Below are 72,089 nucleotides of genomic sequence, written 5' to 3'. Positions count from 1 at the left end.
ACTGGTTGGTAGGTACTGATTAGTTAGGATTTGTTAGTAGGTGCTGCTGTTAGGTTCCCCCAGAGACATCCCTTTTCCAGGCTGAAGAAGCCCTGGTTCCTCAGTCTCTCCCTTCAGGGCAAGAGCTCCAACCCTGACCATCATGGTTGCCCTTTGATGAACTCACTCCAGTTTATGAATGTCTTTCCTGTACTCTCAGGCTCAAAATAGGATGCAATATTCCATCTGTGGTCTAATGAGTGCTGAGCAAAGGGAGATAATCTCTTGGCCGTGGTGCTCCTACTGACAAAGCTGAGCATGCTCTTGGCCTTCCCCACTGGCATGGCATATAGGTGACTCATGGTTTCACCTGCTGTCAGCCAGAAGCCCCAGACCTTTCCCACAGAGATGCTCCTCAGCCACTCAGACCCCTGTACCCATCCAGCTCTCACCCCAGGCCCCTGTGCATCCATAATTTACACAGCTGCATAAGGCTACTCTTTGTTTCCTTCTCTATTCCAAATAAAACCCCCTTGTATTCTGTTGGCTTGCTTTGAGTATTTAGCTAATAGTTGCCTAAAAACACATATATTATAGCCCCTAGACTTAACTCCTGAGTTTGAAACTCCCATTGTTTGATTGGGAAATTAAGGCTGTTTTTACCCATGTACCTTGAGTTACATTTATCCACACTGAATTGTATCTGGTATTTTAATATCCAGTTACTGAATTTTGTAAAAATAGTCGCATTAGAAAGGTATCAAAAAAACATTCCCAAAGTGCATATTGGACACATGACGTTTATACTTCTACAGACAAAGCAGATGAACCTCTTTGTAAGGCTTTTTGGAAGTTCTGTAGTGACCATAGCCCCCACTTCTGAGTAAATTTACAGAGGTGGCACACTGCTTTTTATCATAGCAATCAGCTTCATGATGCTGCTGAATTCATCTAGTGTTGCCTCTGTAATGCACTTACTCATCTCTTACTTTCTGCTTGGACTGCAGACACATGTGCTACTGATACAGACCGCAAGAAGCTTCTCCATGTTCTGGCATTCGAGTATTTGCAGACAAGCAAGATGTCACTTGTCATACATTAGTTTAACATGCAGCATCCTGAAGGGCTGCTGAAATATGTGCAAAATTTATAAAGAAGATATCCAGAGGAAACATTATTTCAATTAAGGCAATTTTTCATGTTCCTGCTCCAAATAATTTAAAAGGGGAAAATTAAAATCGAAACTAAAGAAGAAATAGAACCAGAGGAGTCAGTCATGTATCATAAAGTCTAACTACTGTGAAATAGCCAATAGGCTACTGTTCATCCATCATATTGTGAGGTTATAACCTCTTAAAACCATGTCCCATGTCAGATTAACAACAGCCCAGAAATAAACCTTCATCTCGCATTTATTTTTCAGGAGGAATAAGTATTACAAGGCAGAAAGGGGCATGCTCTCAGCATCAACTTGGGCATCTGTGCTATTTTGATTGAGGTGCCACCCTGTAGCTGCTGCTGAAGGTCTCGCCCTAAATGATCTGGTTTGGAGGACTCCATTAGTGGTGCCACAGCATTTTAGTTTCAGCCCTTGGTGTGTATGCTGACATTGCTACACGGGTCTCGAGACACTGGGTTTTCTGCTGTCTTCCTGCTATACACCATTTCCAGATGTCTCATCTCCAGCGATGGCCAGTGGCCTGACTATCAGCATGTGATGATGGTCTACATGATGAGTAATTACTGAGCTCTGCTGCAATCCCACCTCCTGTCCCCTATTTAAATTCATATGCACTACTCAGGCAAATTGTGGCAAATTGGTGCAATTAGCCTGTGCATCAAGAAAATGCTATTTTAATGGGGAATATCAATGAATGGACCTTGTCTGGTTTTGTTGATGCCTGAGTTATACCTGTGTGTCTTACAGGAGTGCAAACACATGTACATAGATAGATAGATATATACATCCATCCATGCATTTTAACAGGTTGAGTAACTTTTCTTCCAAGCTGTTGGTGCTGGAAGGCTAGATAATCATTCCATGCTGGCCATCAAGCCACTACATGGTTATCATGCTAATCAAAGCCCGCTTTGAAAGACTGTTTAGTTTCATTACCATCACAAAAGAGCAGCTAAAGGACATCTAAGGCAGTCTGAGGGGAAAGTGAATGCTCTGAGACACTATAATCTATTTGAACAGCCATGTTTATTGGAAACAGGAGGGGAAATTGTTTAGCATAAGCTGGTATCAATCACTGAATGGTTTCTGTTCCTTGTTATTAATGCACAGGCAGCCGGGCAGGGAAGAATGAGCTCTGTGGAGACAGACGTCTCCCCACTAAAAGGGGAAGGGATTGGTAGCCCCCCCACATACCAGATGGACTCCTGCAATCCATCATAAAGACTAATTTTTTTTTCCCAGGCTAGGACTGAGAAGTCATAACATCTCAATGTTTGAACGATCCTTTGTTATTTTGAGAAGTTTCCTGCCTTTTTTGTATACGCAGATTGAATTGGTTTTTTGTGGGAAGGGAGCTCCTCCAGGAAGGACCCTCCACCCAAAGGGGTCTACTATAACACAAATAAGTAATATTGCTTGCTAGCTATGCTTTCTAGCCTCTGTGTAGGTGTAAATGTTTGAACTGTCTTATTGCATAGTTGTTTATTAATTTTTTTACTAAAGAAACACACCCTTTCTCTTTAAAAGAAACTTGTCCGAATTTTGCTCCATTTATCTGTTTTGACTTAGGGTTAGCAAATTAAAAGTGAACATTGATTTCAGAGGAATTAAATCAAGTGTCCACAGTTATCATTCTGCAATAGATGATAGGTGTGGAGGCTACAACCTCTTCGGACGCTGTAAAACTGCTGGTAAGAGCTATGTAGGCAATGATTTACAGGACTATAATGCAACAAACATCCATAAGTCATATAAAAGCTTTCCCAGGCTTCCTGATTCTGGCTTGAAAGCTCATTATGGAGCCATAGTTGTGTATATTCATGACAGATCCTGGAGGATATTTTTCATGACACTTAAACTGTAAAGCAAACAAGAGTTTCCTGTTATGTCAGTCAGATCGAGAAAGCACTTGCACATGCAAATAAGTCTAAAAACTACCATGTTCTCAAAACTGCTGCTTTCTGCTTTCCTATTAAAAACATCAGTGTACTTGTTCATAATGAATCAAAGTGCAGGCTTAGGGTTGGATGTTTAAAATAAGAAGTGGACATGTTTTCTTCTGAGTTCTGAAATATTCCAAACCATACCTGCCAGGCCGTAGCCACATCAGATCTCATAAATTAAATGAGTTTTGATTAGGTCAATACTTGGTTGGAAAGACACAGCAGGTGCATCAGAAAGGAAACATCAGTAGATAGCAGACTCCCTTTTGGATGAGCCTTAAACCAGTATTTGAAAGGGCACTATGCCACTGCAAGTCTTCAGGTTGACACAGACAGCTAAGATCTACATGGCTTTTTAGAGGAGCTAGGGCATTGAAACTGTCGTAAACATATTCTGCTACCTGTCCATCTTAAAGGGATCTATGAACCTGGGTCCTCATCTCAGTCTTTTCTTTCCTGGTATTACTATACAAACTGGTCCCAAATTTCTTTGAGATGACTAGATTTCATAGAGTCAAGTTTTTGTAGTTTTCAATGCAGTTTTGGGTGGGACTGCAGACTAGAAAAAGTGACCATTGATAGCAAGGTTTATGCAGAAGTGATCATGCATAACTGCAATATAAACAAGGCAAAACCCCAACAGACTGAAGTGTCCAAATATTACAAAGAAATCAAGTATCAAAGCTGGGGGGGTGGTGTCTTCTCTTTTCCAGGCATTCTCCTTCTTTTTTTGGTTATCCGTCACCATTTACAAACCTTTTCTCTGATGCATATCAGAAGAGGTAAAGGAAGCTGATAATTATTCTTATAAAACCAGTAGTGTCTATGCATATTCTTGTCCCTACATATGGACTGAAACATTCCAAGCATAAAGAGCTGTAAAAAAGTGAGACATTGTAGTTCCTGCTGAGTCCATGATGAGAGAGGTGTTCCAATATTTGCCCTGAACTCGTCATTCAGGGTGAAGTCTTTGTATTAATCATCAAATCTTTTCCTTCTTTCAGATGTGAAGGGATTGCTGAGGGTTCTGCATTTGCTGGCCTAGCGACTGTGCTTGAAGTGGCAGCATTATTTTTGGAACACAGAAACTATGTTCCTGCAGACAGAAGTTTCTGCTAAAATGAGTATAGAAAACAAGCATGGAAAACCTCCATAGAACTCAACCATGACTAGGTTTCTCTGATAAGGGATGCTGTTTATGCTAGTTTTTAATAAGAACAGAAGTCAGCATGTGGACAGGTCACTCAACACACAGTGGTGAGCAGAGAAATTCGGTTTTGATTTTAGGAAACACCTGATACACTGCATGCCAGGCAACCAGCTGTGGTAAAGGTACAATTTTATGTTTAACACTGAGATAGGCTGGAGAAACTGAGACCACCTCAGCTGGAAGCTCCACTGGGAAAGTATCACTGACATGAAGTTTCATTTGGTGCAGTTTTACATCAGCTTAGGACCCCGTCACTCTCGCACCTGAGAAGTCCAATGGGCTGGAAACAAGTTGCCATCACTTTCAGTCATCTCTGAATGGTAAACAGTTCAAATTATAAATTCTTGCCACTATATTGTCTGCTGCTAATTGCTCTTTTGCATGTAATTATCATTGAGGATTTAAAAAGTATGGAAATATTATCACATGCCAAAAAGTAAAAATAAAATGAGAAAAAGCAGACTTGAAGAATGTCTGGCAGAGAAACTCTTTAATTAAGCCTGGAACACCATATTGGCTGATGTCTCTCAGTGAAACATCTCTGGCAGAGATAGGTTTTTATAATACTTCAAGCAAAATGAGTAATACATTTGCTTCTAGAGTTAGAAAGGATTTGGCCTTTGCCTTCAGGTTATGAATTTGAAAAGAACACTGATGTAGGAGAGGATGAGACTGAACACATCAAGGGAAACAGAAAATCTTAACATGTCTTAAGAATAGTAACTTCTAATAAAGCACCGATTCAGATGAGAGATAACAAAACCTGGGAGGGGTTCTGTCACTTGGCTTTCAGAAGTAGTTCTAACTTTCACTTTCTTTACATGATATGTGACTTAAATAACCACATGGTTTATGCTGCAGGTAAGAGATGGGAGGCAGGGATGGAGAACCTGAATAATCCTCTCAAGGATTTTGCTTTTTTTCTGAAGAAAAAAAAATAAATCAAGATGGACAGTTAAATTTGCAGTGACACTTTCTGCCTACTGTCAAACTGCACTGGAAATTGAGATCTCCTTGAAATGTCCTGCCTGTGGTCACAATCATAAGACAATGTTGATCAAAATACAATCAGACTCAGCAGATAATAAGACTGTACATGGGCGTAGTAAGGGTCCCAAATCTAGATCCCGTGTAGTTAATAGCTAAACTACTATTTGCCACTGTGAGAGAAAAATCCCAGTTCATGTATTCCCCTAAGCTAACAAAGAAAATGAAGTGGAGGGAAGATTTGGTATCTTCACTACATTTCTCTAAAGGGAAAACATCTTGAGGTTGTTAAGCAGGTTAATGACCTGTTGCACAAGACTAAAGAATAAATTATTACGGAGAGAGAATGAGTAGAATGCAAATCTGAAATGTATCTTCTTGAGTGGAAAAAATAGATTTTGGCTTTAATTTCCTCAGTTGCTGGATTTTTAGCTGTCATTTCGTGGTTCTATGTAGACCTGAAAATGCCATTCTAACATTCATGAAGAACACTGAAACAAAATTGACCAAGTTTGGCTAAGCATAAGGTTGGTATTAAAAGCTGTAGGTGGGAAGCGTTACAAGCTTTCTTTTGCTTTTCCCGGCCCAATTCCTCAATGTAAATCTGTTGCCCAAAGGGGAACAACCTACAGAACTAGTGAGAATTTTGTTCTTCCTGCCTACTTCAACCTATATTATTTCTTTGAGGATTACGAGGGTGACAATTTTAGGGAGATATTCTGTATGAGATATAATACCTGTTTACCAGGAAATCTCAGAGCAGATGTGGCAACAATCAGTGTTGTGTTCACATTTGGATTTGAATTGCTACCCTAGAGGCAAAAGAGGCCATGACCAATTGTGAGCACGCTGTGCCTTCTAGATCTTCATACTTAGTTGTGTGACAACAGACAAGAGACATCACAATTCAGTGCAATTGCATTTGGCCAAATGAACTCTGAATACATTCTGGTTCTCTCTGTTTATGTTAGCAAGATTTCTTTGACATAGTTCTTTAGGCATAGGCTTGCTTGTTACGATTACAGAGGACGGTCTCAGTCTGGGTGCTGTTGTAACTCATGTATGAAATTAAAGTGAAATTTCCAGACTTGTGCCCTTTTGCAGGTTCATTATAAATTCCTCTGCAATATCATTACCAAAGTGTTAAAATGAAGATAACACCATCAGGATGTCTATTTTCCCTGAAAGATTTCTGCATTCCTTTCGTGAATGATTTTGTGATAAGGTAACTCTGGAGGGCACAGCTTTAGTTTTCAAATCATTTTTTTGTTTTCTAAACTAGAACAGGAAAAGAATAAACCCTGGCTGATGGGATCGCCTTAGCAGCGTATTTCTTCAGGACTTCTGCATCAGAGCAAATTAGATCACTCTGCACTGATGTGATATATAATTCCTGTATCTTCTGTGCCATCAGCTCCTTGGGTTTGGTTTGAAGGGATAAGAATTAAGCTGCAGCATTTGAGTGAAATTGGTTTTATTATTGGAATCAAAAGATTTATTTTTTTTTTATGGGCAAGAGAAAAACCACCACGACTGGCACACAGTGTGACTCAGTCGTAAATATCGGGAACCTTAATTCTGTCAGCATCAATTGGACACGAGGCGCATCCGTTGCTTCGAGTCTTTATTTTTATGTAGCCCTACTAGCAAAAAGAAACTATTTCCTGTTTGCAATTCAGTGCACACTGGTTTTATTTTTCCTTCAACTCTTCCCCATGTTTAAATCACTGCTTATTAAATAATCTTCCAGCTTTTCCTTTCGAAGTGTGTCTTGGTGCATCTGTTGAGCACAGCTCAGTTAAAGACTGGATCTGCTGCTTGAAAATATTCATTGATGGCAAGTAATGAAAAAAGCAGTGACAGCTGAAACAATAGCTGCCTATAAAAATCTGATTTCAGCTGTTGTTGAACTTGTTGATCTTTGGTGAAAAATGAAACATGAACTTTAATAGAATATCTCTCTCACCGCATCTTCCATCATTGTGCTCTAGATTATGATTACTACAATTTTCTCCTTCTACTGTAAAAGATGACTCTTTGGGACAAGAAGGGCTGATTGCTCCATTAGTTCCTGATACCATTCATCACTTAGAGCAACATTCATTTCTTTAGTTCTTCATTTGCATTCCCTAATCAAGGGAAATACCCTGGAATATCTGACACCACTTGATGACACAACCAGGGAACACTTTTCCAGTGAAGCCCTATTTTGCTCCCACTCCTAGAAGTGCAGTATTATTCTTTAGGCATCTATATTGAGCATAAATTACAATGGCTATTAAGATGAGACATGTGAATCATGGTAAATACATTTTAAATGTCTCACATTAGATTTTCATGAGAACTATTGGTAAGCAAAACAAATATGCATGGGAGAGACCAAGTCTGTTGGGTTTCAGTTGCAAGTAACTCTGAATGTATACCAAGGCTCCAAGATCTAACAAGGTATGCAATCAAATTAGTAGCTTTCATCATCATCCGATTCTATTTACATAGAAATTTTACTGCCTGATGGGAAAAAGGATGAAAAGCTGAAGCTTACTTGACTTTCTGTGCCACTAGTTGTATGTGTCAAAAGAGAGACTGTTTGAGTAAATGATCCTGTCAAAAGAGAAAGTATTGCTAAGGAGGCAACACAGAGGGGCTGAGTGATTCCCATCAGATTGTTAAAAACAGAGGTGTACATTCAGCCATTACTCATTTACCTTTTTTGTCCAGGGTTCTAGTTAGTCATCCTTTGCATCTTAAAACCCTGCGAATATAGATAATTCTATAGTTTACCACTGTTGAATGTTACTAAACGTATGTCCATAAAGAAATTCTTCTAGGGTAAGACCTGTACATGGTTGAAGAATTCTAGCTGTCATCAAATAACTTTCCTAGAGGAAGGTTATTTTACATGAGGGGTACCTCCATTATAAGCTTTCTGCAAATATTCTAGAAGAGGTATGTTGGGGAACACCTCCACACACACAAATCTTACTTGTCAGAAGCAGCAGCTGTTCTTACTTTCTTGCTGCTCTTATGTCTACTGACATCAAAAAAAGGTGCTGAACTGGTGCTTGACTTAAAGATCACTGTAACAAAAATGCCATTCAAAGGGGTGAGGGTGGTGGGGAGTAAAGTACTTAATAGAAGTAACAACAGAAGAATAAAGTAATTAACAATGAGAACCTGTAACTTCCTGGGGTACCTGAGTGGTTTTTGGATGAATAAACAATTACTTATGTGACTGAAGTATTAATAATACAGACATATTATTGTAGAGAAATCTAGGGAAAAAACATGCCCTTTTTTTTTTCTTTTTTCCCTGCTATAAAACTGAAAGCCTCAGGGTTTTCACAAACTCCAAAAAGTGTATTTTATGCTGAAGATCTACAGTAAAGCTCAAAATGAAGGAATCCCTAATTCATTAGCCCTAGCTGCACAAATAAACAAAAACTGTCATTTGATAACATATGTGACCCCAAGTGGCAGTTTCTTTTCACCAGATGTAGTTTAATCTTTGAGCAGCAGGTGCAAAAGTTATCTTGAGGCAGAAGCTACAAACAGAGCAATTTTACAGGAGACATTTTACTTGGTGGGAAATGTAGGAATAATTGCAACATGCAGCTCTTTTTCCTTCTGTCTTCCACCAGTGGATCATACATGACTCATTGCTTTACCTTGAAATATATATATATATATATATATATACACATTTTTTTTTTTTCTATCCCTCTCCCCCAAGTTAGAACATGGTTCTGAGTTACCTATCTGGACATTCATGGGGTTGCTAATAAGAAAGTCAAATGGATTTAATACAGCATTTGATCAGTTCCCACAGTTCTGGATATGTATTCACCATCCCAGGCTCCGCTTGGTTTTGCAAATGTCTCAGGGTTTTATCCTGTCGGATGCTGAAAATGGCATTTAAGCTGCACAGAGCTAACTTGAGCTAAGAACTTTGATAGATTGGGCCCTCATTAAGGAAAATGAAAAATTATTTTTTCCCTGACCTCTGAAGCATGTAGAAGAACCACATGAATTAAAGAAAGATCTGAGCTTTGTATAGCAAACAGTGAACAGATTTTCCTCCTGCTTGATACACCTGCAACACACAGCAACATCTTTCTGTAGCAAAGTACATAAGCTAATGCTTATACTCCGGTTTAAAATTAAGCAATGTGCTTAAGTGCATTGTTGTATTTAAGCCAGAGTCGAATTAACCAAGATGGCTCACACAACCCAACCGTGTTCCATTATTCACTGTTCGCCCAGAACTCTGAATACCATGGACCACGGCCAACCTCCTTTGCCTGCCCCTCAGGTACAGCTCTACTGCACTACTAGATGAGTCACCTCAAGGAAATGCAGTTCTGGAGTTGGCTTCTTGAAACAAAACCTCTTTGCATCAGATTGTGGACAAATAGTTCTGAACAGAAAAAGAAATAAAAAATTACTCCCATAGGTATTCCGTCCCTTCTAGTAAAGTCCTAGTCCTGAATGTTGACTAAAATGGGATATTTCCATTGCAATAAAATAGCTATATTTACAAGCTGACCTTGAAGCATGTACAAGTTATTCCTCTAAGATGGTATCACAGCTTCTCGGCTAGATGCCTCAGACTATACACTGCTAAGGGATAATGAAAATTCTCTTTCAGCCTCAGCTGCTCATGCTGTGTAAATTTAACATAATACAAATCTCAGCGCTGTCCTTGGCCTTTTCTGGGTTCCCAGAGTGACCCTGTTAACACCGCTGTAGAGCGGACGAGAGAACAACGAATGGAAACAACACAAGAAACGGACCTGAGAGCAATAAGCCTCTCTGGTTTATTCACAACAGCAAACATGGAAGGGAAAAACATGCTGTGTCTCAAAAGGATGACAAGCTCGGCCATGCGCAAGGCTGGCAGATTACAGTACTGATCTCTGCTCCTTGGCAGGAGGCATTTCTTCAGGCTGTTTTAAGGGAGAGTGGAGGGACACTAGCTCCTGCTCTCACAATGGTTCCCAAAGTGGCAGCACACTTTGATGACCTCCTAATGGAGCATAAGGCTGCAGAACTGTATCTTCCTTCTGTCCATGCCCGTCGCAGCTGTAGACAGTGCCACTATTCACAGCAGGACAAAGTGACAGTAAAATGTCACCAGATCAGCTTTTTCACACTGAGTATGCACTGGTGTAAATCACAACGTCAGGTACAAGAAAACCAAGACACAAGCTTACTTCTTTTTACTGCTGGAGAAAGTACCACGCTCAGAAACACTGTAGGAATGGACTTTGAGGATATTCTTACAAATATTTGAGAGACAAAATCATCTATCATCTTTATCTCCTGATATGTGAGCAGACAATAGTCTCTCTGTATCTCCTCCTTCCCAATGACATTGCTTCTACAATATACTTGTTCCAGGCTCTCTGAAGCACTAGCTAGTAATGAAAAAAAAATTTAAAAATTGACTAACTGTGGCCTCTACAAGTTGATAACAGAACAAAGCCCTGATCTGGTACCATTATAGCTGAATACAGAGATAAAATTACGCCCTTAAAACTGGCAGTACCACAAAAGTGCTAAAAAAATTAAAAACCATATAGGTCACCTTGACTGTGACAGGCAGGAGATGTTGTTTCTAACGTTAGTAAGAGGACTCAACATTTCAATGCATGAAAAGACTAAGAAGTTTTGGAGAACTATTTTTGTTTTGGAAATGACATTCCTCTGTATCAGACTGTAGCAGCGTGGGTTGACTTTTGTGATAGAAGTTATTAAAAAATGCCAGTTCTCTCAGTGAGAACTCCTGGCATCATTAACCCCCCGAGAGATAATGAAACAACAGGAGGCGTTTCTTAAGATTGTTTAGAAATTTAAACATGTTCTTTTTGATATATGTTTCTCTTACTGGCATGTAATGATTTAAAAAGTATTATAACTAATTGCAGATGTTTTCTTTCAAGAGCCTCTTCCCGCTTGAATAATGCACACGAGATGTATGAGATTCTTGGCTGGTATTCTTGCTTCTTTTGATACTTTGTTTTGTATTTGTCACTCATATACATAGATTCACAAATGAGCTGCCAATACTTGGCAGTCCTACTCAATTTTATACATATTCATTACGAAAAGAAGAGAAATTGTACATACCCAGAGGGTTTAAAAATTCTAATGGTGGCTCTGACAAGTTCAAACATACGCTGTCTCATGTATCTCCTAAACTTAGACTGTACCCTGCTATTATAATACCAGCTACTAATCCTAGAATGATATGTATTTAATCAACTTTCACACCTATAACTCTGGGCTAACTAATTTTAGCACACAGGCATGCAGTTAATGAATTATATCAAAGAGAAAAATCATTTTGAAAGACACTAGAGACCAAGCTTCAACGGGTTACGGTCACAATATTTGCAATTAAAATTAATTCTTGTTTCTGTTCAAGTGGTGGCTGACACCCACAAAGGAGGTGAAGAGACTAGTCACTGTCTCTCCTTTGGTACCACCACCCATGTGCAGGACATCCAGAAAACAGAAAGACCCTGGAGACCCCAGCTCTTTCAGCAGCCCTGTCTCCAGATGAAGGAGAAAATGATTGTGGCACATGTGAGCTAGGCTCGGTTACCTAAGTTTGAGTAAAGGACAAGGAGGTATGTAGCTTTCTCACAGGTTGGCAGATTTGTATGTTCTAGGGGTTGGATCTTGACTTCTGTCCTTTTCAAGGTTTCAATTCAAAGCACTCAAGGATTTTGAAGGGAGAAGTGGGAGTTCTGTTGGTGTAAATGGCAACAGAATCTTACAGCAGTTTTTCAGCATGTTACCGTGCAATGCCCTTGTTCTCTTTGCAAAGTCAAGTAACATGAAACATGAGGAAACTACACAGACAGGCTCTAATCAGTACTTGAAGTTATTTCTTTGACAAGATTTTGTGGATAATAACCACTTACAATGTGTTAAATATACCTCAGCTCATGAAAAAAAAAAAAAAGAACTTCTGAGTTGATCAAACACAGAGCTGATCAGTCTCACAAGAGCCTCTAATAAAGACTGGCAAGCATGTGTTCCAGCTCAGGAGGACCTGAATGGTACAGGTATTACATGTCAGGTCTAGGAACTGCAGTCAACTACATTAGGATGCCTGGACAAGTCTCTCTTGCAGAGTGTATGGAAGTCAGGGGATGTTTGCAGATTCTTCTGCTCTGAGAATGTGAATGACAGTGTGTATTGAGTCATTAATTCATTTCTCAAATAGCAAATTTAAAAGAAAAGAAAGCATCATATACTCAGCGCTGCTCCGCTCAAGCATGAGAGCTAAAGACTAATACAGCCCTTCGGAGTATGAAACGTTCAGAGTATGAAGAAGATCAAAACATGAGTCAGTTTGTGGCAGCCAAGAGAGACACATCTTGACAGGCAGTGGACTGTGTGCATTGTGCGAGTGATGTAGGCTGGCAAAGCGCATCATCTGCTCCAAGAGGAGAGTCACTGAGTCACTTTACCTTGGACGATCTTGTGGATGAGTCAGTTTTCCTCCAATAAATCAGACTCTGCAAAGCTACACTCCATTCTATAGATTCATTCATTCCAATTCAGTTTTAGCCCTCTCTGTTCACCTTGATTCATGGAAAAATAATTATATTTGTCTTTTTTCTCCTTGCTGTTACTGACAGAGAGGGAGAGAGCACGTCCTATGTGCCCAAAACAAAGCACTCCTAAGCAAGAGTCAGGGGAACAACAGCCCTGCTTTAAAATGCTACGAGAGGGAACAGAATAGCCCTTACGTCCGCTTTGACAGTGACTCATCTTGCGATTAGCCAATGTACCGACACAGGCATTTCTAAATTATCAGTGTGGTCAAGGCTTTCCTCAAATGTGGGATCCAGAATACACAAAATCCACAGCACAGCTACCTACTAAACTTAAATGCTGCAAACGCTTCAAATCATTTGTATTTTGACAACTTCCAAAACACAAACTGTATTGTTCAGTACACAGCTTCCAATTAAACAGCTGCTTGTAAGTTTACTGGAGACAGGCGGCTCTCCTACAAGCACTGCTGAGATCATTGTAAGAAAGCTGGGTCTGCTGGCATAAGGGGAAACGTAATTGGCTCTGAAGGAATTACAAATTTAGAGTCGTGATAAGGAATGAAAATGCAAATGGTCAAGCAAAAAAAAACCAAAACCAAACCACCCCAATCAACTGGGACTGGTTTTCAGAAGAGGTAATAAGGAAGAAAAAAAAATCTTTTGTCTTGTAAACCAAGGTTAATCTGGCATGAAATTAATGCAGTGATAAAAAGATCTGTCTCATATTTCAAATCAGATTTGAAAGATTCATTTTGTCTTTTATTTTTGGGTGTTTGAGGCATGTATTTGAAAAGTTTTTAGCACAGACACTGCTGTGCAGTGTTTCACAACCAGAAGTGAGGTTTCTTTTAGCATTTGTTTGGGTTTTTTCGGGTAGGTTTGTTTTTTGCCCGCTTTTAATCAGAGGACTGTTGGGTTTGGGGTTTTTTTTCAAGATATTATGTTTCCTGAAACTTAATCTTTTATGAGAGTGCTATTTGAGCTCTGTTCTTTTAGAGAGGCAATTTCAGCCCATTTGACAGTTGATTCAGTCCATTGCTTAACCAGCTGCATATATTATTTTCAGTACTGTTTTCCTGGCTTGTTTTTAACTTTTTGGTATTTTTGTTTTTGTTTCTTTTTTTTTAAAGCTGATGGAATCAGACACCCAAACAGTTTGTTTTGCTTCACTTTGTTTTACAGAAGTGGATTATCTATGTTAGGAGGGAAAGGTCAGGCAGTTTACAGTTGTAGATATTATTCTTCTGGGTAAGTGCATAGAAATCTCTCCTAAATGAGACCAACAGTAAATGGACAATCCTATGGAATGTCATCTAATTTAAAAAAAAAAAGGAAAATGTAAAACAAGGGGGAAACCCCCCTTACCTTTAGGCGAGCAATTTTATGATTAAGATCACAAAGCTGAATTCTTAGTTCTATGGTGAACTCCTCTTCATCTCCTGGAACATAATATTTTCTCCAATGCAATACAATGATAACCTTAATGCCTCAAAACACACATCTACCCACGTGACTGTTCCAGTGCAGGTTGTGCTGCTTTTTCAATTTGTTTGCTTTAAGTTAAAGATTGCCACACTGTTCTTTTCTGTTTCTTTCATATTTAAATCTAGATCACTTCTTTGACACCATCTGTGGTTTCTTAATAGAATCAGCCAATAAATTTGTAAGACTTTCTTTCCAGGCATCTTTTTAAAAATTCAAAGCTCAGATGTACAAAGCCAGTCCCATACCTAAGCGATAAACCACAGCTGTAAGGTTCTCTGGCTCAAATATCTTGCAGCGGTGAGCAGCTTTTGACTTAGAACAGCAATTTTCCTTTTATTTCCCCAAAACCAGCTGTAAAATACGATAACCAGCTTTAAACTTGTCATCCTAAAGGATTCCCTTTAAGCTCAGTGAAGCTGTGTGGTATGGCTCTTTCCACACTGACAGATGAAGACGCAGCACGTTACCGGTGTCCTCCGCCGATCAGCGGGCTCACAACTCCCGTGTGAAGTGAAAGGGCAGATTGGTGAGGGTTCAAATTCCAGTGGGGTGAACGCATCTCTAAGTGAACTCCGCTCTTCTCTCATCTTCAGCATTTGGGGAATATATTTGCAAGTGTAAAGCAAGATAAATCCTTTCAGGTTCCAGCATTTAATTAAGCTTTCAGCTATCTTTGTGAATGAACGAAGAGCATCTAATATGCGTGTCTACAGGGAACAGATCAGGAGTACCACTCCATCTGTGAAGTTGTTTGCTATCAGCTGGAAAAAAATCTCTTCTCAATTAGCCTCTCTCTGTGTCTAACTTCCTTTGGAACACTGCGTCTACTATAGCTGAATCCCAATCGTAATGAATGCACTTGAACAGAAAATACTTTGACTTCCTCCATGATGGCTGGTGTCCCTGGGAGTAGTAGGAGATCAGGTTTAAGCAGTGGCAGGCTAAGCTGGCTGAGGAACAGAAACCAGCATGGGTAGGATGATCCTAAATTACTTCAAACGAATTTAAAATGTGTTCACAGTTGTACATCAGACCAGAGCGGATTTTTTCTGTATAACTCATTTTTTTTCCCCCCTCTCACACACTCTCTTATCATAAGTAAATCCATACAGGATTCCCAAAGTGGGAAATAGCTTGGTTCAGTGCCTAAGCAGAAACAGTAAGGATTTCAAAAATCCCAACTTGAGTGGATCTGCATAGAGGGACCACTGGCAGTGTTTTACTCCACAACAACAATCAATGTATAGACCTTACCCAGCACAGAGAATGTTCTATCACCTAGTTGCTCTAACGTGCTTATCCAACAGAATGCTTCACAGTAACCATGTGGGCAAAGCAATTTTTGAACAGATGATTTTTCACTACCCCATAACTACGCAATCCCCATCATGAATGTAAAGAAAGACTGGGTTAGAAAGGTCTTTCCCTGCAGTAAGTGAGAACTGAGAATGTGACACTGGTATCTCAGAAACACATTGTCCCTGGGAACTGCAAGACGCTCAAAAGCCACGGTCACCAAAATGATTTAGGATAGTGCTAACATTCACATGGCAAAATATGATTCAATGTGCCAAATGTCAAACATTTGTACTTCAATTTTTTATGTCTCAGTACTTCAAAGAAAAGCCACACAGTTTTTCTGTGTGTAGTATATTATCATCACAATTCAGATGTCATAAACCATTTTCAGCTGTCGCAACCAAGTCAAGCCTGAATCTATCTTAATCTGTACGGTTCCAGCTACCTTTCTTGAATACCCACCACAAGCATTCAAGCAAAATGAAGTAAAGAATTCCCCTCTCTAAAGGTAAATTCTAAATTAAGAAGTCCCAAATCAAAGGAGTGAATGGCCTGTTCGAAAATCAGTCAGCATTGTGCCACCTCTCCTCCTCAGTGCATTCCTTCACAGCAGTTCCCCTACTCATACCAACATTTCCCTGTTTCTCCTTGGGACACCCCTCCCCCCCCACACACACACACACTTTCTGACTGCTCTCATCTTCCTCACTCCATCCTACATCACAACCTACTGCAATGCCATTACTCCCAACACCACGCTGCCCACCTTCATCTTACCTGTCCATCACTTTACCGTACAGTGCTAACCTACTACCAAGCTGCTCTGGGGAAGGAGACCAGCACATATTAAGCTCTCTTTCAAACACAGCAGCCAGAAAATTACAGCATGGGTGTCTTACAAAATAGTTGCTTGTACACTGCGGCTGGGTGACAGGCCACAGTGGTGACACATGATGTTTTTCTCCACCAATGGAGGAAAGACCACGTGCTTTCCATCAGCTGCTGTGCATGGCTGCCTGCAAGCTGCATCTACTAAATGTCTATTTTAAAGACATTTTATTTTTAGTTAAGGCTTCTTTTATTTTAAAATATACACAGGAGGATCAAAGAGCATTTCTTTAGGAATTCTGCTGTACACACTAGGATATAGAATCAGAGAATTATTTTAGTTGGGAAAGACCCTTAAGATCGAGTCCAACTGTTAACCCAGCACTACTAAGTCCACCGCTAAGCCACATCCCTAAGCACCACGTCTACATGTCTTCTAAATATTTCTGGGGATGGGGACTCAACCACTTCCCCAAGCAGCTTCTTTGAGGGCTTGTCAATCCTTTCAGTGGATTAGGAAATTTTTCCTAATATCCAACCATTTCCTCTCATCCTATTGTTACATGGGAGAAAAGACCATTACCTACCTGGCTACAACCTCCTTTCAGGTAGTTGTGGAGAGCAAAAATGTCTTCCCTCAGCCTCCTTTTTCTCCAACAACAACCCCAGCTCCCTCAGCTGCTCCTCATCAGTCTTGTGCTCTAGACCCTTCACCAGCTTCGTTACCCTTCTCTAGACCTGCTCCAGCACCTCAATGGCCTTCTTGTAGTGAGGGGCCCAAAACTGGGCACAGCTCTCGAGGTGCAGCCTCACCAGTGTTGAGTACAGGGGGACAATCACTGCCCTAGCCCCACTGGCCGCAGTCCGTGGTACCAGCCAGGCTGCTGCTGGCCTTCTCGGCTGCCTGGGCACACTGCTGGCTCACACTCAGGCAGCTGTACACCGCGGGCTTGCAATGGCCATGCTGCAAAGCGCACCACTAGCTGGTGCTCCACGCCGGGCACGGACAAGCACTGAGAGGGCTGGTGGACCTTTTTGACGTGGGCAACACCGATGCTGGGGAATCAGCTTATCTACAACAGCCTTTCAACCAGCTCTCCCTCAAAGTGAGGTGAGAGGGGCCGAGCCCCCAGGGACGCCACCACATCGCACGACGCTCCCGCCCAGCACCAGAGCGAGGCTCCCCATCCCAGCGGGCAACGCGCCACGGAGGCACTACCATCCCCTCGCCTACAAATCCCGGCGTGCGCCGCTAATAGCCTCGGGTGCGACGCGGGCGCGGTGCACGCTGGGAAACGTAGTCCTCGTCAGCATTTCCGCCATCTCCCACCGCCGACCCCCCCACCCCCACTCCCCTCCCCGGTCCCGCCACTCTCCAACGGCGGCCTAAACTTCCCGCGCACGCTCTGCGCCACGTACGCCCTTGCGTCACATGGCCGTGAGCACCTCCTGCCCACTCGCAGAGCCAATCAGAGGCGCCGGCAGCGAGGGGGAAGGGGGAGCTTCTCCCGACCTTTGACCTGGCGCTGAGCGCGAGCGGCTGCCTGCCCGCCTCCCCGCCCCTCCCGCCGTGTCACCCGCAGCCGCAGGAGGCGGCGGAGCGCCCGCCTCCCCCCCCCCCCGCCGCCTTTGCCTCCGCTGCTGGCCCCGGCTCGCCCCGCCCCGCCCCGCCGAGCGCCGTCCCCAGCAGCGGGCGAAGTGGAGCCGGCGAGACCGGGAAGACGCCTCCTCCTCCTCCTCCTTCTCTCCTCTTCCTCCTCTCCCTCCCCCCCGGCCCGGGTCCGTCAACATGGCGAGCGCCTCGTACCACATCTCCAACCTGCTGGAGAAAATGACATCCAGCGACAAGGATTTCAGGTGGGAGCCGCCGCCGCCCTTCCCCGCGCCCGCCGCCGCCCGCCCAGCCCAGGTCCCGCCGCGCCCGCCGGCCCCGCGCCCGCAGGCCTCAGGCCGCCCTGCCCCCACGGCCGCCTCCGCGCCGGCCCCGGGCCTGGCGCCGCGGCTGTCAGGGCGGCGGCAGGTGCCGAGCGGCGGGAAGGCCTACGGGGCCCGGCGCAGCGAGCCCGGGCTCTGCCCGCCTCGGTGCTTCTGGAGATCGGAGAGGACCCCCCCCGCCTCTCTTCCCGTGGCCGGCCCTGCAGAGCAGGGCGCGAATCTGCTGCTACCCCGGGAAGAAAGTTCCTGGGAGGGGAGCGCTTCATCTCGCTGCCCGTGAAGGACGCGGCACGGCCTCCACGCGTCGCGGGCAGCGAGCCCAGGCAGCCGGGAGGAGCTGAGCGGCCGTCAGGTTTGCTGACCTGCGTGGGGCTAGAGGAGGGAGGAGGAGGAGGTCAGTTTCCCTTCTCGCAGATGCTCAGAAGCCGAATGGACGAAGGCGTGGACAACGTGCTGTAGCTGTCCTGGCCTTGAGCAAGGGGGTGGGCGAGGTGACCTCCCCGGGTCCCTTTCTGACATAAGAAAATGCTGATTTTGCTCATAGGAGCAGGGAGGGCCACCCAGGACGGCAGGCTTGAACGTCCTAAGCTCGCATGTGTCCTGGATGCTGCATCTTCTACACAGAAGGGTTTTGTGCTCCTCGCATAATTTGGTGCTGCCTCAGTAAGCGTGAGGCACAGAGAGAGAAGCCCAATCAAGACAGGACTGCTATATGTAATTTGGAGCTTAAGATCTGTCACAAGAGCACAACTTTTTATTGGAGTGTTTGCTTTCTCTGTAATAAATGAATAACAGGTAAAATGCCAACGTTAGAGTATCAGAAAAAGAAATGGTATAAGTAACCTATTAAAAAACCAGCGGGGATGATACCTTCACACAGTTGTTTTAGCGCAGCACTAGGTTAAAAGGGATTAGCCTTTTTTATGTTGTGTGCAACCAGTAATTCATATTTGAAGCCTTTATTTGTCACAGAGGGTAAATGAATACAGACAGACAGGGAAGGGGTATAAAATACGCTTGGGCTTTGTTGCTTTACTGCAGCATCACAGTGCTTAGCTTAAAGAACACCTTGGCATCCCAACAAGTTTCTTGTTAATATATTAAATTCTAAAGGAAATCAGAGGTGATGATTAAATAACATAAAGTTGAGTTTTGAATCATCTTGTTTGTTTTGACAAAATGTTGTAACACTGGACTTCTTGTGATAAACTTTTTGTTTTTTTCATGTCAATTTCTTTTAGATTTTAGTAGCATGATACTACCTGGAGAATTAAGGCTAGAAATTTAGGAAGTATAAAAAAATACTGATTAGTCTAAAAAGGAAGAGTCCAGAACTGCCCGAGTTAGTTAATTGTACTAAAAATAGATGTAAACTTTTTTCCCTCTAAATGTTACTGAATTTTTATTTTTTTTTTTACTTTTATCATGCTAATTTATTTCTGTAATTAAGTGAGGTTTGCAATTTGTGCTTATGGGGAGCATGGTTTACGAAAAATTCTGATATAATTGTGACTAAATACTGATTTTGATGAGTTTGAAAGTTTCTGCTTAAAAAGGGGTAGGTCACACCTGTCAAATGCAGTTTGGTGTGGTTTAAACTTGTTTTGTAGTTGCTTTAGGGGAGCATGCTTTAGATGTTAACTGGTCTAGGAGCCGTGAAAAACTTTGGGATTGTTGAATATTAGATTTTTTTTTTCTTAGTGTGGATTAAAATCTGACTTTACAAATCATAAACACGAGTGATGATGGGCCTTTACAAACTGGCAGTTATGCAATAAGACATTTTATGAAACTTTATGTGTATCCTCTACTTGCATAATAGATGAAATAGTATTTAGGGCTAGTAATTCTAAGTGCCTTTATTCTTAGATCATGCGTATTTTAAGAGGGACAGTTAACTTGTTGATATCAGGGAGCTGAGTATAAATCACCATTCAGTATCATATCATATCATCCCTTTTTTTTTTTTTTTTTTTTGGAGAAACTGACTTGTCCTGTGCAAAAGTTTGTGGGATTTTTTATCTGGAAATCCAGACTTAAAGTCTCAATGGGACAAAAATGTGAGGTGACAAATTACTGTGTGACTGTGTGAGAAACACCCTCCTCTCTGAAGGAGGAGATTGACTACCCTGACTACAAGGTATGAGGAGCTGCTGACATGCTGCTGCTTTGCACCAGCTATAGTCTGATGTGCCTGAGGAGGAAGCAGTTATGACTGAAGTCCACATCTAAACTACTCAGAACCACTTTTCTAAATACCCAGCTACTTTACACTAAAGTTGCCAGGCTTCCCCATGCCATTGTGGACTTTGGGTTATTTTTTTAATGGAGGTGTGTACCAGGAGGGCTCCTCAGTTGTAGTTGAGTACAGATGTTTCTGATGCACTGGGGATGTGCCAGCTCTACTTAGTTTAGGAACTTGTTACAAGTAGGTGGTGAGTGCATGTAAGACTAGGAAATGGGACCTGTTGACCAAGGAGGTGAGGGGAAGCTGTTAAGAGGGTCTAAGAAAAGGTGGTGAGTAACATGGAGACAGTTTTTGAATGTTCTAGTACTCTGTGACTTCGTGTATATTCCCATCCTGTCTGTCCATTACCTTTATTTACCAAGTAGCTTTTTTAACTTGCTGTACTTAAAAGCTGGTGCCACTCACGTTCATCATCTGTTTATGTGCACATCTGGTTCCTGTCAGGTTACAGGCTTGCTTCAGTGGGACTGTTGGAGGGAATGAACAATGGGTGAGGTCTCATCTTAGAAACACCTTGAGACTATTAGGCTGAAATGACTATATTAAAAGCCAGGACAAGTTGAGGTCCATTACGTGAGGGCAGGCATCTGGCATTTGTGATGCATGTTAAGATCATGCAGCGCCTTGGCTTTCATTTTCAATAAAAGAAGTATCTAGCATGTCAGGCTGCAGAGATAACCTTCTGAGTAGGACCTGAGCTCAAGTGATGTCTGCTTGAGGCTGATGTGCCTGAAGCCCCAGCCTTAGCCATAACTGTTTAATTACAGGCCGCTTTTGTCTGGGGCTTGGGATGGGGGTTGGGATTGGTATGGAAGCCCGTGGGATTTGTAATTGAGTAATGCATCAGTATTACCTCTTCTGAGGGGAGAGGATGCTTCCAAAAGAACAGATTGGAAACCAGACTTCAGAAGGAAAAGAAACAAAAGGCATGAAAGCAATATTTTTGGGAAGTAATTTCTCAGTATGTTCTTGTATTGGTGGATATGACAGTGTTAGTGAATAGTAAATTAATTGATATGGAAGATAATTTTATTTGCTTAAGGACTAAGACTAATTCCTGAGAGATCAATGTGGCACCCCGAGCTGAGGGCTGGATAAACGTGATTGGCCATTGTCTGGACTACAAACAAACTAGTCTGCACAGGGCAAGAAAATGAAAAACATCTAAAACATAGCTTTGCTTCTATTTCTCCCCTTGTTAATCTTTGGCTTTTCTGAATTTTAAAGGAGAATGTTTGAAAAACTCTGTTTTCTTCTTCCTTAAAAGTTTTAAAATAAACTCAGAGCAGAGAATAATTTGGTTTGGTTTTTTTAACAAACTTAAAAGCAGCCTTTTTTTTTTTACAACATCAGCATAGCTAATCAAAGAACTACTTAAAATCTGGGGAGTGTCAGTTTTTCTTTATAAACATAATTTGGAATATAATGCAAATGGTGAAAGTAAAATATGTAGCTGTTTTCATCAGGGAAGGATGTTTACTTAACTAAAAGTTAATTTCAAAGAATAACTTTCTCCATTTTATTCTGTAACTAAAATAAATGCTGCTAACATCACAAACCAGTTAAATCCCATTTAATGTCAGATTACTGTTATCTGATAACAAATGGAGAAAATTGAGAAGCTCAAATCCTGAGTACTGTGAATAACTCATATTCTTTTAGTAATAGTTATCTGACTATCTTTTGCCAGGTTTATGGCTACTAATGACTTGATGACAGAACTACAGAAGGATTCTATCAAGCTGGATGATGACAGTGAAAGAAAGGTGGTGAAGATGATTTTGAAATTACTGGAAGATAAGAATGGTGAGGTGCAAAACTTAGCTGTCAAATGGTAGGTATTCTTTTTTGATGATGGAAGAATTGTTAAATGACTGAACAACATAAAGCTCTTTCGAAAAACTTAAATGCGCATTGCTACACAGAATAATTGTGAAATTGATGTCCACAGAGGAACCCTTGTACTTGTAGCCTACCTGCCTTAATTGTAGTTCCTTACAGAACTGTCTTTTGTTGACATTGCAGATTAAAGCTTGGGGTTTCACATGACAAATAGTGTATGCAGTCCTTGCTGAAAGCATATGAATGACATGCTTGTTCTTCTGTGATAATTCTTGAATGCTAAATAGATTTTTGAAGTTATAATTCAGTGGTAGTTGCCTCACTGGTATTTGACTGTGAGAAGGCAGATGATGTGTAGGGGGGAGAACTGTAATATTGTAGCTTTCAAGCAGAAATGGAAAACATAAAAAGGTAAATATATGGTCTTAGTTATTAAATTTGGAACTTATTTTTTCACCAACATTATGAATACTGTATTAATAGGTTTACATGCTTTACAGGTAATACAAATGTTTTATGGGGTCAGGGTGCAGTTACTTTCATTTCAGAGACCTGTGTTGCTGCAGTACCCTCCCTTCCTCTATTTAACTTTACATGTCATGTGGCTTTTCCAGAGCACCCTTGGAAGAGGTGCTGTGTTAATTCTGAATTGGTACGGGTCTTCTCACTTTTTGTGGCCTTTCAGGAGGGCCTCTCTGTTAAGCAGGTTCCACTGTTCTTGGCCCTGTTTCTTCTTACCATCTCAGTGTTGGGCTTTCGTTGGTGGGGTTTTTGTTTTGTTTATTTATTTGTTTGTGGGGGTTTTTACTACTCCACTTAAGTTAACTTCTATTCCATGAGATGTGGATCGCTACTGGAGAGCTTGGGAAACACTAGTTTCACATAGTGACTAGCTGAGTTAGTTTGTCTCACCTTGTTACCGTTTATAGTTTGTCCTGTAGGACTCACAAAGCAGAAAATTAAAGCCTGTGTGTACATCTGCTTGTGGTAACCAAAACCTTGCACAGAGAAGCTAGTGTGGGAATAGTAAGTTTCAAGACAATGTTCAATATTAGGGGTACAATAATATAATTGTAATCACTTTAATTGCTCTCACTGGGACTGCAGTGTTGTTAAAATGTGTCTCTCCACCTCTTTTTTTTTAACAAACAACACAAAATGTCACGTTTCTTTTTAATTCAAACTTTTGAAATGTCAGAGTTCCTTGTGGTATAGCTTAAGTTCTGTGGTTTTGAAGCAGATTGCTTATACTTGGAAGAATAGATTCTTATGCAACTTGGCTCAGGCTTAGAATTGTCTTTGTGTGAAATAGCATTTTGTAGAAAAATTATCTTGTAGCATACATATAGTACTCATCTTTAATGTATATCTTAAAGTTATCCTGAAGTTTAGATTAATGCACACAGGCACAGTTTATATATCACAATCTTTAATGACAATGTTAGAATTTTGTACTTAAACTATAATTAATGTTTATTAAAGCATTAAAGAAAAGTTGCAAAGGGAAAAGAATGAAGAAAAAAAAAAGGCTTCCTGTGCATGTGTGCTGCTCTTACCAACCTTTCTTCTATTTTTAAACTTTACTTGACTTAATGAAAATCACAGGGTCTATTTAAAGTTTGGAATCTTTTTGAGAAATCCAAATAATGTTAAAGAACTGTGTTAAATATACCTCAGTGGGACAAGAGACATGATGAAAAACTTGTCAGGTAAATTGTGAACATTCATTTAGACTGTGTATATTCTTGAATGTATCAAGGTGGGTTTTTTGCCATCCCAACCACTTGCATATATGTTTTGAGGACAACCCTCCCCCCAAAAGTCTTCTCTTCTTCAAGCAGCTTACGTTCACAGTATTGTTCCATGACATTTTTAAGTCAGTCTGAAGTTAATGGTGCTGCTGCTCCTTTGCTCTTCTTGCCCTTCTTGTCCCTTTCCTTGCACTGTCGCATACCAGATTTGGTTGTAGACTGGTTTGGGGACTTAGTTTTATTCCGGTTTAGCACTCTCTTCCTGGAGTCAAATGAGCATTGGTAGAAACAGTAGTGGGGGTGAAGGATGGGAGAGGCTGAGCACTGTTAAGCTGTAGTTTTTCTAAGGCAGTTCAAGCTGATCTAAAGTCTTCCATCTACTACAACACTGGGTGTAAACCTGCTTCATTAGGAAGTTCAATTCAGCCAGCGCATTTTTATTGACTTTTTGTTTTAAAATATTCTTTGTTGTCATTCTTCTGTATTTCTGTTACAGATTTGCTTGCACTTTCAGTGGAGGAAAACATAAACCACTGTTTAGATCTGTATTAATTCAAAAGTTCTGGTCAACTTTAGAGACTATCAGCAGGAACTTTAATCAGACTAATACTTGATGACCCACTTAAGTATTGATTCCCTCTCTCAAAGATAAAGGATTTAGGGCAGCTCTGTGTAACTTTGAACCTGTATTTGAGACAGATTTTTTTCCTTGAGGAAGGGAGGAAAAATTTGCAGTTTGTTAGGGGAGCTTCTTCTGCAGGTAGATCAGTGGAGACACTATGAATGGAAAAGGGATTGATCATTCTTTGAGTAGGTAAGAATCCCTTGCAGGATGATTGCTCTTTCATGGTTTGATTTTTAAGTTTGCTCAACAGAACTTATTTAAAACAGCTTGGAATAGTCGTAAAGCTGCATTTATTTTTAAGCAAGCATAGCAACAAATAAGCAGTGTTCCTGCTTTTGCCTTATCCGCTGCTTGCTTTCACATCTGGGTAAGAAGGGCTCCATTGGTTCAAATGCTGATGAACTTGTTTCTTATTATCTCTTCAAAGCACACTAGTGATTTTGTCTCGGTCCTTTCAGTTACATTACATTGGTTTTGGACAGGATAAAACATGTTGTTCTTTGATTAGCAGAAGTCAGGTTGAGAGTTGATGAGTTTTTGGGTTACTACCTTGCAAGATGATCATGCAGTTCATTTCTGAATAAAAATGAGAATTAGTGGACTGCCTTAGTGCTCCTGGAGTGAAAGTGCCCCTACTCTAAGCTTTGACCCTACAGAAGGGAGTCTATTTGTCAAGCTTCTGTTATTGCAGGCAGTAGGTGCAAACTATGTGAGAAACTTCAGGCTGTTCACCCTGTTTTTCTCAAGAACATATAAAATTTTAAATGTGTTCTTGTAGTCTGCATTTTTTTTTCAGGAGGAGTTGGGTTTTTTTTGCTTCATCTGATAGTCATAGGCGGTTTTACAGTCAACCAGTGTAGAAAATACTATTGGACGTTCTCACAGCATATTCTTAGTTTCAGGCTGTTTGTGTAGTCCAGCATGATATCCTTATGTGTGTCTGGATTAGACAAGCAGTATGGTTTGTTTTAAGCATAGGTATTGTGTTGGATGGACTATTCACTTGTTGATAATGTTCTGTTCACCCAAGTTACCCGTTCACTATGTAATATGTTTAGTGTCACAGTTTAAAGATGAACTGGTTCTCATTTTGCTCAGTTACCTATGGTTTGATACTCTTGCTGTTTAAACCTATGCTTAGAAATTTTAATTGTTTCACACTGTGAAATGTTTTCTGAAACATGGAAAATCCCAAACAAATGCACGTACGTGCGCGCACACACACACACATACACACACGAAAAAACCCGCTGACATTCATGTAAGTACTTCCAATGATTCCTCCCCTACTATCCTGTAGTTTGTCTACACTGATCATTGTGACTTCTCTGGGCAGTAGTTCAATACAGGGAACCCTGCTTGATGCTGTGAGTCATCAGCGCGAACAGGGTGATGCACATATTGGCTGTTGTGCGGCTGATCCGGTTCAGCAGCTTTAAAGTGTTTGGATGCTGTGGTAATACACTGCTGCACATCATGCTCCTCTGGTGGTTTGAATGAAAGGTTTCTGTTTATTTGTTGGTATGTTTTTTCATTTGTGAATTTTAAGTCTTCCCTATAAGTAAGTGGACTTATTTAATGGCCATTAAATAAGCCAGTTTGAGACTGTAATTGATTATGAGTCGGTTTCCTAATAAGGAGCTACATAGTGAACACCTTTATTTTCAAACATACATAACCTGAAGGAGACAGTGTTATAGTTGCTGTTTATTTCTATGGCTTTTGCTGTAGCAGAAATGACACTAACTATTGGCTAGTGAAAGGGAAAATACCAAAAAACACATAAAATAGTATCTGAAACTGCCTTCAAATGTGTGGAATACACACTTCAGTACAAAAGCTTTGTGTTCAGAACTGATTTTATAAAAGAAAGTTACAGTTTATTTTTTACTTCTGATGAGACCAGTTTGTAGTCTGGGACTAATAAGGTCTGTAAATGATTTTAAAGGCCAGCAAAGCTTGAGGCTGTCTTTTAAAAAAAAAATTACTTCATAATTGGCATGTCAAGTTTATTGAACTAACAGGCTGAATAAATCGGACTGAAGATGCTAACTCAAGTAAAGTCTGTTTTATGTAGATGACTTCATCATTTCAGTGGTTTGGTCACCTTTAAAACATCAGCAATAAGGTGTTTCCTATGCTTAATTGATCTGGACCTAATTGACCAGACTTTGCTGTTTATTATTTTAGTTACTCATATGTTACATTTGAAAACCACACATATTTAAGTTGGAAGAATTTACTGTTTGTCCAATAGCTCAGGTTTAAAAAAAATAATCTTTAACAACATTTCAGAAGTTTTCACTTGCTGAACATCTGGGGTTTTTTTGGTGGAGATCTGCTTCTAGTCTATCAATGTAGATGTGTAAAAGGGTGTTGTCAGCTGTAGATCACTAGGATGTGGTAGATGTGTTTTTATAGAGCTGCACAAGTCATTGCAAACTGTAAAAGCAGATGGACCTTATCTTTCTAGCAGTGGAAGAAGGGATGACATTGCCACCTGGAATTTCACCAACAAGGCAACAAACTCACTTGCTATTGATCAAAAGCAAACTTTCAGGATTGCTATGCTGAAGGCTTGCCATATTTTTGAAAGGATACTGTTACTCATTTTTATGTGTATATGCTTCTATAATTGTACATGTGCTTGTTTCTGCTTCCCAGTGCTTCCACTTAGAGTATTTCTGTTGGAGCATATCGTATTACAGATGTGAAATGGTCTTTACAGATTCTGCACTTGTACCTTTGCATACTGTAGTTGGTTGACTGAAAGCACAGGGTATTCATCTGGACTGCTGTGGACAGTTATCATACCTCGGAATTGTGATTGTTTCTGTCCTCAGTAATTTGTGCCTGTGTCGCTTGCAAAACAATTTGCTGTACATCAGGGGTAAAAGAGTGCAACAGTGCTGTGAGGAGCTGCTGACTGTTGGTGGTGTGTATTTGAAGACAAGCTAGTGATGTGTCAATGAGATGCTGTGAAGGGAAAGGGCAGGCTTGGTTCAAGAGGGAAATCGGGTTGTGGAGAAACCTGTGAGTTTTTTTTGAGCAACTGGGGAAAAATGTTTCAACTTTTAGGGATGCAGCCAGGGCAGCTTTATGTATTTGAGCCTGGGAGCTCGTTCTTGGTAATAATCTGTCTCTTCAAATGCATCACAAATTTATCTGTTGGAGGAAAAAGGTCTTTACCAGTATCCGTGTCCGAAAATTATTTTAATGCGATTGTGGTATTAATTTAACATGATTGAAGCAGGAACATGACCAGATGTGGATTTTGGATACAGTCCTCTAAACCCCTGTTCCCAGGGGTTTAGTAGCTGCGGAGACTGCGGAATCTAAAGATTTCAGTACAGTGCCATTTTCTTAAACCAAAGGGCAGTGCCAGGTTAGGGGCTGTGGTTTGGCTGCCTCTAACAAAGAGTGCTCTGTCAGGGCTGTTCATTTCTGCAGGAGTATGTGTACCAGCTGAAGCAAGCATGAAACCATTCCATTACATTACATCTTCGTTTCTGTGCACTTAAGGGGCTTCTTTTTATGCCTTCTATCAGATATCAGTCAGTATCTCGATTAACAGTTCTCTTGAGATTATCTTTAGGCAGTATCTTCGAGAAATGTTCTAACAAAGCTGGTTTTGCTTAGCTACTTTTAAGATACTTGTGTATCTGTGTAAAATTCTCTGCAAAATGAGTAAATTGCAGCCTTCCTGGACATGTGGCGTTCAGGTGAGCATAATGCATCAATCTTTGGCCTAATTGGGGGAGTTGGTGTTAATGTCGGATTAGTTTGAAGTTTTGTGTATGAACAGAACTGAATGAGTTGTATGAGATATTTGAGTGCATGTTTTCAGTAATAATGTTTTGGTGTTGCCTTTGTTTTTATATTCCCCAATTGCCTGTATTTTCAGTAGGCTTTATCATATGAGTAGGGTGGTGGTGGGTGAGGAGAGAAGAAAACTAAGCAGGCTACAGTTTATGAAGGAATGCATGGAAAGCAGTAGGTGAGGTTTTTCTTGCGAATTGCATATTCCTGAATGTTAATCTACATGCTGTGCCTCAAGTGCAAATACTGCTTTTGAGTTCATGGCAGTAAGGTACTATGAATGCAGCAATTGAAAGAGAAGTCTAAGTTTGCCAACGTGGTGGCAGACCATTAATGCCAGAACTTTGAACCTTACTCTGGTTACTGTCATATTGTAAGTTAACCTCAACGCTTGAATGTAAGGGCTTGTATATAATAGATAACATCTCCTTTGTCTGAGTCCTTCTGCCTGCCCTTCTTGTCTGCTGACTTTTTCTAATGTTGAGCATTTGTTATGATAATTAGCTCTTGCTGCTGTGAATTCTTGGACCTGGAAATGAAGGGTGTCAGCAGTGAAGTGCATACAAAAGGTTTTTGGGTTGGAAGATGTATTTTGGTTTTGTCCTACTGTATAGAGCCGGGTCTGCTAGGTGTCTAAGGCTGAAGGCCATAGATCTCAGACCTTTGGGTCCAGCTGGAATTACTGTATTGCAGTATTCTAAGTCTGACCTTACTCCAACAGCTGTGTAATGGCATAGTTTGAGACCAGACTGTTCCTCTTTTTTTGTTTGGTTTTTTTTTCCCAGTGCCCACTTGAAAGGACAGTTGCTGTGAACAGAAGTTGTGGTTGCTAAAGTTTGACTATACATTCAGAAGTTAATTCAGTAGTCCAAGGTGTCAAGTCACATTAAAAAAAAAAACAGTGAAATAATACAAATCATGTATAGGTCGAGTGAAACTAATACAAGATATTATTTCCTTGTTAACAGCACTTGGGAATTAAGCCACACATTCTCAGATCTCCATTGCTGAAGCAATGCAAGAACTTGTCTCTTTTTCCCAGCAGTATCAGCAAGGTAGTAAATGAGTGGGGTTCCTCAAGGCCTGGTATGGGGACTGTCGCTGTTTAACAACTTTGTTGGTGACATGAACAGTGGGATTGAGTGCATTCACAGCTATGTAGTGTGGCTGACATGCTGGAGGTAAGGGATGTCATCCAGAGGGATCTTGACAAGTTCGAGAGGTGGCCCATGCAGACTGTGTGAAGTTCAACAGTCCAGGGGCAATGTCCTGCACATGGGTTTGGGTAATCCCAAGCACAGTTACAGGCTGCAAAAGTAGATTGGGAGCAGCTCTAGGAAGAAGGACTTATGGGTTTTTTTGGGTGACAAGCTCAACATAACCTGTCAATGTGAGCTTGCAACCCAGAAAGCCAACCATATCCTGGGCTGCATCAAAAGAGGCATGATTAGCAGGTTGATGGAGGTGACTTACACCCTCTACTCTGCTGTCATGAGACCTGACATGGAGTACTGTGTTCGGCTCTGGGAACCCCCAACATCAGAAGGGCAGGGACCTGTAGGAGAGAGTCCAGAGAAGGGTTATGAAGATGATCAGAGGACTAGAATACATGTTGTGTGAAGACAGGCTGAGAGAGTTGGGCTTGTTCAGCCTGGAGAAGAGAAGACTCAGGGGAGACGTTAGAGGAGCCTTCTAGTACCTGAAGGACCCTGCAGGAAAGCTGGAGAGGGACTGTTTATCAGGGTAGGTAGCGATAGCATGAGGGGCAACGGCTTAAGCTGAAGGAGAGGAGATTTATATTAGATATGAGGAAGAAATTCTCAGCACAGGTTGCCCAGAGAAGCTGTGGCTTCCCCCTCCCTGGCAGTGTTCCAGGCCAGGCTGGATGGCAGCCTGGGCTAGTGGACGGTGGCCCTGCCCATGGCAGGGGTTTGGAACTGGATGGTCTTTGAGGTCCCTCTCAACCCGGACCATTCTGTGAGTCTATATGGGCTTGTCCTGCTGTCATTCCTGGCAAATGCAGTACTAAGCTTCTAAACTATCTTCAGTGCTTTTATGCTGGATGCCATAACCTTGAGCCTTTCCTTCTCAGTAGTGATCTGTAACCTCTGTGTTCCCTCACAGCTGCCTGGCTGACAGTTTTATTAGCTAGTTGTGAAGCCAGGGTCCAGCTGTGTTCTCAGAGAGCAGGACTTAAACTTCAGAGCCATTTCCAGTGAAACAAGGAAAAATGTTTTGCTTGTAATTTGTATATTGTGTGCTTGTCTCTTAATAAATATAAATTAAGAAAGGCACTCTTCTTGAGACTCTGAAGACTCAACAGCAGCTTTTCTGTCTTAAAACACTTGTGGGTTTCTGTAATACAGTAGTGTGAGAATTAGATTATTTAAGTACTAAGTGTAAAGTATGGTTTTGCCTGAGTGGTGTAAATTAATTTGGATTTTGGACTATCTGCTTTCAGAATAATAGTCTATGCTGAGAGCCTAGTACCTTGATAGCTTGGACAGAATTTCTGCTTGCCTATAGATGACTTACACATCTCCCTTGTTTTGTGCAGTTGACTTAATGCCTGTGCATTTTTCCTTTTTTAAAATGTGAAACTTGCTCTTAATTCAGTATAATTTATAAAATCTTATGAAATAAACCAAAAGATTTTTTCCTCCCACTGTAATCAGTAAGGTCTGAAAGGAAGTACTTTGCATCCAGGCTGTTTCTTTTCAGTAATCCGGTACAATTAGAATACAGTGCATTGGATTTATTAATTTTACTAGAACTTTGTACTTGGCAAGGAGTTAAATAAGGCAAATGCTTCTAGTTGAAAGTTGTTTTCTTGTTAATTATGTCAGTCTGTTTTGCAGATAATTTCAGCATCTGCTTGTAAAACTTCTGTGTTGCATACTTCTGATGTTTCAATAAGGTCCTGACCATGTAGCCCTGAATCATTGCAGTCTCAAAAGTCTGGTATGCTGTTAGTGAATAATAGTGTATATTTGAAAAGTCAAACTTTGCTTTCTTCATCTTAGTCTTGTTTTGTTAATAAGTTAGTTTGTTCTTTTTTTCCTCTAAGGCTTCATTTTGAATTCAACTCTCCAAAAATAGTGTTTGCTAACACTGTAGACTTAATTTTAGTCTCAGTTAGCTTTGCTAGAATCAACTTTAGTGAAAAACAGATGTATACAGTATTAAAGTTGAGTGTGGAAAAACCTCAAGTTTATATGGAGGCATTACATTCTAAGGTGGTCCTAATATTAGTTTGTGATGAGTTTTAAGATGGTCCTAATTCTGTGTTTCTTCAGGTATTGATTTCCACCTATTTCAGTTTTATAATTCTGATCTATGGAGAGGTTGTCTCTATACATTGTGTACAGTCTACAAGGGCAGACACAAAATATGGACCCTCCCCTGTGTAAGCCACAGAAATATCCACGTTTCTGCTCTGTAATGCTTGGCTCCATCAGTTGCAGTGAGAGACATGGTCAGCTCAGCACCTGAAACCCCCTTAATGTTCTTTATCGTCACAGCACAAATGTGATGGAACCGTTGCATGGGCTCGCTTTGCCTTCTGTGCTGCAAGTTGGGCAAAACTTGGAAGTTTTGAAAATGTTTCCTAAAAAAGCCCCAAACAAACCACTCCAGCAAACACCCAAAACAATTCCGTGTGTGTCATCTTCACTCCTGAAAATACTTTTTTTTTTGGTACAAAGGCCTCACTTAAAATCCACAATCTTTACTGCTCATCAGAGGTCTCACTGAAAACACTCATCTGCAATCACTCAAAAAACTTCTGTGCTTTCTCACTGTGGCTGAAGTTGAATTTGATGGAGATGTTTCTACTTATGGTAGGTTTTGTGAGAGGAAAAACATTGAAGTGCTGTTGAGAAGTGGGATGTAAGAATTTCCTTGGTGGGGCACCTGGAACAGCTGCGAAACAAGCAGGGGATGGTCTGTGCACAAGACCAAGACTGACTGCTATTCATTATCCTTTCAATTCGGATGGAAGAGAAATTAGATAGTGTTTTTCTGGAGATACATCTGTGTTTCTCTTAATTCTGATGGTGGGCTACGCTTCCAGTTAATGATTTTTATATTTTCTTCAGATGGTTCTTGCCACTGTAGTCTCCATTCTTGCCTCAAGCTGTTGCTTTTTCTCTGATGTGATTGTTGCACACTTGTCCTCCTGCCCATACTTTGTCCCCATCAGTGCAGAACCTAAGCTTTGTAGAGCTTCACATCACGTCTCGCCTCTGGTGTTGATGTCTCATTAGTAAGCATGCTTTCTTGATTTTTCTTGGTAGTAATATTATGGATGTCACCATGGGGAAGTGAAGAGAGAATAGCTGGCAAGATTAACATACAGAGAACAGAAGCCTACAAATCAAAGTAGCTGTTCCTTTCAGGGAGTTACTGTATGCATAGGCTAACTGTACTGGTTTTTGATGGAACACAGTAGGAATGGAGATAGCACATGCTTTTCACAATTTGATGTGTTTGTTGTTAAAGAATTTTTTAGAGAGTTGAATTAGATTAAAATATTTGGTAATCTAAAGTCTTTCAAAATTAATTTCCCATTTCTGAGATACTTTGAAGGCAGAAGCTTTAAAAATAGGGAGAAAGTAGATAAGCAAATTTGGAGTGAGATATAGGAGGGGTAGTAGGAAAGAGAGTAATTCTTTGAGGAGTTGTTGGGTAGGTTTTTCACAGGTGAATGGAAGGAAATAGAGACAATATAAGACCCTGGTTTTGCATAACTTCCCTTTTGGAACAGGACATTAACAAAGCCCTGCTTAAAGTTGTTGATGTTGCCAGGAAGATGGAGAAGGATGCAGTATCTCTTAGCAATGAATTAAACTTTACTAGGACATCTGTGGTTTTAGTATTTTGAACAAATGGGAGCATTTCACAAAGGAATACGGATTGTTTATGATCCTCAAAACCACCGGAATGACCAAAAATAAAATCACAATTCAGAGGAAATGTTACAGGCTGCTCTATGTATAGTGGTGTTTGGAGTCTGTGAAAGAGGGCATGCCATGGCATTTTATTTTTTGTTTTACTGTTTTTGTGCTATTAAGGAAGGCACCCTAAGGTATAGGATGAATCTGAGTGTATATCTGATTGAACCCAAGCATTGTGTTGAGTAAAGCTGCAGCAATTAATAAGGTTGCTTAATTGTCTGAACTAATCAGGCAGTGATGGTCAGGCACATAAACTGATGGATCTGAATGGGTGACTTGTTATAAATCTTGATGTAAGGAAGAACAAAGAAGGACTCTGGTTCTGAGACTGAAGCAGAACAGTCATGCAAAAAAACTTTCCAACACTAGATAAAAAACATGTACCAGCCCAGTACCAACCCAAACACTTGAAGGTTTTCAGATGTTGAAATTCTGCTGCATATTGCTACCAAACCATTTACTTAAAATATGAAAATTGAGTGAGGGGTTTGATTTAAGGTTGAAGATTTAATGCTTTTCTTCTGTTTGTACAGCCTTGGCCCTTTGGTGAGTAAAGTGAAGGAGTATCAAGTGGAGACCATTGTAGATACCCTCTGTACAAACATGCTTTCAGATAAAGAACAGTTACGTGACATTTCGAGCATTGGCCTTAAAACTGTGATTGGAGAACTCCCCCCAGCTTCCAGTGGTAAGGCATTTTGTATTCAAGACTATCTAGTTTTATCATTTCACTGCTAACTAAAGAAATGCAGAAGCTGGGTTGTTCAGTAAAGGGGATTCAGTTCACTTGAGACTGGAACTATGTCGGTGGAAGAAATGTGGGGCACAAATATCCCTTTAGTTTTTCTGCTCTGACTGTATTTCCAGATTTTACTAGTTTAAACACTACTGAAGAATTGCATTAATGTGAAAAACAAACTTAGAGCGTATGAACTTCAGTAGAACAAATTGACTATAAAAGCTCACATTTTTAATAATTGTCTGGTGGAACATTTTTAGTAATAGCTAAAACTCATCATGCTTTTTGATTGATAGTATACTTTAAAATTGATTATAACTTGGGTATTTTTCTTTAATGATCTGATTTCTTGTCTCAGTTTCTGCTAAGTGTTTTGGAAAGTTCCCTGTGTTTCTAACAATTGCCTGTTAAATTACTGAAATGCTTTCCTGCAGTTTTAAATGAAGGCAGTCTTTCCTCCAAGAGAAATAGTAATGATGAACAGCTCATCAGTTAATGGCATTACTTTTTTATTCAAGTCACTTTTTCAGACACTGTAATGTAGGATATGAATGAGAATAGAGGAGTGATTAAAAAAAGGCTTTGGAAATGCAGTTTTTAGAGAGTGAGGTTTTTAAAATAAAAAATAAATCTCATTTTGACATCCTTTATTGAAAGTGCACATCTAAGTTTTGCTTTTATCAAGCAGTAGTGAGATGCGTAAACTTCAAATAAATGATTTTAAGTATCACAGTTAAAGCTTTTATTCTTTTTGTTTGCCTACATAAAAAGATGAGATTTTTCAGGTGGAAGTAAAGCTCCAATAAAAACGTAGCAAAATCTTTCAATACAATTAGGATTCCTAATAAATTAACTTAGGTGTTATTTCTTGCTCTCAACTCCAACATAAGTTGTTGTCTTTATGGGTTGACTGTCATTTGAATAACACTTGACTGTCCAACTGCTATGTTTAGTTTTAGTCAGGAAATTGGTTTTAGTTGTTTAGTTAAAATACACCTAAATAAATTTGAATTTTAAAATAAATACGTATAAACTATATTTGGTATAAGTTAGAAAGGTATTCACAACCAAGTCCCAAAGAGAGATAAAAAACCCCAAGCAACTTCATGCAAATCAAGGTGAGCACTAGCCGTTAAGTAGCTGTTAGCTTGACATGAGTTTGTTCTTGCAATTACTCTGGACAACATTAGACAGTTGGGGAAAGGGGAAACTATGGAGTTGTGATAAAGATGTTTTCACTTGAATTTTAAATACCTTAGATACGCATTTTTTTCCCCTTTGTCAAATGTTTTGTAATTATTTCAGGTACTAATTGCATAGTTTCTTGTGCAAAGTCATTTTATTCGCTGTTTTCTTATATAGCTTTTCTTTAGAGGTTGCTCTATTTACTTCTATGCTTCCCCTTACCTTTTAGTTATTCCTTTATTTTTACCTATGGTCCTTTCATCTATTGTGCTAGATTAGTCTTGGCCTTCACTCTCCATTGCTTGCCCTGCCAAAAGCAGTTCCTTTATGTTGTATATACTTTATAGGACAATTAGGAAGCCTTCCTTCTAAGGATGTTTCTGCATAGTCTGTCAGCTCTAATGCTGGGCATACGTTATGTTAACAAACAAACTGGCTGATCAAGCTTGTTTTGTTGGGAGGGAAAAGCTTCTTTATATTGATAGCAGGTTGCTTTCCCTAGTCACAAACATGGCCTCTGACGTTAGAAAACCAGGTTCCTTTTAATTATGAAAATGCTGAGGTTTTGTTGTGCTTTCAGGTTCTGCATTAGCAGCTAATGTTTGCAAAAAGATCACAGGGCGCCTCACTAGTGCTATAGCCAAGCAGGAAGATGTGTCTGTTCAACTGGAGGCACTGGATATCATGGCTGATATGCTGAGCAGGTAAACATCCCTCTTCCAAAATGCTGGTGAATGCTGATAAATACTCTTTAAAGGTTGAACTTTGATTTTTCCAAATGTTAAATTTAAAGTTTTAAGTTTTGTGAAATAATACAGTAACTTATTAAGTATAGGTGAAACTTTGTTTAGAAAAAAAAGTGAATGTATTGAAGATAAGTTGACTGATAGATCAATTACTTTATTAATCTTCTGAGAACTGTAGTTTTAGGTTTTTATTTTAATGTTTATTGCTTTGAGCGTGTAAAGTAATTAATTGAACTTAATTGACTTAATTGAACTGTTTGTGATGTTTTGGGAATATTTAAAAGGGGGTGTTGTAAAGTGTATGAACAAAGTTATCTAGATTCAATTGGTTTGAGTTTGTGTTTTGTCTGTTTTAAGGCAAGGAGGACTGCTTGTTAACTTCCATCCTTCAATTCTGACCTGTCTGCTCCCCCAGCTGACTAGCCCAAGACTTGCTGTGAGGAAAAGAACCATCATTGCTCTTGGTCACCTGGTTATGAGTTGTGGCAATATGGTTTTTGTTGACCTCATTGAACATCTGTTGACAGAGCTGTCTAAAAATGATTCCATGTCAACAACTAGGACCTATATACAGTGTATTGCTGCTATCAGTAGGCAAGCAGGTCATAGAATAGGTAAGAAAAATACACAAATTATCTGTAACTTTAAAAGTTTTTAGATGACTTAGCTAAATTACTTTGCTATTTTTTTTTCTCTTACTAGGTGAATATCTTGAGAAAATAATTCCTTTGGTTGTAAAATTTTGTAATGTAGATGACGATGAGCTACGAGAGTATTGCATTCAAGCCTTTGAATCTTTTGTCAGGAGGTGAGTTCATCTCAGATACCTGTTCAGGCTCTCTTATGATCTAATAGTGTGCCATTTGGTTGTAAGCTGTCAGGAGACAGTCCCCTTGGTACATGATCTCGGCTCTCAGCCGGGGTAAAACCACGACAGTCCAAAATATTTTTGCAAGCTTTGCGCTGGAAATCAGAGTTCTTGTAACTTTGTCTTGTAACTTAATCGGTAAGCAGTGTGTTTTGTCTATATTTCTGACACATTCTACTGTTCCATTGCTACTTACACAAACAGGAGGGGGAAGTATTCTAACAATATTCATTGTCCAATAGTGGTGACAAAAAATTGATATCCAGAGGCATACCTTGGTCGTCCACAATGTCCAGTCTAGCAGATCCAGTTACATAGTAGCATCAAGTCCAACTGTTCCTATCCTATGGATGTGATTTAGCATAGGATGGGAATGGTTGGACTTCATGATCTTAAAGGTCTTTTCCAACCTAGTGATTCTGTGATTGCCCTATTTGATCTTCCTTTCTGAATTTCTGTAATTCAGATGTATGTGTTGGTGATACTCAGTTTGTTTGAGCCTTCAAAGCATACTGGGTGTCATGAAGTCTTCTAGAAATATTTTAATTTGTTAAAGTAATTTGATGTCAATTGTATTTTTGTATTACGCAGATGTCCTAAAGAAGTTTATCCTCATGTATCTACTATTATAAACATTTGTCTTAAATATCTTACCTATGATCCTAATTACAATTATGATGATGAAGATGAAGATGAAAATGCTATGGATGCTGATGGTGGTGATGATGATGATCAAGGTATATTCTCTTTTTGGTTTGTGGGAGAGGAGGATCTTGTAAACCTGCAGTCATGTGAGAAAATTGATATAAGTGGTATTGCTTCTAGGTACCAGCATTTGAATGACTTGTATAGTTTTGTACTCAATGATTGTAGTGTTTTTAAACATACCTTATGAACTCACTTCTTGGAATAAAAGTATAGGACGTAGTTGTTGGAGATAAATAATTTCAAAGGTGAGCATAAAGTACAAGACAAATACTTTAAAATGCTTGAAATATGGAAAAAGGCAGAAACATGTAGAATGATATAACCAAAGTCAGAAGAGCATCAGTTAATGAAATGGAAATACATATTCAACATGGGAGAATCTTCTCACTAATTTCCACTGTAATATGTTGGTACCTAATGTATAAAATCAGAATAAATTGAAAATTGCCAAACTCTATTTTTCTATAGGATAAAAATGACTGGTGGGCATAGCCTGTTGTTAATATGGTGGCAATACTTTGCCCTAAGCTTTATGAAAACTTCAACACACAAGTAGTCTGAACCTAGAGTGTAACATTCTCATTACTTTAATAATGAACGAGATGGATAGTTGCTGCTTTGGTGTTTAAAAAGTCAATTTGTAGGCTTATTGTATGTTTTTGTTGTCATTTGTTGGGGGCAGTATGGTCTCGTTATTCCTGGAAAGAAACAAACAGAAGAACTTGTTGAATCTTGATCAGCTAGTTATTGTTGTTGCATTGTTACTTCGGTCATGAATAAAGAGAAATATGCTTTAAATCAGTAGTCAGGCTGTAAATGTGAGTGGAACCGCCTGGTGTTTGCAGTTTAAATTAATGCATGTGTAAGACTAGTGTGAAAAAATTGGCAGAGAAAATTAGCCTTAAGATTTGGGTAGCTTAGAAGGTTTTTTAGTATGGCTTTCAACGTACTTCTGAACCTATTTGGTGTACCTTAGACAAAGAACTCAAGTGTATTCTTATTAATTGTTTAAACTAAAACTTGATGCTTTGATTGTCTAGACTTGAACATATGCATAATTTATTTTTTTCTCCAGGGAGCGATGATGAATATAGTGATGATGATGACATGAGCTGGAAAGTGAGGCGTGCAGCTGCTAAATGTCTGGATGCTGTGGTTAGCACACGACATGAGATGCTTCCAGAATTCTACAAAACTGTATCTCCTGCTTTAATAGCCAGATTCAAAGAACGTGAAGAGAATGTGAAAGCAGATGTTTTTCACGCATATCTTTCTCTCTTAAAACAAACTCGACCTGTGCAAAGTTGGCTTTGTGATCCTGATGCAATGGAGCAAGGAGAGACGCCTTTGACAATGCTTCAGAGTCAGGTTATTTGTCAAAATTTTGGTTATCTACCTCTTTACAGCTTTATTAATACAAATCTAGTTTTGCTTTGTTCCATCTCACCTTTTAAAGTTGTTACTATTTCATTTTGGATAGCAGTTCTTTTGAATATTTGTTTCTCAGTATTCATAATTTCTCTAGTTCTGTAGAAAAATCAGAAATAGAGTGGCAGGACCACATCTTTCTTTATATTCCACACCCCCACCCCCCCCCCACCCCCCCCCCAGTGATCAAAGATGAAAGAAATGTCAGGTATTGAATCAATTAACAGATGTACAATGATTACAGGTCCCCAACATAGTTAAAGCCTTGCACAAACAGATGAAGGAGAAAAGTGTGAAGACTCGTCAGTGTTGCTTTAACATGCTGACTGAGCTAGTAAATGTATTACCTGGAGCCCTAACGCAACATGTTCCTGTACTTGTACCAGGTATGAGAAACATTATTAATTTAAAGATTTATTAATACATTGGATGTGAAGTTTTGAAATCTTTAAGTCTTGACTGTGCTTTTTGCAAAAGCTTTGAAGTGTTGCTTCTATTTAAAGAAATTGGCAAAATAATCAGCTTCTGTGTGGATCCATATAAATATTTTAGTGATGTATTTCCATTAATCTTGAAAACAACAATTGGCTCTAAGATTGTGATTTTCTAATACATCTTAAAAAAGGTTAATTTGCTGCTTAATTGCAAGATCAAATTGCCTTTCTCATCTCAGAGAGAAATATCCGTATTTTAGCTTTTGGGACCTAAAATGTTGAATTTTGATGTAACAAGGAAAAGTAAGTTCAGAAAAATTAAAGGTTTAGAAAGCTCTTCTAATTAAGAAAATACATCACAAGCCATCAGACAGCCTATGCCCTCTGCATCGAAGCAGCTTAAAACAAATTGCTTGAATAAAATGGTGAAAAAGACTTGGAAACATTCAAGAAGGGCTGGACGTAGGAAAACATAAATGGAGTATAGCTGACTCCCTTCAGAATTTTTACAATGTTCTAACAGAATATAAATACCTAACCTAAAAATACATTTTTCTTTTTTCTTCCAGGAATAATTTTTTCACTGAATGATAAATCAAGTTCTTCTAATCTGAAGATAGATGCTTTGTCCTGTTTGTATGTGATCCTGTGCAATCATTCTCCCCAAGTCTTTCATCCTCATGTTCAAGCATTGGTACCTCCAGTTGTAGCTTGTGTTGGAGACCCATTTTACAAGATAACATCAGAGGCACTTTTGGTTACCCAACAACTCGTGAAAGTCATTCGTCCCTTAGACCAGCCTTCTTCTTTTGATGCTACTCCTTACATCAAAGATTTGTTTACTTGTACAATCAAGAGATTAAAGGCTGCTGACATTGATCAGGAGGTGAAAGAAAGGGCAATATCTTGCATGGGTCAAATAATTTGTAGCCTTGGTGACAGCCTAGGCACAGACCTGCCTAGTACACTTCAGATCTTCTTAGAGAGACTGAAGAATGAGATAACTCGGTTAACTACAGTGAAGGCCATGACACTGATTGCTGGTTCTCCTTTGAAGATAGATTTGAGACCAATCCTTGGGGAAGGAGTTCCTATTCTTGCCTCTTTTTTGAGGAAGAACCAACGAGCTTTGAAACTGGGCACTCTTTCTGCTCTAGATATTTTAATTAAGAATTACAGTGACAGCTTGACAGCTGCCATGATTGATGCTGTTCTGGATGAGCTTCCACCTCTGATTAGCGAAAGTGATATGCATGTATCGCAGATGGCCATCAGTTTCCTGACAACGCTGGCTAAAGTTTATCCTTCCTCCCTGTCAAAGATTAGCGGGTCCATTCTCAATGAACTTATTGGGCTGGTGAGATCACCTCTACTTCAGGGTGGAGCACTTAGTGCCATGCTAGAATTTTTCCAAGCTTTGGTTGTAACCGGTACAAACAATTTAGGCTATATGGATTTACTGCGCATGCTAACGGGTCCAGTGTACTCGCAGAGCACGGCACTTACTCACAAGCAGTCTTACTATTCCATTGCCAAATGTGTTGCTGCCCTTACTCGAGCCTGCCCTAAGGAAGGACCAGCTGTTGTAGGTCAGTTCATTCAAGATGTCAAGAACTCAAGGTCCACGGATTCTATTCGGCTTTTGGCTTTGCTTTCTCTTGGGGAAGTTGGGCATCACATTGACTTAAGTGGACAAATTGAGCTAAAGTCTGTAATTCTAGAAGCATTCTCTTCTCCTAGTGAAGAAGTCAAATCGGCGGCTTCTTACGCGTTAGGCAGTATTAGTGTTGGCAATCTTCCTGAGTATCTGCCATTTGTCTTACAAGAAATAACCAGCCAACCTAAGAGGCAATACCTTCTTCTTCATTCCTTGAAAGAAATAATTAGCTCTGCATCAGTGATTGGTCTCAAACCATATGTTGAGAACATCTGGGCCTTACTCCTGAAACACTGCGAGTGTGCGGAAGAGGGTACAAGGAATGTTGTTGCTGAATGCTTGGGCAAGCTGACGTTAATAGACCCAGAGACTCTGCTTCCACGACTCAAGGGATACTTGGCATCAGGTGAGCAGTACTAGCTCACGTATATATTGTAGCAAGTGGCCATATGCCATCTTTTAATATACTGATCTAGTTTTGCAAATTATTTTATAAGTTTTGTGATAGACTTGAAGCTTTGCTTTCCTCTAGCCCCAGCAGTGTGAAGCCGAGATGGTTCTGTTTATACCAGAAGAACTTAGTGCTATATAGCAGAAGTTAACTTTATGGTCTGCTTTCAGACTGTGGTATTTCAATTAATAATGTTTTATGTTTAACTGAGTTACAAACTTAAAGGGAAAGGAGCATGGGTGACAAAGGGACAGCACTGCTTAACAAACCGTATTCCTAATTCTCAGATAGCATTCTGGAATTTATAAAGATTAGGAAGTATATTGTGCATAATTCAGTAATCAGTTTCATATCAAGAGTGTTGAAAAGTTTTCTTCATGTGCTCTTCTTTAAAGAGGAGAGTGGTTTGTAGGCCTATGTGGTGAGTTAAAAAATCTGTCCTAATTAGGCTCATTACTTGAATTGTCTGATGCAGATTATGTTAAATATTTATTACCAAAGTTATGGTCTCATCCCCTGTTTAAAATGGAACACAGGAACATCTATGGAGAAAACGTATTGCAATGTTAATAATAAGTAGTAATTCTTCTTAAGTGTTCTTAATAGTGTTAGAAGTTTAAAAAGAATGGAATCTAACATTATTTAAATTTTGTAGTTGTACTTTTTTAATATTGCATACTTACACTTTTGTTTCATGTTAGGGTCCTCATATGCTCGAAGTTCAGTGGTTACTGCTGTTAAGTTCACTATTTCTGATCATCCACAACCCATAGACCCACTCCTGAAGAACTGCATAGGTAAGTGTTTTACTTTAGTGACAGCTTTTATGTCTTTAAGCAATAAAATTCCTCTTTAAATTGTTTGTTTTGAGGAAAAAAATTCTAGCCTGTTTGAATTCTGAGCAGTAAAAGTTGTGTGAATAAAATGGTTTGTATTGAAGATATAATGGGAAAATAATACAAGGTGATAAGAGTTTTTTGGAAGATGATATCCAGAAGCTGTTTTCTTTTCCCATGTGCTTGGTACATGATATCAGTTTGATGTAGGAAGGTAATGTCTTGGAAATACTTGGCATTTGGTCATCTACAATACACATGCATGTGTGAACTCTTGAGTATTGCCAGGTGGCAAAGTGTAAATGTAGATCCTTAGGATTCTCTAATACTTTGTGATCTGAAAGCTATGGAAGCGTGTCTGTTTTTACAAGGATAAGGTAATCAGAGCTTCCAGTACAATAGCAATATGAAGAAGTGATCTGCAGTGCTGCGGGGTTTTTTTTGATTGTGTTTTGTTTGTATGACCAAGTATTACAGATTTGTTCAATATGCTTTGGTGAATGTTTTACAGTGGCCTGATTGCAGGTTTAAAGATCTGTAGAAACTGTGTATACTGCTAAAACTAATGGGGAAAAAAGGTTAATCTTCAAAAACATACCATTTTGTAGAAAGCAAGGCTTTTATTTGTGGGGAAGTGGTGTCAGTTCCTATGTGTTATTTTTATTACTAAGCTTAATATTTTTAAATGTTACGTTAAAGAATTGACTGTGCTTGTGTGTTTTCTCCTCCTCTCTGTCCGTCCGTCCCCCCCCCCCTCCCCCCGCCCCATGCCGCCCACTCTCCCACCCCCATCTCTCCTTTTGGAGTCTTGGAGGGTTTTTTTATTGGGTCAAAAAATTATGGATATCTAATACTGAAAAAATTCAGTCATCTTTAGTCATGTTACCCAGGTTTACTTTATTAGGTTTTCTGTTTCCTTTTTCCTTGGAAGAAGTTACTTTAATATTTACACCCTTTTATTTTTCTCCTTTTAAACATTTCATTAGTAGAACTTCACAACCCTTGGGAAAAAATATTATCTATTCCTGCAGGCTATGGTATGGAACTATAGGCATGCTAAATTGAAAATGCCCAGAGTGTGTGGTGGGGTAGGATGAGAGGTGTTGCTATGGTAATATATTACTGAGTGGGCTTATCTTCTGGTAATTTAGGAATTGTTACTATATGCTAATTTAGGACTTGGAAAATCAATATATTGATAGTTTCCTTAAGAGGTATTCTGTAATTCTTGAACTGCAGAATTTAAATGGGTTTTCTTATGCATATTCTGAGAGAAATTAATGGATAAAAGGAAGTAGTGTATTAAGTATAATTTTAACTAATTTACATGCTATACATTTAAAAGCAAGCTGAAATGTCATTAAGTGATAGCCACTGATTTTGGTGGGGTTTTTTAACTTCTCTTTCCTTATCTGAAATACAAGATATCTCAGTTCTCTAATACTTTGGATATGATTCTAATGAAATAGGTTTGTCTAATCATGCTAAAATAGCAGGTATTGGTCTGTGCTACATGAAAGTAAGCCCTGCATTAAATGTGTCCTTTTGAAAAATTAAAACTAAGCAAAGATATTTTTAAAAGTAGCAAATGAAAAAGATCCTTGTAGGTTGATGTATTTCTTTGCATGATTGCAGGTGACTTTCTGAAAACATTGGAGGACCCAGATCTCAATGTCAGGAGAGTAGCCCTAGTGACGTTTAATTCAGCTGCACACAACAAACCATCATTAATAAGGGACCTCTTAGATACTGTGCTTCCTCACCTTTACAATGAAACAAAAGTCAGAAAGGAATTAATCAGAGAGGTACGTTAACTGAGAGGAACAGTGCTGAATGTAAGTAGATTCCTTTTTTTTTTCTAATTTTTTTTTCTCTTTTAAATTTTCTGACAGGTGGAAATGGGACCATTTAAGCATACAGTGGATGATGGGCTGGACATAAGGAAAGCAGCTTTTGAGTGCATGTATACTCTTTTGGATAGCTGCTTGGATAGACTAGATATATTTGAATTCTTAAACCATGTTGAAGATGGCCTGAAGGATCACTATGATATTAAGGTTAGTTGTCATCATTCTGTGTGTAAGCAGTGGCTTAGTCAAAATCTTTTAAATAGTGAATAGATGGAAATAGTAAAAATACTGCTTCTTATAGTGAAGTACTTAACTATATTTGCCATTTTCATTCTAATGTTGCAGTTAAAAAGGAAATATCTCTGTGTATGTGCTGTGCATAACTGGTTGTTGATTTGTTTTTTTCTCAACCTAGATGCTAACCTTTTTAATGTTGGTGAGATTGTCTACCCTTTGTCCAAGTGCAGTGCTACAGAGGCTGGATAGGCTTGTTGAACCTTTACGTGCTACATGTACAACTAAGGTATCGTTTTGAATTTTAAACATGTTTAAGTTAATCATTTTGTGTTGTCTTATAGAAGTGGACTCATGTCTGAAGAATGCTTCTGGGAATCTAGGTGTGTTGCTGCAGCATTTCCTGAGTGATAGTTCATCAGCTACAATAGGGCAATATAAATAGGGCCCTTACATTTCTTTAAATTACTAATGGAAGAACAGACTTAGAGAATCATAGAATAGTTGGGGTTGGAAGACACCTTAAAGATCATCAAGTTCCAATCCCCCTGCCTTGGGCACAGACACTTCTCACTGGACCAGGCTGCATAAGGCCTCATCCAGCCTGGCCGTGAACACTGTCAGGGAGGAGGCAGCCACCACCTCCTTGGGCAACCTGTTCCAGTGCCTCACCACCTTCATAGTTAAGAATTTTTTCCTAATCTTAGATTTTTTCCTAATCTAAATCTACCCCCTTCCAATTTAAAACCATTGCCCCTCATACTATCGCTACACACCCTTCTAAAAAGTACCTCTCCAGCTTTCCTGTAGGCCCCTTCAGGTACTGGAAGGCTGCTATAAGATCTCCCCAGAGCCTTCTCTTCTCCAGGCTGAATAACTGCAACTCTCAGCCTGTCTTCATAGGAAAGGTGCTCCAGCCCTCTCATCATTTTCAAAGCCCTCCTCTAGACCTGTTTCAACAGCTCCACGTCCTTCTCATGTTGGGAACTGGATGCGGTACTCCAGGTGGGGTCTCACAAGAAGGGACAGAGTCGCCTCCCTTGACCCGCTGGCCGCTCCTTTTGATGCAGCCCAGGATATGGTTGCCCTTCTGGGCTTCCAGCATGCTTTGTTGGCTCTCATGTCAAGCTTCTTGACTTGTTAATTTCTTTCTGAAAATCCTCTGTTTCTTTAATGATGTTTCTTTTGTTCTTTAAAAGTCTAACTGCCCCTTAGGCAACTTCTAAGTCTCACTTGATGTTGAATAGGGAAACAAATACCAAGAGTTTTTCTGATTTCTAATGATTGTGTTGTTGTAGACAAGCATAAGGGTGATAAAGGATGGAGGCCTTAAATCAGCTTAATTTTTGGTTTTTTTTGGGGATTTGGTGGGGTTTTTTGTTTAATATTTTTCCCTTTAATTTATGTTATAAGATCCTTGAGTCTTAGCACAGTTGGTTTGTTCCATATACTCTGACAACCACTTAATACCTGATTTACTGTTCTTTTCCATTAATGTAATCTGTTGTATTTCACGTTCGAAACTTCACTGATGACAATGATAACTTACGTTGGTGTCACTGAAACATCTTTGAGAATTATAACAGAAGGTTAAGCAGTTAGATTCTAACAAAGGTCAACTGTTTAGAAATTCATATTCTCTGAGAACTGAAAGCATTGTGATAATATCATTTCAGTGTTATTTACTGACTTTACATAGAGGTTGGCTGTTACAACTGTTTTGCTTTGGTAATTGACTTAGTAGTTTAGAATCTTTTTCTACTTCCCAGTCCATATTCATATTTCAGACTTATTTGTAAACTGCTGGTTAAAAAATAGATGTAAAGGTTTTTTCTTGGGGTGTTTTTGTGTGTGGTGGTAGTGGGTATTGTGTTGATTTTCTTTTAAGAGGTTAGGCCATTTTGAAAGCTGTGCAAAGTGGTAGCATGGAAAGAAATATGTCTTGAAGTTAGTTTTTGCGGTGGTTTTTTTGTTTGTTGGGTTTTTTAAGGTGGATGTAAAGGGAGGGTTAAGCAAAAGTTTAAAATATATTTTAATTTTTTTCCCCTTAGGTAAAGGCAAACTCAGTGAAACAGGAGTTTGAAAAGCAAGATGAACTGAAACGATCTGCTATGAGGGCAGTAGCAGCGCTTCTAACCATTCCAGAAGCAGAGAAGAGTCCATTAATGAGTGAATTTCAGTCACAGATAAGCTCTAACCCTGAGCTGGCAGCCATCTTTGAAAGTATCCAAAAAGATTCATCATCCACCAACTTGGAATCAATGGACACTAGTTAGATGAAATAGGGACCATTATGTTGAACCATATGATGCACTGAATTGACAGGTTATGAGTAAGAAACAGAAAAAGTATCTAATCTACACATTGTTCCACTTTATTTACCTTTATGGAGACAGTTGGCTTTTCCCATTGTTGCTTTTCTAGCATTTATTCCAGAGATGTATTTCCATAATCCAGAGTTTGTTAACCACTCTTGTTTTAGTGGATTTGGCCACATTTGGAAATTACAAAGTTGACGCATGGTGTATGGAAATAGTTTCCAACATCCATTTGCCCTGTAATGTTTAGGATTAAAATGTCAAAATTTTGTGACCATGATTTTTTTTTTTAATTTTTTATTCACTCTTTCTACTTGCAAACAAAGAAAAGAGGGGGTGGGGGTGGGGAAGGGGGGAATTCAAGCATCCAGGTGCACCATGTTTTTGTATAACTTTTTATTCTTTTTTGTTTCAGCTTCATAAATTGGTTTGGCTGGCAGATGAATTCTGTGTAAGATTTATTATATTAAAGAGAGGGTTTGGGCACAGTTCAAAAAAAAAAAGCAGACATAAATGTCATTTTTCAAGGTGTGGGGATTAGCAAACGATATCCCTGTTGTGCGCACTAATTTTGCATGAGCAAGTTTACAAATATATATTGTCTGTAAAACAGCATGTGCAGTTTATTCGTCATGCAAGTTACACTAAGTTCTGCTGTGTCAGTGCAGTTGTCAGGTGTTTTGACATATGGAACATCCTTAGAGGAAGGGACAAATGAAGGTTGGCTGTCTTAACCTGGCTTTTTTAAATGCCAGTAGTATGACACTGCAGATGTTCTTACAGTAAATGTGACAACTCCTGCAGTTCTCACGGTTTTTCATGCTCACTCAAAGGCTGGACTTCTGGAATTGAGGGGAACAAACTGGAAGATGGGAGGGGAAATAGGATGAGATGGAGGTAAAATAAGCAGAGAACAACAACAGCTGCTCAGTAGCTTCTGAACTCTGGATTGAACTTTGCTTTTGTTACAAAAGTGTGAAAAGAGATTTCCTCAGTGGCTTCTACCTCCTGTTCTTCACCCAGCAGCTTTTGCTAAGGCACTAATCTTGGGTGTTACCCAGGCAAGAAGTATTGCCAGACCGTCACTCTGTGCCCGTCAGAATGTTTCCTGGGACACGGAACCACCAATAGGTCACAGTGCTGCAAGTGTCATACAGCATTCTTGCCAGATAGGAGACAGGGAATGGCCTTAAGACTGGAGGGGGATAGAAAGGAATCAGATACAGGGGGGGAGGAAAAATCTGCATGCTGAGGTAATCTAAAAGTGGGCGAGGAGGTGGTAGCTGGCAGTCTACAATAAACTGGATTTGGGAATTAAGTAGCATAAGATGGGGAACCACTGCCTCAAATTGAGACTTGTCATTACTTGGTTAATGCAGTTGCTTACTTGTCTTTATTTTTTAGTTGGATCTGAATTCGATTTTTTCCTCTAGTTAACTGGTATTTTTTATCTAGTTTGATAGTTTGGAAACCTGTTACACGGTTAGGTGGCATAACCTGCTACGTGACTAAACAAACATCAGTTTTTATGACCTCTGGTGGTTTCCTGTGAGCACTGGGGTTCGGGAGCAAATTCTTCACCTTATATCCACGCTTGCAGCTTGGGAAAAGCAAGAGAGATACTGGTGCATTTTACTTTAATAAAAGGACCTGAACAAAGAGATCTATGAGCTCGTTCAGTAGTAACAATTTTAATGCTGTAGAAATTTTTGAAACTGTAGCTTTCTCTGTCTCCAAAGTCTTCATACTAATGTAACAATTGTCTTCTAGAAGTAGAAATAAATGAGATTAAATGTACCAACATATCTAAATGTCATGAAAAAGAATGGGATGACTCTAGAGAGAAACCATGTGGTAGAAAAAGCACTGTGAATTAGATGCGTTTTATCTTGCTGTATAACTCATTTACTTCAATTACAGCAATATACAGGCCTCCTAATTAAGAATCTGTTGTGCTAATTAGTTGTCAAACTAATCTTAGAACTTTAAGATTCCCGAATGCATTAAAATGTTTTATAGACCTAAAGCTAGGTGTGAGAATGGTACGATAAACATGAAGCGTGAGGCTAAAATATGTAAATAGAGTAGGTGGCAACGGTAAGTAAAGAGAATACTTGTGTTCCTAGTTGTGAGATTGTGTCTGTGTTCTGCCATAAAGCCTAATGTGGGGGATGCAAATAATCTGTGCTTTGTTTTTTACAGTACATTAGTGGGGCAAGCCTAAGGACAGGAGAGACACTTGAGCTGTATTGCACAGTGAATGCTTGCTCACAAGAGGGGAACTTTTACTTTGCCCACTGGTGAAGCAGATGGGAACATAAAAATTAAGTCTTCCCTGTAAATTACAGAAATTCTAGGAGATGCATTATCTATGAGCATCAGTTGGTTAATTTGGTGATGCAGGAAGGTTGTATAACAGTGATACACGTGTTCATGACACTCATAAAGGTAACTGCACCATAGTTACTGGAATTATTTATTAGCTTTATGAAATCTAACCAGGTTAGGTGTTCAGATTCCACTGACCTTTACTGGATCGCTTGATAGAAAGGTTTTTTGATCCCCCATCCTGTATATCAAAGTAATGTGGTGTATTTTTGCTTTTAGTGCAAATATGTCCAGGTAGTTTTGTTAAGGATGGTGTCAGGAATTACCTGTAGCTGTTCTTTAAATTCTAACAATCTGAAACTAAAATATAGCATTACTCTCATTAAAACAACCCCAAAATTCTGAAAAGCTGCTCTTAAAGATTTTTTTGGCATGATGCGAATTTTCTCTAGTGTTTTTCGTCTTTTTGCACACAGGCAATTGAGACCAATTAGTAAGCTTGTGCATAACACAGAAGTGGTTGGCTAGTCCTTGCATTGTGGATTCTTGCCTTTAAATATTTTTGTATCTCAAAAGTACTTAATGCTCTGACTTTCCATTTAAAAAAAAACTTGTCAAACTTGCAAGGAAAATCTGTTCTAAAATCAGAAATTGGAAGGTACAAGTACCTTAAGAACACTGCACTTCAATTGTGTAAATTGATTTTTAATACATTTTTTCTTTAAAATGCTACATTTAATACCACAGCTGACAAAATAAAAAAGGCTGAGCTACTTCCAGATTGTATTTTTGAGGTGAGCATGGCAGTGCACGCAGGCAGCATTGCTTCTCTCAAATGAAGGATTATTTTAACCATTTCATCAACTCAGATCAGAAATATGAATACAAAGTTCATATCTGCTACTATTCCATTTGGCTTAACAGATACGCTCAGTAATGATGCTAGGAACAAGTTCACCCTGATCTGAGTGGACAGGTTAGTAGCAGTAGTATTGTAGCAACTGTTCCCATCTCTACTGGTCACGTCCCCTTGAAATCACTTTAAAGCAAAGTAACATGTGGCCTTATAAATGTGTGGGGTGGTTTTGGTTTTATTAATCCTGTTCACTCTGACTGCAATGACCCATGTCTGACAAATAACAAACGTTAAGCCTGCAGCACCTGAGGTTTATTTCCCTTTTGCTCTAAACTTCAGGTAAAAAGTATGTTGTTGTTGTTGTTACTATCCTTAAAATTATTTTTGGAGAGGTGAAAAATGCTGGTAAATTAATCACTTGTTGGCCTTGTTCTCTCAGTGCTTTGAGATGGAAGGCTTTGCTTGCCACGCTACAGAACATGACCGGCTGCGCAGGCGTTGACAGCAAGGCTGGCCCCTGCTCCAGAAGAGCCCTTCAGTGTAGACTTACAGCTCGTCTGCTAAACTGACCTTTTTCTTCAGTATCTATTTATGATGTTTCTTTTATCTGAGCTGGGGGAAGGAGAAGGAGATTTGGGTTCTTGAGAATAATGAAGAAAATTGATCTATGACCGACGTTGGTGAAGCTGGGAAGCTCTCTGCAAGAGGTGCTCTTGTGAAGATGGGGCAACTTTGTCTTGGTAGGGAGTTAAACTTCTTCAGATTCGTTTCCACTCCATGAAGCTTTAATGTTTCCACATAATCTTTGGTGAGGAGAAAACTGCCTTTGGAAAGGTCATCCATCCCCCAAAACAAGCAAAAGGTTTTCTGTTGATATTAGCCTGTATATTGTGAACATAACCCTGAACCAGAGAAGAATTAAGTGTTTCTGAGAGCCATGCAGACACTGCCTTGAAGTGTAGCTCTAAGAGAAAAATGAAATCTTAAAGTGAGAATATTTTCATTTAAAATAATTCTCTGTTATTCTGTGTTCTGCCTTTGATCATACTTTTGGAGAATGGAAATACAGAAGGGGGGGGAAGTAATTAGCAAACTGTGAACTACTATGATCCCAGAACTTAAAGATTTAATTTCTATTCCCTGCTGCTTCCTTTAAAAAAAAATCCAACCAGAGGTATTTTTACAAAAGTACATAGTAATTCTGAAAAGACTTTTTATTCTGAAGGAGTTAAAAGGGCTTTGAAAATATTTTCATTATATTTTCTTCTATTCTGAAGGAATTCTTTCCCTTTATATGTAGATTTTTCTCACCTGATAACTTGGAGGCAGTTCAATACAGCTGCTGCAGCCCTCAGGAGATAAGCTGTGTAACTTGGCTCAGTGCAGTGAAGATATTTCTGTAGTAGAAAAAGTTTGCAATTCCCTTTTTCCCAACATTCTTTTTTTATTAATAGATTTTTTTAAAAAAATGAAATTGTTTACATATGACAGTAGTTTCCATTCAACCTCCAGCCATTCTTCTCTTTATCTGAACAAGTACTGGACTCTCAGTCATCTGATTACTGATGCTGCAGTGCCACCCTTCCTGGGGACCTTGTCTTGCTCCAGCCTTCAGTGAGGTTATTTTCTAGAATGCTTGGGTTTGTCTCCTGCACCCACAACATTTCCACTGCGCCTGGAGACAGTTCTTGTGTGAGTTGTACGTAGTATCCATTTTCAAAGGGATTTCTCTGAGAGAAGACTAAGAAGTGGTTTGATGTGGGAAACCATACACTGTTCTGTTTTGATTTCTGGAGAGTGTGTATATAGATATATATATATATTCACACACATCTGACATTAGTTGCAGGTTACTGTCTTAAGAAGTTAACAATTCTTATTCCTTTATCCCCAACTTCTCAAAATAAGAGAAAAAACCCACAATTTGGTAATTTTGTAGCAGTGTTGGTGTTTGATTTCTGTAGAATCATGGTGTTTTGGTTTTTTCTTTCCACTTAAGACTTTCAGTGGAAAAAAAAAAAAGTGGAAATTTGAGTGGCTTTGTCTTGTGCCTTAATTCTATGTGGAGTTGTAGAAGAGCAATGAAGAATGGGTACTTATCTGTGGAGAAAATAATGGTTTCTCAATGGTTCGAATAGATAGATTCAGGTTGAAACTGGTATCATCAAGGGGTAGCTGTGGACAAAGAATTTTCTGAAATTGTAAACCCTCTAGTTGTCCGTGAAGGATTTATTTCAGGTCTGTGGGTGGCTGGGTCAGGAAGCTTCAAGCTAGAAGGAGGATAAAGGCAGACTATGGTGAATCTACATCATATTGCTGATTGGCAAATGGTTAATATGTGTTGGTACAACTTTTCTTAATACTGATGTCATTAGTTATTGCTCCAAGACTTTTCATAGCTTGGCTATCAACAAAATACTCTGTGTTACCCAAGTTGTTTGGTGAAGGGAAAATAAATTTGAAGGATGGTTTGGAAAGAGTGCAGAAACAGTTGGACAACCGACTGGGGTTGTTTTTTCCCTGTGTATCTTTTAATATAGGGAAGGATGGGAAAGAAAAAGGACCCTTGGCAAGTTTAGGCACTTCTGTAGAAGGACACCAAGAACAATGCTGTAGAGTATAAAGAATTTTCATTGGTCAAAGTATTTTTGGTTTTGTTCACTGTCCTGGGCTGCACACCAGGAACAAACAGTCTACTGTGGCTAACCAATTAGCCCTGGTAAAATGCTGTGTGTCTCTGGGGTCAGACCTGCCAGTTGAAACTACAGGAGTTACTGAGAGAATCAAACCTGTTTAAGAACAACCCAAAGGCCACTATCGCAGTACAGACGTGACTTTATATGCTCAGCTGTGTGATATAAGCAAGGTACATTCTGTGCTACAAGAGACTGGGGAGCTGTTTTGCACCATGCTGGTTAACACGTGGGTGGCAAGGGCCCGTAGCTGTGTGTAGTATGGGTGACACGTAAAATATGCTGTTGGAAGATGGGGACAGAAAGTGTTTAATAGCTGAAACTGAGAGTTAATAATGCTTCTAATCATTCCAGCAAATGGAACTTGAAAATGCTGCTGTGTCGACTAATGAAGTAAAGCAGGCAACTGCAATGCACAATTCCCAGTATCAGCTGAAATACTCTGCAGGAATTGAGCCGGGTGCTTCTCCAACCTCCGGCATTCACAAGTGGCCAAGAGCAAGTGGGGGAACATTTACTCTATGCTCATCTCCTTTATTTGAGTTTTAACGTGGTCTAGTGGATCAAAGTGATTTAAAATCAAGAATGCTTATTCTTTAAAAAAAAATAAGTAATTGCAGGCTGCTTTAGCAACCTATTTAAGTCAGATTTGAACAACACCACTTCTCCTCAGAAAGTGACCCACCACTGTTGTAGACTACAGCTAATACTTGAACACATCAAGGAGCAATCTCTGGACAGTGCTTTGAAAAGGCAAAGAATATAATGCAGGATTTCAGTATTTACCTGCAAAGCTAGCCTTAAATATCACCGTCCTGCTTCTGCGCTGCCGTCCTGTTTGTTTACAAGGGAAGTGTGCCAACACATGCACTTCAGGATTGTAAACAGATGAAATCTTTTCTTCTGAATGCTTGTTTGCTTTATGTCACTACAAAACCCAGTCTCCCTTGCCTTGATTCAATCTTGTGTACTTCCCTGTAGGTTTATCCAGGGTTCAGCCTAGAGCAATGGAACCAGAATCCGTTTCTGACAGAGCTGATGTTACAGCAGCAGAGAAGCCCTAGGAAACGTCTGAGGGCTGCGTACAGAATAGTGTGCCTGACTATGAAGATGTCACACTTAATACGCCCCATTTCACAAACCAGATATTTCTTTGACAAAAGCAGTGGAAATAGGTTTATTTAAAAGCACAGTGTCTGAGAACAGCCTCAGAAGCATCTCTGATAAATCCGTCCTTACGGCTGCTTGTTCGCGTGGCTGAAGAAGAGCCGATTCACACTGCAGCCCGTCTTCACCGCTCATCAGCGGCCTTTGATAATGAAAAATCCACGTCTTCCTGCCTGGCTGTGCCTGGCTGTGTCAGTAAATCCACTGTGGGACGCTGGGAAACACGGCGCGGTGCCGAAGGTTATTTCTGTGCTCGACAGCAAGATGCTGCGTTGCGTACGAGGTACTCGTGTAGCCCCAACCTACCCTTCTGACAGGGGGGTATGATTAAAATTTGAGTGATTGCAGTTACTGGGATTTTTCCAGAGGGAGACACGATGCCCCAAGACTGTTCTGTTACGTTGATTAGGTCGTAAGAATTACTATGACTTTCCCTGGTCTTGCATTTTCCAGAAAGATCCTTAAACATCAACCCCAGAAGCCTTTAATGAAAGAAGAGTCGTTTTACGTACTGGAAGTATTTTAACCCTGTAACTCTGTTTTCCTCTGACAGCCATGCAGTCTGATGCGGTAACAAGCACAACTGGGTCCGATCCCACTCAGTGGGCTAATGCACAAATAAGGTTTATTCTCTTGGGACAACCATTGTTTCTTCCTGATACCTTCAGTAGTAACTGCAGGTAACAGAAGTACATTCTCTGTGCCATGTACTGAAGTTTTCAGAATGCACCATGAATATAACAAAGTACCTAAGAGTATTACTGTTACATACAGGTGCAGCATTAAGAATATTAACATTACATTATAGCTGTTTTCTGTTCTTTCAAATGGCTCTCTAATTTTTAAACACACTAAAATCTCCATGAGGTATCTGGATATCTGAGATACATACGTGGGTAGCTGATAACGGGTGAGTTTTTCTGGGTTTTTTTTATCTTTCAGTGTTTTACTTTTTTGAAGCTATAGTAATTCCTAGATGCAAGGAATTGGTATCATATTTGTGGAAATTGTTCCAGTCATCAGAAAAATGATGACAGTTGTTTGATATTTTTCCAGTGCTAAGTGTTAAATAAAGTCATGTAGCAATATCTTATTCTAAAGAGCTAAAATCAATGCTGAAAAGAGCATTTTTATGTGGAAATTATTTTATTGCTATGAATTTCTCAGCCTTTTTTTGTAAAGAAATCCATCTTCTATGTATAAATTTCTTGGTAGCACTTTAATTTCTTCATTGTATTAGCCTTTTGAACCCTCTGGTTTTATACCCTTTGCCTGAAATCAGAAGCCCCTTCATTTCTGTTGGGATCAGTGAATGGCCATTTCTGATTGAGCAGGTCTGTGCTCTCCCAGTGCTGGTTCTATAACTAGGAATCTGCTGTTGCCTCTTAAAAATGATTCCTCTCAGTTAGGGGAAAGCTAAAATTGACCTTTCTATTAATGCCCAATGTTCACCATAGCCAGTTTGCAGTATGTTTACTAAGGAAAAAAAAAAAGGTTAATGCACTTCTTTTTGCCTGTTCAGTTACTTCACCTTGTTCACTGCTATGGCAGAATCTAGTGTGTTAGCTGGCTGTAAGAACACAGATAAATGAAAAACAAATGTCAGGAGTAATTCCAGCAAGTGATTTTCTTCCAGGAGATGGCACTGTAACCTCAGTAACAAATGCCAAGGAAATTGGGGGGGGACCCCAGATTTCTCCACAGATACGACATTGTAGGTATTTGAAGAGTGGACTTGAAATGGATCTTGTGATTTATTTTACAGTATGCTGAAGCTTTGTTATGACTGGCTTGCTTCCAAGTTCCTCTTCAATCTTCCATAAAGTAGTTTCTAAACTTCTCTTCTGTACCCTAAAGACTGGCAAAGTTTGTGCCGGGGTGTTTGGTGGTGGTCTGCTCTGAGTGGCTTGGCACTGCTGCAAGGAGGGGAATAAACCACTGGGCCCCACTGCCTCATAAAGCAAACTTCATTGTATGATTCCATATTTCCCTTCTCCCTTGCTAACAATTTTCCTTCTCCTGGGCATTGAGATGGCAGCTGCCATGGGAATGGTGGCCCTTAACACTAGAGACCTAACGCAGCTAGGTGTCGGGTGCTGGTGAGCTGACTGGTGTATTGGCAGCGTTTATCTTTGAGTTGAGTGCATTAATTTCTTAACTGAAAGTGCCAAAACTGAGGTGTTTGGGAGCAATCTATTCATTTGCTTTTCACATCTAGGGCATAAAAAGATTAAAACAGGATGCCTTTTACATTTATATTTCTGTTCTGAGTTACCATGGCTACCAAGAGCTTTCTATAGGAGGTTAACCAACAAGATCCCATCAGGTGGTGGTGTAGAATTTGGCCCTAAAACAGACCCCCCAAAAATCCCAATGCGCCCTTGACTCCAACCATGGTACTCAATTATTCTGTAGAACTTTGGGTTTCTAGTCAGGAAAGACATGGACTGGAAGCAGCGGTGATACAGAACAGACTGTGTGCAATTCTGCTGGGCCACAACCTGCACCGTAGGTATAAGAACACGCAGGGAAGGTAATTGCCCAGCTGCTGTGACTGGATGTGTGTGTGTGTGTAAAGCCAATAGCAGCTTCAGGAGCTCACAAGCTCATCGAGGTTGTTTTAGGGAGGTGTGAGTACCAAAATGAGCACTGCTGCTCTATCAGGTCCGATTTGGGGTAGGACTCAAGAAAAGCCAAAGCAAAGAATAACTATGTTTGGAATAAATTGGGTTATGCAGGTGTGTGGACAGAAACGAACAAAACAAGCCCCTAAGCCCCCAAAATCCGACCAGTGGATCTCTGTACTTGGTCTTAAATGCTTAAAATCAAGTGATTAGTTCCTTGAATGACCTGTCCAGCTGTCCTGTGGTGAATGAGCTGTGGTGGCTGGAGCATGAGCCTCTCTTCCCGTTGCAGGCAGCAGGAGAGGTGGAAATCCAGCCTCGGAGACGAGTGTGGACACGAACGGACCCGAACGCATCCTGCAGTTCTTTCCAGCCACTGCTCTCTGAGATGACATCATTTGCATGTCTGACTGAAGTTGATTTATCTCACTTCTTACCAGTTTTTGCATTTTCAGGCTTGGAGGAGAGTTTGGTTTGGTTTTAGTTTCAGCCTTTTTCCTGGTCCTCAGGCACTTTTCTTGATCCCCCACATCTTCATACCTCCTCAGCACCAGTTGTGGCACGATGGTCAACTGGGAATCAAAACTTGCTGTTGGTTACCTACTTGGTGCCAATGACTCCTACCAGCATCAGACCAACAAAGTAGTTCAGCCTCCCAAACTCACCATGAGCATCTTCTGTCCTAAGATAGCACAATGAATATCTGCAGCTGTAAAGGTGTGTTGCCTTAGGGTCTTGTTATTGGGGGAAAAAAGCAGAGGGGCAAGAATTGGACTCTGGTGTCAAGAGATTCGTTCACTGGATGGTTTCTCCTGCCATGTACAAAGTGTGGATCGACTCTCTGGAAAAAAGCTTTGGAATGAAACTGAATTTACTCATCGGAAAACCTTTAGAAGAAGATGTGGGCTGAGGATGATTTGATTTTATTTTTTCTCATGGGCTGGGCTCTGCTTGCTGGGGGTCTAAATGTAGGTAAAACACAGTGTTAATCTGTCCAAACATTATCACTGAAGAACTCTTAAAGGAAACCACAGCTCTGGCTATGATTTTTATAGGTAGATATGTACCTAAGGAAAAAAATGAAAGGAAAAATAGCAATTTTATAGATTTCAAAATTAAAAATGCAGCATTATGTTGTCCTGCTACTTGGTTATGCCAATGCTGTGTTTGCTTAAGCTGCTATCAGAAATCCCTGGTTCCAACTACAAGTTTTGCATTGCAGTAACATCTTGGATTTAAGGTGTCAACATTGAAGTGAATTTCTCTGAGGTGGGGACAGGTTTTATTATTTTCGTATGAAAACCTTCTCAAGGGCAGTTGTCATGGTGCTGAGGAAAACAGCAACTGAAATTTTGTTGACACTATCATGGTTAACACCACCACCACCACCAAAGTCAGTTTGACAAGACTATCTTGTTCTCTTTCATAGAGTGATGCTCTAAACATCATCCCTTTGTCAGTAAATGGCCAAGGCAAGGGGTGTGCCCCCCTGCGCCCCTGATGCATCTGAACAGGAAAGGACCAACAGGAACATCTTGAGGAATTTAAAAAAGGAAAAGATACTAATTTTTCAGTGTGCACTAGTCAACTGCTCCGTACTTCTCCTTACAGACCAGTTCTGTGTTGATTAGCACGTGTGCGATGTTTCTAGAAGCACCAAAGCGTACAAAGCTTCAGGGAATGTCACAAGCGTGCCTTGCTTGAAGGCTCTCAGCTGTCAAAAACTGAATGGGTGACGTTTGATGTTCAAGCACATGATGAGGACCTTTTTCCAGGCTTCAACTGTCCCCTTATCGTGGAGGTCCAGTGCCCTATGGCGAGCATTAGAATGTGCGTAAATTGCTCATTTAAAAGCAAAGTGTCTGTCTGTCAGTGCAAAAAGACCTCTCCCTAAGTTCATGTACCCTTAAAAGTCGATGGGAAGAAAACCTGTTTGAAGTTTATATTCTTTTTTTTACAGCTAAAATTCATTTTGAGACAGTTTGTGCTGGGGTAACCACTGGCAACAATTGAAGGCGACTCAGCCAGGAGCTGAATGGAGGGAGCACAAAGGCCGGTTTGATTCTGTGTTTACAGGCTCTCTGCTCCTTTCCCTCGGGAACATCAGCGCCGTTACAATGGGTGGGAAAGGCTGCTCGGCGGTTACCCTCGCTGGCGGGGCCTGTGTCACAAGCTTTAGAAAGAAGTTTGCCTCCATAATGGCAGAGAGGTTACGTCACGCTCTCGTGGCCAAAATGTGCCTTTCTTTGCAGTTTTTACAGCTCTGCGGCCTGAATTGTGATTTCCTGGGCGTGAGTGAGGACTCAGCTTGAACTGCCAGGATCTGTTCCTTGCTCTAGGGAACAGCTGAGGGCAAAGCCTGCTCCGATCCACCTTGTGCGTTATCCTCTTAACTCCTCTAGGTAGGAAAAGATCCTACATTTTTATGTAAAGTGTCAATTTATACTGGCAAGCATGAGTATAGCTATTTTGGTTTAACTTTGCCGTGTCTTTAAACAAATTCCATCTCAGCGTGGCCACAGAGGTCGTGAATACAGGAGATGTGAATTAGTGGGTATCAGAAGGACCTAGCGTCCTCTGTGACTCTGTCACGTCAGTTACTTCGGAAATCAGCTTTTCATGTTATCTCACGCTTCATAAATCACTTGCTTTAGCCTCAGAATACTTAGAGGAACTCTAGCACAAGCTGGAGACAAAAATATCGTTCCCCTTTCTGTCCCTGCAGAGGTTATCTGGCTCAGCTGCTACGATCTGGGACGCTTTATCAGCTCTGCAGCGCCGACGTGACAATAAAGATTATCTTCGAAGAAGGAGGAAGTTTGGGAGTAAGTTACTGTCAGAAGAGAGGCAGCTGGAGGAGAGGCAGTGAGATTGTGTGAGGCGTCTATGGAGCCACGGGTAACTGCTTTCAGGGCTTTAATAAATGAGGCATTTTGCTGCAGGGAGCTGTGAGACAGGCTGTGCTCTGATCCATCCACATTGCAAGATAGCCATGAAACACCAGGAAAGGAGCTACCCCTTACCAGTGATAGAAAGTCTTTTGGGAATAGGACGTCAGGAGTAACCCTCTGCCCCCAAAAACAGCTGCTCAAGCTGAGCTGGGACATTGTGGAGCATCAAGTCTTTCCTAACAAGTCCCTGAATCCGTGCCAACAGCTCAGGTGGCCTGGCCCCATCATGGGTGTATGGCTTTGGAGGTCCTTGTAATCAACAGGTTCATGAAGGCTATGTTTGTGTACTCCACTCCAGGAATGCTGATGCTAAGGAAAAATTCCCTTTCCTGTTCAGTTTTGTTGTGTTTTTTGCTGTTTTGGGTTTTTTTTTTTTCATTTTGCCTTTGCTGGGGCTAGTTTCCTTATGGAAAGAAACCCCCAGCCCAAAGCAGGGTCAGCGAGGCCAGCTTCCCCAGAGCTGTGTCCAGTTCAGTCATGTGGCTCCCCAAAGGTGGGATCCCACAACCTCTCCAGGACACCTGTTCCAGTGCTTGACCACTCTCACCATTAAAAAAAAAAGCTTTTTCTTGTTTCAACTCTCCTACAGCTTGTCCCCTTGTTTGTTGCTGAGCATCACTGAGAAGAGCTTCCCTATCTCCTATACACCTCTCCTGTCATCTATTTATACACAGGGATGAGAGCCCCACACCCCAAGGCTTCTCTTCTCCAGGCTGAACAGCCCCAGCTCTGTCACCCTCTGGATGTCAGGTGCTCTAAGCCCATAATCCCCTTGGTGGCCTTTTGATGGGCATGATCCAGTATGTCCAAGTCTCTCTTGCACTGGGGAGCTCAGGACTGTACCCAGCACTCCAGGGGTGTCTCACCAGGGCTGAGCAGAGGAGGAGGAGGATCAGGTCCCTGGACCCACTGGCAGTGCTGTGCCTGATCCAGCCCAGAAGGCTGTCGGTTATCTTTGACAAAGAGGCAATTGCGGCCTTGTGGTCAGCTGGGTGTCCACCAGGACCCCCAAGGCCTTTTCTGATGTTTCCCTTTATGTGGCTCAGAATGAAAATTGGCTGCTCTGCCCAGAGTTAAATTCTGGATGTGCAAGCAATGGCAAAACTGAAAGAAGCACTTTCTACCCAAAAATCAAAGGAGTGTATTTTTTCTTTAGTGTAATGGAAATATTGATTAGTAGAGCTACCACTGCAATTTCCTTGTGAGGTTTCTCTTTGTGCTACTGCAATAATCGCTTCAGAGTTCTATTGTTTTAAAATCCAGAGAGCTGCTTGATAGGAATCTATTGTGCTGCATGTGGTGAGTTATGTGTGCTGGGCCCAGCCTCCCATTCGGATGTCACTGGTGAGGTACTGTAGCATCTGCCAAGTCAGGATTCTGCTGCTGATTTAATGTCGGCCCTTAAAGAAGAAAGGGCTGGGTTTTAGTGCCTTGTCAAAAAACAAATCTGGAAATAAAGTGCTATTTTTCTATCATTAACTAATGTCGACAGCTACAGGAGAAGATGTGAGAATGAAATGTAGCCCCTTCCTGCCCATGCCCGAGGAGAATGGCCACCAGCCAGGTCTAGGTGCAAGTGAAAGCAAGGCCGCTTATTTCCCAGTACTGTCACTGGCTGGCACTGTCTTGGGGTCATGTACCACATTTAATGACACTATTTTTCTATTTTTTTTTTTAAATAGTAGCATGTTTTGTTTCCTCTCATGTGGCAAATGATTAATTGTACAAATTAAATGAAAATGTATCCCATATTTAATTGCACAAAGACTTTTTGAATATTAGATGGGGTATTTTTCTGTCTTGGTGTTTCTGCTAGAAAATGCTGACATTCCAGAGTAATCTTTGGAAGCTCTTTATGGTAAGGAGGAGTGAAAATGAAATACAGCAATTATTTCCCATGGGTTCAGATATTTTTGTGCATCATAACGCTTAATGTTTCCACTGCACTTCACATTTCTATTAATTTTTTAAAATTGTTTGTAGGCAGTGGTGAGAGCATTGCCTTCATCCTGCAGAGCTTGAGTCTGGATTTGTTCTTTGCTTGACTCAGACCAGTTTCAGTGGCCTCAACATGAGCCTGTAGATCAGTCTGAGGCAAGACTCCCTCAAGGTGACTCATTGGAGCTGTTCTGCTTTGTTTAAATGCTCCTATTGAGATAATAAATGCTGGGTACATCGAGGAGCTGAGACTTGAACATTCAACTCTGAACACCCCAAAAGAAGGGCTGATCTCTGACCTGTCCTGTGATGCTCATCACTCTGGAAAGCAGAACAGTTCAAACCAGAGATAGAGAAGAGAGAGGAAACCATAAGATACAGGCTTGTATCGTCTCTGGGATGGGTTGTAGTGTTAGCACCCCTTCAGCTGGTGCCTGAAGCCTGGTAGAGCGCAGGGCCCCTGTATCCACCATCCCACAATGAGTGCTCAACGTGTGCCCCTCTGGTCTAGCTGACCAGCTGAGGGAAAATCCAGTGCTCACCCATGGGCTTGCACATGGCACTTAGAGCCAGCAGGCTCTGGGATTAGGGGTAATTTGCATCGAGGGCTAAGTTTTTGATTACAAAATTGGAAATAGTTATGAAAAGGTAGTACATAAGAAAAACAGCGTTGGTAATAATCTTTCTCTGTAGCCATTGCTCAAACCAACTCAGCTCTTCACTTTTGAGGACAGGCCAACATTCGCTATCAGGGCGTTTCTTCATTACAGTCACTTATTTACACTAATGCAAACAAATCTTCAAGGTGTAGGCTCTGTCACCCTGCATGTCTCTCCTGTGAAATGTGAACGTGCTGCTGTGCTGCAGCTCCCTTTCAGTCTTTCTGCCCTGCTCTGAGGCAGTGTTGTGTGTTGCCACTGTGCCTGTAGCCACGAAGCAGCACCCAGGGTGCACCCCTGAGACTGCTGGCTGAGGCAGGCTGGGCCACTGAAGCAGAACGTCTGCAAGGGGACAGCTATCCAGCCTATGGCAGTGCTCTGTACAGCCACCAGATGCTTTGCTGCACAGCAAAGCTTCATTAATTTTATTTTAAGTAACAGCTACTGTACAGGCTAGTGTGAACACTCTGTGAATGCTGCGGCAGTCACGGGCCTGCTGCATAAACAAGTTGTTTGCATTGTTTCCAACACTGCGTCTGTGGCCAGAAGGATGTTCCTTCCACACTGGATTAGCTTCAGGAACTCCATCACATTTTATTTGAAACAATACCCCTAATTTTCCCCTTACCAGCCAGGCACAGAGGCTACACTGGCATCATGTTGTCAGCACATGTGGCTGACGATAGTCAAATAGAGTATAGGCCAGTCCAAGCCCATACTGCTTTTCACTGTAAAATAGGACAAGTTCTTGCAACAGTCACTCTTCAGAACACCTTACCTCTGAATTTCCAGCAGCACAAAGTTAGACATGTTCCTCTAGCCAAGTTTAAGCCTGCTACAATTACTTCTGCGCTGTGAATGCGATAAGGGATATATTACTGTGCATTGCTTCTCCAATCCTTCATAATGGAGCAATCAATTTTTAGACGTGCATTTTGCAGAAAGAATGAAGCACTGATACTATGAAAAATATCACCAGAGAATACAGCTTTTATCTCTGCTGAGAAACGGTGACAAAAACACTTTTCAGTAGGACCCAGACCAAACTGCTGCCTCTGAACAGATGCTGAGCACGGCCAACAATTAACGGCTTCTTGAGCTGGTGCATCAAATCAACAGCTATTGGTACTGTTTATCCAAGTCTAGACATAGGGATTCTGTGCTGCAGCTGAATATAACTGAAGCTTTCTATTGTGTTGGAAATAACACTAATAGTGCACAAGCAATAGACCAGCTCGGAATCCAGACTTTCAGCTGAGTAAAAATTTCTCCTGGATGTTTTGGTTTGAGATTTTGATCAGTAGCTTTGATGCATTAGGAATAGAGAGAGGATAGATCTGATTCTACCATGAATGAAGAAAACCTCATTTGGGAGTGTTACTTTATTTATGGGCAGTTGCAATGTGCTTCATACAACAGTGATTTATTTTTTTTTTCAAAAGTGCAAATACCTTATTTTATGAAAAGCAGCTGAATGACTTCCATTGACCTGACAGTGATGCAATACTGCGGCGTATGTCAACCCAGCTAAAGGTTTGTTTGCTTATAGAATAAAACCAGCATTTGAGCCAGAAAACCTGAGCAGGCAAGGCTTGGTGTTGCCAAACCACCATCTCTTCATTTGCTCAGTCTGGAAATGAGACAGCAAATTCCTCTACCAATTTTAAAATAGTCACTTGGAATGTTTCAGCTGAAATGAAAACACCGAAGGAGTAAAAATTAAAAAGAGACAGTTAGATCAGTCATCGTAGCTTTGCTCCTCAAATGAAATAGGGCAGGTGTTTAAACATCCCTGTGGTTATTGCTTCCCTGTACCTGCTGAAGGACAGGATGAAGAAAGATAGCAAATGCAGGAGGAAGGCTGTTACAGGTGAGACATGTCTGTGTCCTTCACTAGTGGAGCAGGGATCATGCTCTGGAAAGAGCACTCACTCTCAATCCTCAACTCCCTGTCAACATTCTCCTTCAGGGACGGGAAAGGGAACGTAACAGAGTGAACCTTGCAACACCATGAGTCAGGACTGTCCCCTCAAACAACAGGTCAAAATACGCTACTGAGCGATGCCTTTGTCTCTAACGGCCCAATGCAATGCCTGGTGGGGTTTGTCCTTATCAAGGTGCACGTGGTCCCCGTTCAGTGCACTGGTTAATTATTAAAGGGACCCCAGTCCATAGATGAGTGAGGAAGGGAACTGCCTGTGCATACTTGCCATTCAGCAAAAAGCAGCAGTTTTTGTGGCGAGCAGCGCAGGGGGAGTGGACCTGGTGAACTGGTGACATGCTTGGCTGTGCAGCTGGAATTTCAGCTCTGCCTCTTTGCAGATTCTCAGTGTCTGTGTATGTGCAGTATTTTAGTTAATAGTAGCTGCTTGATATCTACTGATAGTTGCACTGAATTGGTTCGAGTCCTGTGATTTATTTTCCCCCAGTTCTTTGATTAACTGTGCTTTTCCCATGTGCTCAGGATCATCAGAAAACATCATCAGCCCTGTCTGGCACAAGTAACATCAGCAAGGCAATAGAGGGAACTGCTCTCTGATATCTCTTACAGTAAGAGAGGGATGAGGAGCAGCAAATGTTTATTATTTTTCCTCCTGAGAGGGTTTCAAATGAAAGGCAAGGCCATCTCTTGATGTGTTTCTTCTCTGCCAGGCTGCTGGCTGTTTGCTATGGGAGCAAGCTGTCCCTAACCCTTCTGCAAGTTCTCCTGCAGCCCTCCCGGTTCATGGGAAGGTGAGTTTTGGCAGCAGCAGAGCAATTTGATAGTATGGGTTAGCTTTATGTGCTTCTTGTATCTGGAAAGAAGAACAGGACCAAGGCAGCTGCTTCTAAGAGGACAAGAAGGCATCAGTAGAGATTTTCTCTTGTAATCCACTGTCCCAGTGGATGTTTTGTTACTGCCAAGTGTGTGACTCTCTCTGATGTTACCTCTTTAAAGCGTGTGGGTTTAAGCCAGTTCTTTGACTTGGAGTCAAAGAGAGAATAAACATACCTTGTCATTATTTTATGATGATTTTAAAGGACAATTGAGAGATTTTGTGTGCCTAAAGCAGCAGGAGTCCTCCAGCTGCTCTGGAGAACATGGACCTCATCACCTGGGCCTGTCAGTTTCTGTGCATTCATTTTGAGCTCCCCTGCAGTAGAGAATTGCTACTTATCACCTCCTCTTGGCCTCCTTGAAGAAAAAACTGGTCAAGAAAAATCTCTTAAAATGGATTTAAAATCTACCACCACAGTGTTTGTTCTTCCATCCCCTCCACACGGCTGGGGACGAGTCCCTGACGCACCCTTGCTGCCTGCTTACCTGCCAAATAATGCCTTCTCACTTCTGGCCATTTCCAAAGAGTTCACTGGTTTGTTAGGGAGAGTCACCAGGAAGAAGAAGCGAATGGCACAATGTGTGCGCTTTCAGGTACTTGGGCACGACGCATCCTCCAAAGCGCTTCCTGAACAGTCGGCAGCTGCCTCTAACGGGGCAGTCAGCAGAGAGGAGCCCTAACGCTTTTCTTGGCCCGGGAGCAGCGATAGCAAGTGATGCATTGCAGGCACCTTGGACCCTACTCTCCCATTGACCTCTGTTTCATTTCCCATGTTCATACACAGAGCCGGCCAACCTATTTGTCTGTCTCCTACGGGCTGGGTATTGCTGTGATGCTCTTAATGTGTAGGAGACTAGTGGAATGGACGTTTTAAAAGCAGCAATAATGCACTGTCGTTACAGCTGAGATGCAGAGATCACAAACTCATCATTCTGGTGTCTTGAAAATGACCAAATGGACAGAAGTCTGCTTGCCCTTGGCCACTTGCATTTGAATCCATCCCTAGCATGAAAAAGGCAAATCTTTTTTCCTTTTTCCCTGAAAAAAGGGAGAGCACTTTCCGTTTTGACACATGCATTTTTCTTGAATGACTACCCAAAATGCTTCTCCCTTCTAAACAGCATTTATTCATTAGCAGTTCATATTTTAAAATGCTATTTATTATGAGTGGAAATATGCAAAATCTCCTTAAAAGCTGAGTTGCAAATGTTAATACAGGAATAAATGAACAGTTGATGAATAAGTCCTTCAGAAGCAAGCAGCTTTAGAAACACTCCATAAATTTTCCCCATTACCACATTTAAAAAACATTTAAAATAATTGTTAGAAGTCACTGAGTGCTGATAACTCTGCTTTATGAATGTGGACTAATGGAGTAAAGTGATAATTATTTAGCTGCTGTTGCATTTTAATTCAGTCACACCATGGCTGTTACAGTACAGTGCAGCCTTTGCCTTTTTCTTTTCTACAGGCAGATGAAATCCACTTCCCGGTCTCAGGTGACACCTGAGTAGTAGCTCTCTGGGTCACAGGAAGGCAGAAACAATGCTAGAGACGGTAAATGCTTCTGTGAGACAGAAACATCCCCAAACTGTGCTTCAGTGGAGCCCGATTTCCAGGTTCTGTTGCAGCCAAGAGTGGAGCTGTCACCAGAGCCACCCACCCAGCGCCGGCAAATGTGATGCTGGAGCTACAGGAGCTGGAAAGGGTGGGTTGTCGTACCCTGTTTCGGAGCCTGTTGGGCCTCCTGCTGACCCAGTGGTAGGTCTGCCAGCCTGCTGGTGGTAGCTGGGTGTTGTAGTTTTGTGTGGCTGGGTTCTGATGGAGGAGGGGGGCTGCAGGAGTGACTTACACAAGAAGCAGCCAGCAGCTCTCTGCAGGCCTGACAGAGCAAATACCAGCTGGCTCAAGGCCAGAGTCATTGCTGACGAAGTCTGAGCCTGTCAGCGATTGTCACAGCTCCTCTGGGAATCACATTCAGGAGCTAAAAAACCCCCACGAGCAGCCACTTTTTGCCACCAGGGAAGGGAGTGAGAAGATGTAAGGAGCTGTGCGGGCAGCAAGAGCAGTGAAGGGATGGGGGTGGGGATGAGGCACCCCAGGTGCCAGAAAGACAGAGACTCCCCTGTAGCCCGTGGAGAAGACCATGGTGTAGCAGCTGTCCCCCTGCAGCCTGTGGATGATGATGGGGAGCAGACACCCCACCTGCAGCCTGTGGAGAGGCCCCATGCTGGAGTGGGTGGAGACATATGGAAGATGCTGTGACCTGCGTTGGAGCAAGCCTCTGTCAGCACTTACAGCCCATGGAGAGAGATAGAGACACCCACGCTGAAGCAGGTTTTCTGAGGGGGGCTGTGGGTCTTGTGATTCTGTGGGGGACCAGGCTGGAGCAGTCTGGGCTTGAGAGACTGAGAGACATTCTAGGATGTGGGGTGTGGGGAGGTGCTTTAAGATCTGATGGCACTTTTCATTATCTGACTCTGGTCTCACTGGGTGTGAAGTGCAGTGTAACAAATTAGAGAGTTTTCTTTCCTTTATTCTGTGTTGAGTCTGGTTTGCCTGTGACACTAAATGCAGAATGATCTCTCCCTGGCCTTATCTCAACTCCTGAGCCTCTCAATATATATTTTCTCCCCTATCCAGCTGAAAAGGGGAGTAATAGAGTGACTTTGGTGGGTGTCTGGCCTCCAGCCAGGGTCAAAACACCACATTGGGACACCTCAGGGCACCTCCAGCACCCCTTCTTTGTCGTACATGGGCGACTGCTTTGAGATGTTGACTGCAAAGCTGAAGTTGTGGTTGCTTCCACCTCCACAGCTTTTCCCAAAGAACTTTCTGTTGAGGTGGTTACATGTTGGCAAGGGCAAATTTAATGAATTTAAATCTTCTTTTGCACTTGCTATTTCTTTTCTTTCAAATACCTGAGCTCACATGTGGTAGCAGCATATCCTACTTAGAAGATGGATAAAAGCAATCGTGCCCATCTGAGAGGTGACAGAGAGCAAAGGTAAGACTGGTGCAGCCAAGACCATCCTCCCAAACCCTCCTTCTGCAAAGCCCTACTCCAGTGACAGAGACCCGATAAAAAAGCAAAGAAATGAAATACACTGGGTGACTGCAGCTGCATTGAACTGGACATTTGAGTTCAGCAATACAGTGAGCACTCTGTGGCTTATTGAACCTAAGAGTGACTGCCTGGAGTATTCGTGATCACTCGCTGAAGTGCTGTGATGACACCAGGCAGAGTCCCACTGACATGCCAGCTGCCTTTCTCACTCAGGGAGAACAGAAATCTCCACAGCACTTCCCAATTGCAGTACCGGTGTGCTCAGAGATGTGTTAACATCTAACCCCATCGCCAAGCAAGCAATTTTATTTCCAGCAGTTGGACTCAGACCTGGACCAGACACAGAGAATCAACTGAGACTACATGAATTACACCACAGAGCATATTGTAAGTAGATGCACATATGCTCTATCTACACAGTCTTCGACTGTCAAAGAACACTTATCTGTTTAAAATGCTGAAATAATTCTATATGAGCTATGGAGTCATATTGCAAAGTATAAAAAATATCATTAAAATTCCAAAATCACAGCAATCAAATGCAGCCTTCTCTGAGAGGAGACCTGTAGCATCTCATCCCAAGTAGCAGCATCAAAGTAAAAGTAACTGAAGAGTCAGAATTCCTCAAAACCTGAAGAAAGAAAGATACAACAAAGCATACCAGGTTGTAAATGGACAGGGTGCACAGCTGAGACGAGGCCATTAGGCCACTCAATACGCTTTACAAAACAATTTTTAGATCAGTTCCTACATTTAGAAGAATGGTTGTGGAGACCATTATACTTCAGCGTAATCACTGTGGTGCTTGGCTAGTGCTAAATAACAGTGTTTAAAGAACTATCATAGCACAATTTTCAGCATTTCAACTTGTAGAGCTTTACATATTTCATATCACGTACTGTCATGATGTCTGCTGTACCCTGTGGTTTTGTTTGCAACTGTGATAGCAAACTGCATCTGAAAATGGGATCTTTGAAAGGCTGTAAATCTTTTTATTTCCCGGTTTGCTTTGTAGCTGCAATTCTGAAGGAACTTTTCTCTGGTTTCATTAAAGATTTTATAGCAAGCTAAGTGTATTGGAAAACCTATGTCCTCCGGTGGTAAACTGGTTAGCTAACTGCGTTTGTCCATAGCAGCTGCAAGCCTGCATAGCTAATTCCTACAGAAATGCTGAGGCATCACAAACACATGTATTCCAGGACCTGAAGTCTGCTGCCTCATCTCATCAGTGGAAAGGGTTTTATGAATCAATATCACTCAGAATTTTAAGAGCACTTTGACTGAACAACTACTTTTTTATTGTTGAACAGAAATTTGTTTGGCTCCTGTAAACATAATGCTACCCCTTTTTCTTTGTAGCATTGGGTGGAAAAAATTAAGGGGGGAAAGTTTTACAAAGGAAGGTTGGTAATGTTTGAAAAGAAAGTCATTGAGAAACGAGAGGTCAGGAAAACCATGACACCTCCTAACAAAGACTGTGAGTGGTCATTCTGCAGTAGTGTTTTGCTGCTGTACAAAACCACCACCGAAGGTTTTCTCAACACTGTCCTGAGTGCCATGTCAAGCTACTGGCAGTTTTGGAGAAGTTTTGCTCATGCAGTCACCCAACCTCATCAACATTGTGTGCTAGATACCCACTGAAGACCCTCCTTGGGCCACGGACAAAAAGCATAATTTGCCATAGACAAAGAGCCCCATGGGGGGGTTACATTCACTCCTTCGTGTGTGTGGGCCACTTGTGTGGCCTGAGCACTTGGAAAGTTTCACAAGCAGTAATTGCTGAGGCTCCTCAGCTGAAGCCTTCCCACAAGCCTGGGGCTTGTGCATGGCTGCTCTGCTTCCAGCTGGACCACTCCGAACTATTTTCCACCTGCCTCCAGCCCCAACTGGCACAGAACTGGTCTCAGAGCATCCCTGGACCTGATCATCCTTGCTTTGAAGTAATGACGCTTTTTACCATTGACTTCAGCCAGCTGGGAGTGAAGCCTTGTTCTGATTTGCATTTAATCAGGGGTATTTTTCTTCTTTCCTTTTTCAGCTTTGCTTTGCAGCTTGTTTTTCTTTTTTGTGGATATTAAAAATACGCAATAAAAAGGATCTGTTAGTGTTCACCACTCTAAAAATCAGGGGTTTGTTGTTCCCTGGAAGCAATTTCTGAACTTTCTCTGCCTGACAGTGCCAGTAGATTTTCTAGAGCCAATAATCACAAAATGTCAGCGTTCCTAAATGGGGACAATAAATTTTCAAACAGTTCCATAACATGATTTTACCAGACATTAAAAAGGTCAGGCATGAACTGTAAATAAATTCCCATCTTGCAGCTATATGCCTCTTTAGTTAGAGAGTAAATTATCATTGAGATAAGCGGTTATTCTCCTGATTTGTAATGGCCCTGTATTTTGTTAGTTGGATTGTTGGGTTCTCCTGCATATATGTGGGCCGTGTTGAAGTAATTCCTCTGCTGTAAGGAGGAATGCAAAGAAAATAAAATTTTGGAAGAATCGTGGATCAAATGTAGATTTTATAGTCAGGCATCCACTTTCAGTTAATTCTGTGGAGGTCTCTGGAACCTTAGTGAGGAAACATCAAGAGACAAGTCTAAGTAAAGAGATGAGGAGCAAACCCTTCCTCCCCTTTCTCGTTGGTGCTGTGGTCAACACACACTCTGCTTTCTTCTTTGGGGGGGTTGCTGGATTTGTGGCTGTGCTTCTCTGCCAGGAGGAGGATGCACAGTGGCAGTGCTGGAAGTATAAGGAAAGTGTGTGATCTGTCTTTCATGTCCAGGAAGAGGCGTGGTAGAGGGATGCCCACATCCTACACCATTACTGAGACCAAAGGGTCTCACCATGTCTCCAGGGGAATTCAAGTGCAGAATCAGATTTTTGGTGCAGAAACAACTTGGAGTTCAGCTGAACCCTCTGTGGCCCCTCAGCATGTACTGGAACAAATCACTTAGAAGATTCCAGAGGTGTCCAGACTACTACATATTCAATAGCTGTTTTGGAAATGGGGCAGGATTTACCTGAGGTAGAAGTGATTTAACCAACTCTGTGCTTTGTCTTCTCAGAGTAGGGACTGGTGAGAGGACACTTAGAAGGTGGCCTGCAGGTTGCTTGGACTGGCTGGAAAGCTGGGCCTGTACCAGCAGCTTACCTGCACCCAGCAGAGAGCTGAGTCTTCACCTGCCTTTTGCTAAGGACTCACATGTCCCAGGGCAGCTCCTGGTCACGTTTGCTCAGTGGGGAACCTGGCTGCAGTTCTTGTTCCTGCTCACTGAGGGGATTCAGCTGATGACTTTCCTTGGGGTCACCACTGCCGCATGAGCACCAGCTTATTTTTTAATAGCGAGTGAAAATACCAACTGAATCGATGGTTCACCATAGGGATTCAGTCCAGAATCTGTTAAAAAATAATGGGTCACCAGCTGTATGGATTTCACCTCGCTTTTTAATTATCACCAGAAGGAAGACTTGACAAACAGTTTGCCTTGGAGATGGTAGGAGGAGGGCAAGTGAGTTAACTCCAGAATATTTCCTGCCACCAGGGTGAGCTCCAGGCACGGTAAATTCATATGGAAGTCTGAGCATTTGATTTCTGCCAAGGAGGAGGGGGAGCTTAAGTCTTCAGACAAGTCTGCATGGACAGGTCTGATCTTATGTTCACTGCAGACCTCTTCAGACATTGGCTTGAGTGACATTTCTTATTAACATCCATATTCAAGCTTTAATGTATTGGAGCTGTGGGATGGTAACTTTGTGTAGTGTGGTCTTGTCTTTTCTAGTTGGGAAGTCCAGAAGAGCTAGAGATCATCCAGCACTTTAGCAAAACCCCTGCTAAGTTGAAGTCTCTGTCTAAGATACGGTGTATCTTACCATCTTA

General features: G+C 40.9%; 1 protein-coding gene across 1 annotated transcript; it reads left to right on the top strand.

Annotated features, from left to right (window-relative positions):
• Positions 1 to 18,268: 18,268 nt before the first annotated feature.
• CAND1 (cullin associated and neddylation dissociated 1) lies at positions 18,269 to 47,388 on the top strand (the record flags this gene model as incomplete). The annotated part of the gene is made up of 15 exons (XM_084274891.1): positions 18,269 to 18,336; positions 22,353 to 22,496; positions 34,188 to 34,342; positions 36,159 to 36,282; positions 36,682 to 36,938; positions 37,027 to 37,132; positions 37,784 to 37,929; positions 38,976 to 39,268; positions 39,573 to 39,714; positions 40,332 to 41,825; positions 42,572 to 42,667; positions 44,342 to 44,511; positions 44,599 to 44,763; positions 44,972 to 45,079; positions 46,842 to 47,388. The coding sequence occupies 15 exons, from the start codon at positions 18,269 to 18,271 to the stop codon at positions 47,064 to 47,066; spliced, it is 3,693 nt and encodes a 1,230-aa protein (XP_084131017.1). The 3' UTR covers positions 47,067 to 47,388.
• Positions 47,389 to 72,089: the final 24,701 nt, after the last annotated feature.

Source organism: Gallinula chloropus (assembly GCF_964237585.1).
Source record: "Gallinula chloropus genome assembly, chromosome: 1".
NCBI lineage: Eukaryota > Metazoa > Chordata > Aves > Gruiformes > Rallidae > Gallinula > Gallinula chloropus.
This window is presented reverse-complemented; position numbering and strand designations above follow the sequence as displayed.